The sequence below is a fragment of the Coptis chinensis genome, chromosome 2 (assembly GCF_015680905.1).
Source record: "Coptis chinensis isolate HL-2020 chromosome 2, ASM1568090v1, whole genome shotgun sequence".
Lineage (NCBI taxonomy): Eukaryota > Viridiplantae > Streptophyta > Magnoliopsida > Ranunculales > Ranunculaceae > Coptis > Coptis chinensis.
The window spans coordinates 18,631,747-18,703,835 of record NC_141457.1 but is presented as its reverse complement, the minus strand read 5'-3'; the positions used below and the strand labels follow the sequence as shown (position 1 = coordinate 18,703,835).

General features: G+C 35.7%; 2 protein-coding genes across 2 annotated transcripts; both read right to left on the bottom strand.

Moving 5' to 3' along the window:
• Positions 1–22,035: 22,035 nt before the first annotated feature.
• LOC147515208 (uncharacterized) lies at positions 22,036–32,552 on the bottom strand. The gene is made up of 14 exons (XM_086586360.1): positions 32,257–32,552; positions 31,569–31,642; positions 30,348–30,422; positions 28,215–28,290; positions 27,701–27,765; positions 25,398–25,499; positions 24,314–24,403; positions 24,155–24,229; positions 23,987–24,019; positions 23,820–23,900; positions 23,469–23,531; positions 22,991–23,062; positions 22,560–22,604; positions 22,036–22,483 (listed from the first exon to the last, which is right to left on the bottom strand). Exons 1-14 carry the CDS (start codon positions 32,303–32,305, stop codon positions 22,313–22,315), a joined length of 1,071 nt encoding a protein of 356 aa, XP_086442486.1. The 5' UTR covers positions 32,306–32,552; the 3' UTR covers positions 22,036–22,312.
• A 1,122-nt stretch (positions 32,553–33,674) lies between these two features.
• On the bottom strand, positions 33,675–44,884 carry LOC147515207 (cycloartenol Synthase-like). Its single transcript, XM_086586359.1, has 19 exons — positions 44,755–44,884; positions 44,474–44,681; positions 44,109–44,297; positions 43,927–44,016; positions 43,597–43,791; positions 43,380–43,464; positions 43,076–43,242; positions 42,707–42,895; positions 42,241–42,354; positions 41,686–41,808; positions 41,469–41,591; positions 41,278–41,376; positions 40,348–40,404; positions 39,319–39,365; positions 39,099–39,242; positions 38,685–38,862; positions 37,741–37,821; positions 34,757–34,840; positions 33,675–34,024 (listed from the first exon to the last, which is right to left on the bottom strand). The coding sequence occupies exons 2-19, from the start codon at positions 44,672–44,674 to the stop codon at positions 33,911–33,913; spliced, it is 2,280 nt and encodes a 759-aa protein (XP_086442485.1). The 5' UTR covers positions 44,675–44,681; positions 44,755–44,884; the 3' UTR covers positions 33,675–33,910.
• Positions 44,885–72,089: the final 27,205 nt, after the last annotated feature.

The window sequence follows — 72,089 nt, the reverse complement described above, 5'->3', positions numbered from 1 at the left end:
TGCTGGTTACTATAGTATTATGATGCTAAGGGAAATATGGTCGAGTAGAAACTCTCTTTGGTTTCAAAAAATGACCTCTCAAAACCATTTGATTTATGAGAGAGCTGGTAGAAGGACTTCAAAGGCCCTCACTGCATATAACTCAGAAGAACCTTCAAGCTCTGAGAGCAACCCTGACAATGGCATAGACTTTAACTTTTCTAAAAATAGAATAGGGAATGTTTCTTATCATGATTGGAATAAGACCTTATTTTATGGTTGATAAGAGCCTAAAATTGTAGTTTTAACCCCTTAACAATATTACTTTTAGACCAATTATGTGATTAATAAGTAAGAGTTAGTACTGTTATCGTGTTATTATGTATTACAGACATTGGAGTCGAATACGTGCAGAAACGCATCCCTTTTGCGAGATAAAGAAGCAAAGGTTGGTTGCTAAGAAGTTCTATGATTAAAGGCCAAGATTCAAGGAGAAAAATCTTTTTTAAAGCCCGGTCAAAGCTGAAAAGTCAAAGTCAACGCGGACAGAAATAGCGCACAAAAGTCAATTGAACTTCCGAAGGCCGAATCTTTGGACTCAGACCTTGGAATTGGGCCTACTTTATGTCAAAACAACCGGCTCAGAACGAGCTTTCTAATGGTCTAAGCCTTGACACAATTAGAAGAGCAGAAGTGGAAGAAAAGGCTGTTGAAGTCATTTCCAACTGAAAACCCCTTTGTGGACTGAAATAATGAGGTTTTGGGCTCTATTTTCCGGCCCAAAACATGACTTCAAGCCCATGCACGAAATTGTGGATCTGGTCTCTTCTATATCAACAGACAAAAGCTTAGCTCTTAAGTTACTTAGTTTTACTTCATAAAAATTAGTTTTTAGAACAATAAGTACTTAGTGTTTACTTAGTTTTTACTTAGTCAATTAGTTTTAGTTAGTTTTAATTAGTGAATGATCAAAATACTTAGTTTTAATTCATTAGTTAGTTTTAGATCTAGTTAATTAGCATCAAATTAGTATTTAGAACAAGATTTAGTTTTTAGAATTAATAATTAGTTTGTATTTCAAGTTTTAGTTAATTCAATTCAATTCCAGTTATTTTAATCAAGTTTAGTTTAATTTAATTATGTCTTATTATTATTGTTTAATGTTAATGAATCCAATGAAACTAGGCTAAAAACTCCATTAAAAGAGTTTTATGAAGTCTATATGAGGGTTATGATTGTTCGTCTTTAGTTTTCTTATTGTCTTTTGTGCTTCAAGTTCAAGTTCTATAGTTATCTAGAGATAGAGATTATAGAAGTTGAACTAGAGAAAGGAAACTCTACAAAGAGATTTGTGGAGGAGAATTTCTCTTATGCTAATCATATCTTAGTACAGAGATTGCTAGAATTGGTTAGGGATCAATAATAAATTGTGGTTTTTTTTTGTTTTACCTTGTGTAGATTAATAAAGGTTAAAATTGAAACATGAGAAACTAGTTAGAATAATCATAACTTCACATAGATGGATTAATCCTTCCTCTATGTTCTTCCTATTCATTAAATTCACTTTTTAATTGCTTAGTTTAAATTAGTTTATTGCATTGTTATTTTAAATAAATTATTTTTAGTTCACTACTACAGAATGACACTTATACCATTGTTTTTAAGTGTGGTATAAATATATTTACCACTGTTATACAACCGTGACAATAGGTGGTGTGGTATATAATAATAGCAAAACTATAGTATATATGTTTAACGGATACCACGGTTTTTCAAAGAACCGTGGTTTGTATGCCCATTATATACCACGGTTGTCAACAGAACCGTGGCATATAAGCTATTGAAACCATGGTTTATATTAGTGTATGTGTTATAATACCGTGGTATATAGTTATACTAAACACTACGGTTTATGCCAAACCGTGGTATATATATATATATATATATATATATATATATATATATATTTTTTTTTTTTTTTTTTTTATAATAATGCTAGTAACAGTCTTCCACTTAAAACCGAACCTCCGCATAACAAAATTTACACAGCCTGCCTACATACAACATTTCCATCTTCCCAACAAATTCCAAAATGTACAATAACTATCAAACATTGCAAAAAAAGATAATAATAATAAATAAAAAAACTCCTATTAATTTTTTGAGTGCACTAAGAAAACAAACTTCAAATTCCTTTTCATAAATTATAAAGGTAAGACTCATAAATTAAACTGGAGGCGAACATAGCTAAAACTCATCCTCATTAAGCCCATTAAAACACCCCATTTTCTGGATGAACTGAATAATATCGAGTCGAACACCGTCAAGTTCATCTTGCGTGTATGTCTCCTTCAGTTCTAAATTTGTTATCTGGATGAGTCAAAGCACAACATGTGGAGTTACTATATAAGAATAAGGCAAAGTCGTTGAGCCAAATAAAGTGTTTGTCAAAACTTTCAATACCTTATTTTCAAATGATCCAGTTGAACAAGCTTCTACTATTTCCCTCATAAACTTCATTGTATAATACCCACACTCTGTACCACCGGTTGATATGAGCCCTAACATATAGACTCACAACATATGTAAACATATACTTTTCAAAGAAAAAAAAACAATAATGTGTAGGATTTGTTTACCTTGATCTTGTCCCACTTCAAATGAACTCGTTTCCCATCAACCCTTTGCAATTTGAGGACCGCGACTTCACAATAAGATAAATGCAAAACATTTAATTCACATATATGGTATCAATGTTGGCACGAGGATAAACTCCAAACCTACATGAAACAGTCACATGCTCCAAGGATGGTTAAAGATGACATACAAAGAACCGAGAACTTAGGTACATGCATAAACAAGCTAGGCCAACCCATCCACAAAAAATGCCATGTATGTTATAAAAAGTGCATTAAAGAGCCTCTCTACTGCCTCAAACAAATCTTTTGATGGATTGGAGCTATTTACATCACCTTGGGCAAGACGATGCCAAAATGCAAATTTCAAGAAATTAATCCTTTTCCGAATCCTAGAGCGCACAATTCAAGTGTATATGAACATTTTCTTTCGCGTGTATGTGGCTCACAATTAACACTCTTTACTAATTATCTTCAACACAATTAACACTCTTCACCAATTACCTTCAGCATCTGTCATAGGTGTTTTAGATTTGAGTGCTACTGAAAATTTATGTTCTCAGATAGAAATTAACTAAGTATACAAAAGATTGTAGAAATATAAAATGAAACAAACCTGATTGAGGATCCCTTGATTGGCCTTTTAACCTGAAACAAAAGAATATAACGAGAAACAACAAATAATAGATTCAATTTTAGCACTTTTTAATAAGCAACCGAAACTCTTGTTCCATCTCTCTATCACTTACAATTTCTATTGAACAATGCAAAAAACTACAATATCTTATTGTTAAGATAATAGATCTGCACCATAAGGGTTTTAATTATCCAGAAGTTATCTAAAAGTTCATAGCTTGCAGGAATATCAATGCCAACAATTTCAAAAGAAGAAGAGGAGGAAGGAGCCTCAAAGTTAAAAATACAATCCAATCCAGTTAATGAGACAATGGAAGCAAATCGAGACTCACCTTCCAGTGGTAATCTTTAACTCAAAGTATCAAAAGGGCCCTATGAAGTACATAAAGCAAATAATCCTAATCATGATGTGTCTGAATCTTTCTTCATGATGTTCATATTAAACTCAACCTAAGAGGGCTTTCAACAGTCTTCAAGTCTGGATTTTTGAGTCAGATGAATTGTTCAAACTTCCCAGTATGTTATTTAGAAGCTTCCCCTTATCATCCACAACTGGTCCGACTTCATCCGGAATGAAGGAGAAGGTCTTAGAAGGCTTCTTCCGTCGTCCTCCAATGAGAATCTCTCGGGTTTTATCCACCCAAACCTCAGACGAAAGCTTAGACTTGTTCCTACAAGAATCCACAAGATCGTCACTGTCATCTAACCTACTCTTTTTTCCATTGTCATCCTTGTGCCATGAATCAAGAAGTCGTAGGAGCGAGCTGTCTTCCTCACTCTTCCTGGTCACCCTTTTTCCATCCAATCCATCTCTGACGGGAGACTCTCCATCGGAATCTGAAAACTCATCTGACAAATAAAACTTGTCATCAAAATCTAAATTTTCCTTTCCTTCCTTTGATTCTGCATTATTCTCTAACCTCATGTAGTTATTGGGCTTAGAGATAGGCCCAAGTTCCTTCCACGAACTATCAGGATCATTGTCCTTCCACGCACTATCAGAATCCGAGTCACTTGCCTTTTTGGCACCATCATTCTCCCATACACTCTTGGGGATAACAGCTTTTGATGATTTTGCTGAAGATAAAACAAAATTGAACTCTACGGCTATCCCGGGGATTGTTTCCAATAAGCCTGCCAATTTCGGGTAACCAAGCTTCTGATAATCCAAAGCGTACCCATATTTTTCAAGAAACATAGTTTTGAAGCAGCTCATACCGAACCCTGCTGGTTGGTTCTTTAAAGTTTCCAAAGACAAGTTTACGACAATCTGCTAATATCTCACTTTTGGACTTCCCACAAGCAACTTTGTTCCTTTCATTAGAACACCTTCTGATCAAGTAACTGTCGCTTTTGTTTCCATTTCCACTCCCATGATTAACTGATCTCTGCAAGTTAGAGTTTGACAAATCTGATGAAAACAAAGAACTCAATCCATTTGAAATGTGAGACTTAGATCACGAGGTCATTGATGTAGACAAAGGATGAATTAGTGCAAAAGGGAAAGTTCGAGAGATGTTTTCTTCTACCCATTTCTTCTCGAAAATTATTACATCTATTAAGTGATTGAGATCATCAATGGAAAGAGTGTTAAGATGTGGAGCATAGACCTTCGCAATCTAGCATGCAAAATTTGTTCCCTGCAGAAATCCAGATCAATAAGAACTCTGATTAAAACTATACTATCAGGGAATGGTGTTCTCAAAGTTTTGCAAAAATGTAGATACTATCAAATAAATATATGGGAGAAGGTGGCGGCGACTATAAGAGATGTAGGGACATGGCAAGGCAAAATGAATCAATTCTTCACATACAAATTCACATTTTAAACGAAAACATATTAAATTCAGAAATTAAAGTAAACATTGGAAACACTGGAAATCTAATATGCAGGAGTGTCACCAACATATTATTTGACATATCCGGTGGAGTAAAGTGTTGTTTTCCTTACACAGCAATAAGCTGCCTCAATATGACATTCACATTGTTCCAGTTTATCGGATCCTCAGAGACTTACATACCTTCAGCCTACTCAAGAATTGTGCTTGCATTGCTCACTCCCTTTTGCCTGGGTTCTATTACCCTAAAACAGAAAAAGTGCTAATTTCAATGCTTACAAAGGCAAACCATAAGCTAAAGGAAAACTAAAAGAATGTGAAAAAAAAGAAAAGAAAAGAAAGACAACTTAAAATGCTACATCAAAGAGGGACATAACAAAATGGATAAGAAAACCATTAGTTTGTTCCACATTAGTGTGAGTTGTTGTAAAACACTCTATCGATGTAAGCATTTTATAAATAAGTCTGAAACGAGTTGGCCTATTCTTTCCTGCTGTTGAAGAACCCTTTATTATATTAAAGGGCTCATGATCGGCCGGTGGTTTCAGTAGCACCACCGATTAAAATGGGGGTAAGAAAATGAACAAAATCCAAGATTTGATCGATGTCGGTTGAAGAATCTGTTGATCTACTGGCATCGAAGGAGGAGGCGAAGTCGGGAACAGGAGGTTTTTTCACTTTTGGATGGATAGGAAAGATGGGAGCAAGAAATGCTATAACCAAGTCAGACTTTAACCGCAAATTGACTTTCTAAGAAGAAACCAAAACATTAGAAGAGCCCAGTCGTTCTAGCAGCGGCAAGAGATCAATAAAACCAGCGGCGGGAATGACCCGGATAAACAAGATTAGCTTCTACCCCCTATTCAAGATTCAATTTACTTAGTGAGACAATTGAGGAGCTCAATGATATCTATTATCGACCGACTTTAGTTTCTTTCTTTTGGAGAGCTAATGCTTGAAAGGTGAGTTCATTCTATCACTCAAAAGTGAAAGACTGCTTTGAATTCACGCTAGTGGAATTTGAGAAAGGAAGGAAACTTCGTACTTGTGGGGAGAAGGTCCGCCACCGTGTCCCTCGTTTCATTTCATTTGAGGCGTCTCGGTTCGGCTTTGACGGTTATCCTCCCGTGTCCCTATTTGTTCAGTAGGTGGCGTGAACTCCTCTCAGAAAGGGAGGGACAGAGGGACACCATGCAAGAGAGACAGAGGGCATGGATCCATTCCAGCATAAGTGAAACCAATTCACACTGTCTCACTGCCACCATTCTATTCCAAATACAGGAGCTTGAATCCCGACAGAATTCCAGTAAGAGGCATTTGTGTTGTACTTATAGTTAAACCAAGCCACGTCCGATGGTAAATGGTTAATGAGAGAGACTAGAAAGCTTCCTGACGCTTCCGGGAAAAAGAATGGTTCTCTTCCAGTGACCAGATTAGATCCAGTATCACTGACCACTTCTTCAGACGTAGTTCTTCTTGATACTTCCAAGAATGACGTAGAGATGTCTATATCCAAGAACCTCCAAGTCCTGAATCTAGAGGGTGCTACTTGGTCATTGTTTCCTGCTTCAAGACCACACCAGCCAACCCATACATTCATTCTATCGAACGCATTAAGAGCAAGACAAGCGGCTATTTAGAGAACAACCAACCAACTACAGTGAATCATCACAAAGAAAACAACACAAAGAGAACCTAAATTGCCAAATATCCAACCCTCTAAAAAAACCCCTCTTGAATTTAATTAAGTAAAAGTTTTTTAATGCCAAGTAAGACTACTAATTGTTAGTATCGTGCTCCAACTACATGAAATTTACCACAAAAACTTAAAAAGAAAAGTTTGGCTTACCTCTTCCTTGAAAATGGTTAGTGGGTAATTAGGCGACATGGATATCTAGTCAGTCGGAATTATTGGCTGTAACAAACAGACCATTGATATCCACTGACCTCTGTTAAGTGAATCCCCCACAAACATAAGACTCTTGCCTCTCAATTTCTCCTAACATCTCAGTTGCATTCCACCTAAATGACACAAGAAATACTGAACTTCAATCTCATTTTATAGCACCTATTAGGTATCCAGGTAAGCAATATTACATGCGGCCAAAGAACACAAGCAAAAAGCGAGAAAGCAATTTTCTGGTATTTAGCATAAGACTGCTAAACAAATGTAACTAATACCTCTTGAGATTGTAGTCATGAGGTTCCCATCTCCAATTCCAGTACTCTAAATCTGTCCTCCCATGCTTCCAGCATGCTAACTGAACAAAAATATACGGGCAATCCGATTCATTGTAGAGTGGATATGAAGCATTGTCAAATATCCATTTCACACTTCTCTGAAATAAGAAAACCAAACTTCCCAAAATCAAATAAAACACCATTGTCAAATATCCATTACTGGAAAAGTTTGAAGAAACTGATTAAATTGACGACAAACAGAGCTTAAATATTGGAAATTTTAAAGTGGAAATTATAAATTCTAACTAATAGATTTTACATACGTAATTAAAGGAAACACACTTTCAATTTCGAAGTCTAATCGAGAAATTCTTACCAAATGAGAATGAAGAAATTTTTTTTAAAAAAAAGAAGCAGCACGATCTTGTGAAGTTCGGGTTTGAGAATTATGCCCTAGAGTTAACGAAAGCTACAGAAGTAAATCGCAGGAAGAAAATTGCAGCTTGAGCACCGACGGTTTAGAGCAAGTGGAACTTTTTTTTTTTTTTTTTTTTTGGTTTGATATAACTTCTATCCCCACGTAATTATAATTTGCCGAAATATAAACCACTGTTCGCCAGAAAACCGTGGGATACTCCTTAACTGATTAGTGGAAAATGAATGTGTCGTGGTATAAACTATCAAGATGCCACGATTTTTGTAAATTAGTGGTATAAACTAAGATCCCAAAAATCGGATCAATTTCTACCGTGGTATACAAATATTAGCCACTGTTATTACAAAAACAGTGGTATATAAATTCATACATACCGTGGTATATGTGTCTTTCTGTAGTAGTGGTTTTAGTTTAAATAAATCACAACACTACTCTCATTGTTCTCACTATTGTTTCCTTGAGTTTGAGTAATTTAATTCGTTTAAGTCTAGATAAATTAAGAGTGGAACGAATCCTGACTCTCTATATTGTATAATGAATTGAGAGTAGGAATATTGATCTAAGCACTTATTTATTTAATTGATTATTTGTGTTAACGCATAGATAGTTAGTTAACGTAAATTTATCTTTAGTTAACGTAATTGATTTTCAGCTGGAAATGACTTCAACATCTTTTTCACCTACTTCTGCTCCTCTAATTGGATCAAGGCTTGGACCATTAAAAATCTCATTCCGAGCTGGTCGTTTTGACATAAAGTAGGCACAATTCCGAGGTCTGAGTCAAAAGATACGACCTTCGGAAGTTTAGCTTACTTTTGTGCGCTATTTTTGCCCGCGTTGACTTTGACTTTTCAGCTTTGACCGGGCTTTAAAAAAGTTTTTTCTCCTTGAATCTTGGCCTTTAATCATAGAACTTTTTAGCAACCAACCTCTGCTTCTTTATCTCGCAAAAGAGACGCATTTCTGCACTTATTCGAATCCGGCCAATGCCTGAAATACATAAGAACACGATAACCTAACAGTACTAACTCTTACTTATTAATCACATAATTGGTCTAAAAGTAATATTGTTAAGGGGTTAAAACTACAGTTTTGGGCTCTTATCATACCACCCCCAAACATCACACTTCAACCAATTAACTCAACATCAAGGACAAGGGAACTTAGGTAACCAGAATAGAGGTTTAGTGCCCATGACCCAGAACTATCAACATCAAGGCATGAACACTCAACTAGCCTTAATTCCAGTTCAACTATCTACAGAAGTAGTAGTAGTGACCTTGTTGGAAAAACAAAATCAAATTATGCAACAAAACTCCAACTTGATGAAAGATCAGCATGATCAAAACTCTAATATGATGAAACAAACGATGCAAATGATGCAGTCTTTGTACCAAAAGGTTATTGACATGTCTCCTAACCAAAATAATAACCAAACAGGCGTGTTTCAGGCCAAGCAGTGCCTAATCCTAAGTCAACAAACACCGTCTTCGAAATAAAAAGTATTCAGTGTAATGGTAATATAATCCCAGGGGACCTACAAGCAGTCACTACCCTTCATTCAGGGCGAGTAGTTGATAACCAAGTGACTATGCCTAAAGATCACCCGCAAACTAAAAATGATACCATACCAAATACTATAATAGAAACTGAAGACCCTACAACTGTAGAAGTACCAGTTAAACCACAACCAAAAGGGAAAACATTACAAGACCTAATAATAGAAATTGAAGACCCTACACCTGTAGAGGTTCAAATATGGACACCTAGATGGAAAACGGCTAAAGATAAAGCAAAGACTAATAATATTGTTGACCCTTATGCTAAATATAGAGATACACCACCGTATCCCCAGAGACTAATTGTGTCTAAAAAATACGAGAATTTTGATAAGATTAGGGAAGTGTTTAAAAATCTGACTATAAACCTACCTTTTCTAGATGTTATAAAAAGTCTACCTGGACACGCTAAGTTTCTAAAAGAGTTGTGCACCAAGAAGAGGAAAACCAACATACCCCACGAAGCCTTCTTAACTGAACAATATCCCTCTTTATCTGAACACAACGGAATTGTTAAGTACAAAGACTCTGGTCGTCCTACTATACAATGCACCTTAGGTGATACCTTCATAACAACTGCTTTATTAGACCTAGGGGTGAGTGTTAACTTACTCCCTTTTTATTTATATAAACAACTAGGTCTAATAAAACTTCAACCAACCAAAATGACTTTGCAGTTAGCCGATCGTTCTATTAAGTATCCCAAAGGCGTAGTTGAAAACATTCTCGTTAAAGTTCAGGATTTTTACTACCCAGTTGATTTCATTATTCTTGACACAGAAACTGTTAATGATTCTATTCCCATCATCTTAGGGCGTCCTTTCTTGGCAACCGCCAATGCCCAAATCAATTGTCGGGATAGCTCAATGACTCTTTCTTTTGGAAATCTTTCTGTGGAAGTTAACATGTTTAGACAAAAGCATAGACAACTAGGTTTTCCTGTAGAAAGTGAAGTTAAGTCTATTGAGAGTTTCGTATATCACATTATTGCTTCCGACGATCTTGTCCCCACACTAGTAGATACCCTTCTCATGGAAGAAGACAAATATCACAATTTTGACTCCTTGAATATAATTGAACTAGCGAAAGAATTTTCCACCCTGCCTTCTGACACTACAAGAGATGGAGTAAACCTCACAACAGACGAGATAGATGAATTCCTCAAAGATGGAGATGAATACCATAATTATATGGATGCGAACAACCTAGATGAGGAATTCGACGAGTTTCTAAGAGCCTGTGATGATCCACCCTCTCAAGAACTACCTAAAGAGCCACCTGATACCTTCATTTTCATATGTGTGCTAATACCAACCCATGCCACTAATAAGTTTTATACTAAAACCACGCACTCATTTTTTCCATTCCTTCAATCTAAAACTTATCCATACCCTACATATCTTCCACAACCATCCATTTTCTCACGATCATTCACTTGGACACCTTTTCGTTCAAAGAAAAAGAAGAAACTTTATGCTCGATTAAGTTCTAGATCCATCAGAATTCACTCCCATTCTACTAAGCCATGCCATAGGAAATCTTGGTGCTTAATTCTGTTTGATGGTGCATTCCGTGTTAACTATTTATGGAAAGATCCACAATTATTTAGATTATTGATATATGGGAAACTGCATGTTAATACATATATATCACATTAAGTCTGGGAATCTGACTTTAAAAGACCCAAGTTTTTGTACAATACCAACTTTCTGGAGTATAGGCCAAACAAAAATTTTCAAACTTAAAAAGGAGTTTTCCAATTTTGTTTGGGGGTGGCGTATTTTGGTATTTCATTTCAAATCTTTTTGCCACCCTTTGCCTGTCATGTTTAGTCTAGTACAGTTTGTGTTAGTTAGTACGTAACAGTTTAATTGTGCTTCATGTTATCATATCATCTTTACAATATTTATGTTACAGGTACTACCAATTATTGTCACGTTTCTATGGTAAATTCTTTCTTTATCTCTTTACACTTTGAGGACAAAGCATTCGATTGTTTGGGGGTGAGATAAAAACATTTGCAAATATTAGGCACTTTTAGGATATAAATTACGCACTTTTCTTTATAAAAAATTAAAAATCATAAATATTGTTTATACTAGGCACTTAGTGATAATAGTATTGTTCCCTTCTCCATGATGATATTAGTCTAGAAATCTCACATAGTACTTGAATTAGAATTTAATTTTTGAAACATAGATTAATACGTAAGTAATAGTCATTGCATCGTTTCACAAACATCTTGCATGAGCATCTTTGATTGTACTTGGCAGTATTTTTCTGAGACCTAAGTTAGAGTACTTAATACATATCCTGTGAGCATCTAGCCTAAAAGCCTCATAAGAGTGAAATATCTGAGTGATGACACAAGGGAGAAGTCGAATCCGAGTAGAAAAATCACACATCCACTTGTTTGATCACCACACCATATCCTAAGCGAGAATTTAGGCACTCTTTGGATCGATATAGCCAGAAATTCACACCTATATGAAATTTATTATCCGCTAGTCGCCCCACTGAGCCTTTCATTAGCCTTTTCACAAACCACAAATCATTTATCCAATAAAACAAAATAAAAAAATAAAATCAGCCTACCTATCTCGATAAGTATGAGAAATAGGATGAGTGAAGGAAAGAGAAGAGAAAAACCTGTGTAAAAAACAAAAAAAAAAATAGTTAGTTGCTTCAGAAAAGGAAAAGAAAAGAAGTTTCCATCTAAAGAAAATAAAATAAAAATAAAAACTTCTAAACAAGAATAAAAGGAGTCAAAAAGCCAAAATAAAAAGGCTAAGGATAGAAATAAAGTATAGAAGCAAAAGAACAAGGTTTTCTCTAGTTATATAATATGAAGACCCTATTTTCTCAGACTTGTCTTTTTGAATATCCATTTCCCTCCTTCTTTAACCAATACCTACGCCCCGTGATATTCAAATTTTTACCTTTTGCTTTGTTAGAGATTTGAATCTCTTCTTTGGCGAAAGTGCGAATTCAAAGATTTTTCTTACTCATGATCTTCGTATTCATATAGTTTGGAGTAAGGATTCGAACCAACCTAAATTCTAGGACCACTCACAACTTGGTTTTTACTCTTTTAGGGAACTAGTGAGTAAGTTTAAATATGATTATATTAATACTAAATATTTGGTTTCTTTACTACACAAAAATTAAAAACATTAAATTACGAAATCATGCAACTAAGACACAATAAAATTTTACTAAAATAAAAGCGGAGAGTTAATTCTCTTCATGTGAAGATTACTTTTGTTATTTGATTTTTATAAGTGCATTAAAATCTTCCTAGAACTCATAGACAAGTTCTACTAAAAGAAAACTTGATCCCTAACAAATATGACTCATCTTTAAGCTCATACATGCTAGCATGTGGAACCAAGCAATGACTTATCTCTAAGCTCATCACTTGATCCCTAACTAGACTCTACACCAACTATCATTTTGGGATAGGATGTAAGCCTAGTTGTTCTTCCTAAACACCTACTAAACCAAATAACAAGACTTTTCCCTCACATGAGTGTTATTAACTCCCTACAAAGGGAAGGTTTAGCTCATGATTCTTGGGCTAAAACTAAAACAAGTGTGGAATGTAAAAAAAGAGAGAGAGAACAAAAAGAAGAAACTATCTATTTATAAACTCACTTGCATGAAGAAGTGAGAATTTTTCAAGAGGAACACAAGGTTTCCTCAATTAAAACTATTACAAGCTTTTGTTTCCAAAACCAAAAACTTAAAAAATACTAAAGCTAAGGAACTAAAATAATACATGGTAAAGGAAAAGAAGTCAAGGGAGTAAATGGATTGTCCCCCCTTGTTTTGTTTTCTTCTCCATTTGAGAGAAATCTCATTTCCTCCCACGTGAAACACCAAACCACATTTACTTCATTTTTATCCACCACATTAAAACAAAGTGACACTTTGCCTTTTTTTTCACTATTAACACCTGATCTAATTAATTACATGCAAGGTGTCAACTTTGCACCAATAATTTGGCATTTTTGTCTTGACATGCTCCATGATTGATGACTCATCAAATCTTGTGGGCCCGTATAGTGGGTCCACGTGCAGTCCAATGGCGGTTCGGTCTTTTGGCAATTTTACAACTTCCCGCCTATGCGTAGAGTTCATCGTTCTGATTGTCTGAGCAGCTCACTTGTCGCATTCGGAGTCCTGGTTCAAGAGGTAGGAGTTTCGGAAGTTTGATGCTTCTGTGCGGATTTGTTGGGCTTTACATGGCTGATTTGAAAGAATTCATATATACGTCGTTCCCCGTGCTTTAACGCAGGTTTAACCAATATTTTCATGTTTACTACGCATACCTGCAAAAGTACGAAAATATATTTATTTCATGATTGTTAAACACATAATTAACCAAATTTATATGTCTCAATGGGGTTTCATATTACAGTTTTGGGTGCTTATCACCCTGTATCACCTAATAAAGACCTCTAGCTCAATTAGGAATAGGTTGGTGTGATAGTAAGTGGTAGATGTGTTTGATCGACCTCGACTTCCTCGGATTGTCATTGAGATTGTGAGGAAACGTGTGCCCACTACACACTGGAGTTAGCAAACTTGAGTGGAAAATCAAAGTGTTATGTGTTTTGACACATTCTTTGTGAGAACCTACTTAGGCACGCTACCCAAAAGTTTCAGAAACAGACCTGCCATTGCATTTCATATCATAGTTCATTGTATAGTTGTTTGTATTAAGATGATTTGATTATTATTCATATATTAGCTTAGGTTTCGACTTGATTATTCTGTATTCATTGCTAGTGAGATGTATAGATAATTGAGACATAAATAAGGAAACAATAGTACGTTTTATTTCTTAGTCATTGTAGTATAGATGAAGTTTGTGAGTACCTTCACTGGAAAACTCTCACGAGGCTAAAACTCGTCCACTAGGGAATTCCTAGTGGTTTAAGGCCTTGTTGTATATGGTCAATGCAATCGCACTCGACAAAACGAGATAAAGTTAGAACTCCATTTTTGGTCACTTATTCTAATTTCTCATATTTGCTTGAGGACAAGCAAAATGTTGTTTAGGGGTGGTTTGATAAGAGCCCAAAACTGTAGTTTTAACCCCTTAACAATATTACTTTTAGACCAATTATGTGACTAATAAGTAAGAGTTAGTACTGTTATCGTGTTCTTATGTATTTCAGGCATTGGAGTCGAATACGTGTAGAAACGCGTCCCTTTTGCGAAATAAAGAAGCAAAGGTTGGTTGCTAAGAAGTTCTATGATTAAAGACCAAGATTCAAGGAGAAAAAGCCTTTTTAAATCCCGGTCAAAGTTGAAAAGTCAAAGTCAACGCGGGCAGAAATAGCGCACAAAAGTCAGCTGAACTTTCGAAGTCCGTATCTTTGGACTCAGACCTCAGAATTGGGCCTACTTTATGTCAAAACGACCAGCTCGAAACGAGATTTCTAATGGTCTAAGCCTTGACCCAATCAGAGGAGCAAAAGTGGACAAAAAGACTGTTGAAGTAATTTCCAACTGAAAACCCCTTTGTGGACTGAAATAATGAGGTTTTGGGCTCGATTTTCCAGCCCAAAATATGGCTCCAAGGCCATGCACGAAATTGTAGATCTAGTCTCTTCTATATCAACAGACAAAAGCTTAGCTCTTAAGTTACTTAGTTTTACTTCATAAAAATTAGTTTTTAGAACAATAAGTACTTAGTTTTTAGTTAGTTTTTACTTAGTCAATTAGTTTTAGTTTGTTTTAATTAGTGAATGATCAAAATACTTAGTTTTAATTCATTAGTTAGTTTTAGATCTAGTTAATTAGCATCAAATTAGTGTTTAGAACAAGATTTAGTTTTTAGAATTAATAATTAGTTTGTATTTCAAGTTTTAGTTAATTCAATTCAATTCCAATTATTTTAATCAAGTTTAGTTTAATTTAATTATGTCTTATTATTATTGTTTATTATTAATGAGCCCAATGAAACTAGGCTAAAAACTTCATTAGAGGAGTTTTATGAAGTCTATGTGAGGGTTATGATTGTTCATCTTTAGTTTTCTTATTGTCATATGTGCTTCAAGTTCAAGTTCTATAGTTGTCTAAAGATAGAGATTATAGAAATTGAACTAGAGAAAGGAAACTCCACAAAGAGATTTGTGGAGGAGAATTTCTCTTATGCTAATCATATCTTAATACAGAGATTGCTAGGATTGGTTAGTGATCAATAATAAATTATGGCTTTTGTTATTTTACCTTGTGTAGATTAATAAAGGTTAAGATTGAAACATGAGAAACTAGTTAGAATAATCATAACTTCACATAGATGGATTAATCCTTCCTCTATGTTCTTCCTATTCATTAAATTCACTTTTTAATTGCTTAGTTTAAATTAGTTTAATTTATAATTAGTTTATTGCATTGTTAGTTTAAATAAATTATAATTAGTTTTAATTTAAATAAATCACAACACTACTCTCATTGTTCTCACCATTGTTTCCTTGAGTTTGAGTAATTGAATTCGTTTAAGTCTAGATAGATTAAGAGTGGAACAAATCCCGACTCTCTATATTGTATAATGAATTGAGAGTAGAAATATTGATCTAAGCACTTATTTAGTTAATTGATTATTTGTGTTTACGCATAGATAGTTAGTTAACGTAAATTTACCTTTTATCAATGGTGCTTATGACAGGAATACTAGTTGTGGAGCTGTTGCAGCTTTGTGTCATCAGGACAAAAATGGGAATCTGTTTGGGGCAGTATATAGAAGATTCAAGGCAGCAAATGCTCTCGAATCATAGTGTATTGGAGCTGAGATAACAACTGAACTTCTAAAGAGCCTGAAGCTACATGCTAATTTTGGGAGATAACAAGTACCTTATTATAGAGATGCTTAGAAGTAAAGGAGCTAGAGCGGGATGGCAATTCCAGAAGTCAATCATCTGGAGTGTTGCTTCTTTTAATACTGCTGTTTTGGACTCTAATTTAGAGTTTTGTTGGATTAAAAAAAAAGGACAATGCTAGAGCCCATGAGTTATGTAAATGCATGGGCTCAAAAATATGCAGGCATTGGTCCTCCTCCTGTTTGGGTCTATGACTCAGTAACACCTTTAGCAAACATCTAATATGAGCAGGGTTATTATCGAAAAAAAAATATGGGTGAATAAAAAACATGTAAATTTATGTAAATATATTGCAAAGGTATCTACATATCACTATCCACCATCAAAAATAAATGGCTGGGACTGAGGTTTAGCATAACCTACGTCCGAGTGTCCAACCACCATGAATTGGTGGAATGCTACACATTCTTTGAACTTGTTTAGCAATGTTGGAAAGGATCAAAGGAAAGGCATATATAGTTCTCACAAGCACAAGGAGGGAAGCAAATTTCGGAGCAGACTTGTGTGCAAAGAAAGGACATAAGCAATGGTGGGAAAATAGGCCTAGTTTTGTACACTAAGTCATAGAGTAGAGAATCAATACTCTACCTACTTTAGATTTATTTCTTAAATATATATATGTTGGAGTGATCTGCTCTGGAGTCTGGACACTCACAAGATGTAAAATGTATTTCTTTTGGGGCGCAGTATTGACACCCCACTTTATGGGATTGGTACCCTTTTGGCAAAAGGGTAAAACAATAATGGTTATTCCTTATATGTCATTTTACACCTACATGCCCAATAATTCTACGGCATCGCGTTGCCGCAAGATCACACATTCCATGACATCAAGTTACCGCGAGATTGCATAATCCACGGCATCGGGTTGCCGTGAGATCCCATATCCCAGGCAGGGAGTTGCCGCGGAGGATTTTTTTTTTTTTTTTTTTTTTTTTTTTTTTTTTTTCATTTCAAATTTTGAACACACACGACATATGGATACCTCATTTTATTCTTTAGAGTTTTTTTATACACTCTAAGAACAACACCAAAACCATGAAAAAAAAAATGTGCAATTGAGATATAGTTTTTTTTTTTTGAAGAAGCTAAGGGTTAGGCAGACCCCAACCTGTATTAGTCAAGATCTCAAGTACATTTTTTCTTGCGCATCCTCCATTATAATTTTAGTTAGAGCACAGTCTAAAGGAGGAAGAAAATAGAAAACAAAATCCTTATGAGACTTACATAACTTAGAGAAGTAATCAGCTATCCTATTTGTTTCCCTATACACATGCTTGAAATCAACCTGTTCAAACTGTTGTTTCAAGAGCTGAATATAAGCAATAATGTTGAGATATAATTTTGCTATCTCACGGCAAAAAATTTCATACGCTATAAGAAAAACTTGTGATCAAATTAATGAAGAAGAGTTTTGATAATTAACACAAGCAAATACTCTATTTTGGTGAACATAACCATCTCGCGCCAACTGATTTTTTTTATGGTGGCTATCAAAAAAAAATTAAAATAAAAGAGGACCCACGACAAAACGACAAAAACCTTCCATGGATTTGCCATCTCGCGACAACTCATTGTTGTGGGCATTACCTTTTCGTGGCAACTTCTTGCCGTGGGTGATTTTTTATTTATTTATTTATTTATTTCAAATTTGAATTGTTATGTGCGCTTGTCATCAAAGTTTACAAGATTGAGCAATGAACGAGGTTTTAGATGCCACGAGTTGAGCGCCAGAGTTTTCTTCTTTTGTATTTTTTTTTGTTTGATTATTTTTATGTGTAAAGAACTAGATTTAATAGGAATTAGGGGTGCTTGTTTCATAAAAAAAAAAGGAGGGGTCTACAACAATTTATATGGTTAATGGAGGGGTGCCACTACCTTGGAATTGGTCAAAGGGGTGCCAATCCCATTAGTTGGAGTACGGTGTCAATGCCGCCACTCTTTCTTTTTTGCTATATAATACAATTATCCTTTAGCAAAAAACACAAATGTTGAGCAATGATGAAAATGCCACCTGGCAAGCCAAAGACACCGTAGTAGGCACTGCAAGTAACTCCAGTGTGTACTTGCCAACTTTAATGTGAAAACCACAACATAAAGGAGTTACAACTAACAAACGAGACGTTCTAAAATCAAATTAAAAAATGTGAACGTGAGGTAGTTTTGGTTACCAAGAAATTGGGTTAGGGAGTCTCTTTTATAAAAATTTACACTTAAAAGATTGAAAAATATTATTTTATAAATTTACTACTATTTACCTTTTTTATATTGTGGAAACTACTTGTACAAGGAAAAATTAAACTAGATGCAAAGGCTTTGACTATAACTACCCACGTAATGTGGAAGTGGATAAATTAGTTATTGGGATTTGTAACCGCTTTATTATCTTTTTTTACCTTTATATAACTACCAAATTAAATATTTTCACTAAAACTAATAGAGTTTGATTATAACTACCTGTTTTGCATTTTAAAATGTAGATGTAGTATAAATTAAAATCACACCCACGTAATAAACTTATGTTAAAATGCATAATGCATTTTAAAATGTAGATGGGTTTTTGCATTTTAAAATGCGCACATATACAAAATGCATTTTATTATGCAATAGGTTCGACAATGCAACGAGTTAGGTTATAGGGGGTTATAGTTTAGTGTCTTGAGGTTTAGGATTTATGCTTAGGGTTTAGTGTCTAAAGGTTTTTAGGGTTTAGGCTTAGGGTCAAGTTTAGTGGGATTTAGGATTTAGGCTTAGGGTGTAGTTTATTGAGATTTAGAGTTTATGGTTTAGGCTTAGGGTCTAATTATAGGGATTTAGGGTTTAGCGTTTAGAGGTTTTGGGTTTAGACTTAGGGTCTAGTGTCAAATGCCTATGGGAGACTCAATACTTTTAGTTTTTATATTATATATATTTAAAAATGCAAAGTAGGTGATTATAAGTTAATTATATTGTTTTAAAAATGTTAATCGAGTTAAAATGCATTTTAGTAATTCTTTAAATAAATGATTACTTTCAAACGCATTTTAAAATATTTAAAATTTTAAGAGATTATGGGAGAAGTAGTTGTAAATAATTAAAATAGGGTATTTATGTATTTTGATTCCATAAAAGAGTTAACATGTGTCAAATTCTAGTTTTAGTCAAACTTGGTGTTAAAACTAAAGATATTATGCCTCTCTATTTGGAGTGATTTTTTGCTCCCAGTGTTGGTTCCTCCAAGCGCTCCAAGGAAATTATCAGCCACACACGTTTCATTTTTTCCACAAAAAAAAAATGTAGTTACACATGCACAAAATCCTCAAAATTCCCAATTTTACTAGTTTGTCCTTCATAAGTCATAACTAATAATTAAAAATGAATTAGAAAGGAAAACAAAACAAAACAAAAAATAGGAATCAAAATATGAAAAACACAATGGATGCATTAAGAACAAGCTAACAAGAAGATGATATTATTATTATTAACACATTTTTGCAGGAAGAAGATGAAGAAGAAATACACACGTTTGTTGGTTTATTCCACTTTACATTTTCTTTATTTCTTATTTTTATTTCTTTTATGAAGGACAAACTAGTAAAATTGGAAATTTTGAGGATTTTAACTTCCCTCTTTTTGCGGAAAAGATGAGACGTGTAGGACTCAAAATCTCCTTGGAGCGCTTGGAGGAACCAACGCTGGGAGCAAAAAATCACTCATCCTCTATTTGGAGTCCAAACAATTCTTAACCGACTCCTTAAACTAATTTTCTGTTTTGATTACTCTAGACTCCGCTATTTTCTAATCCATATCAAACACTCTTTAGAGTCGTCTCCATTTCAAGCAGAGGAAACCCAAGATAGTTAGCAAAGAAGACCAAAACAAATCCACAACATGCAAGGACACACCAAGCATGCTGATGAAGATGACATACTTTTCAAGAGATTCAAGCACCTTGAAGAAGACTGGAAATACTACAAACAAACTAATCCCCGACGCTTTCGAAGATGTTCTACTGAAGTAAAGCCAAAGCCAAAAAGAGTAAACACTTCACAACTGTCAAATGCTTCACCAACAAATATGATACCTGCTCTTCCACAACAAAAGAGCTCTACTTCAGTGGAAGAATGGAAAGTAAGGACTAATGATTTGGCAGTTGTTGAGATACTTGAGGAAAGAAAGGCGGCGATCGAGAGTGGTAAACTTAAAGGAAGAAGGCTTTTTCAAGCTTTAGAGAGTGCAGATGCAATGGGTTTGAGTGGGAAGGAAGAGATATATAGTGATAGTACTTGTTCTAATTCTGTTTTGGTTCAAGGTAGGTCTTTGTGTTCATATTCTTCTAGTTCTAACGACAGTGATGGTGATGTTGATGATGGAAGGGTTGACGACGAATATGCTCGTGAGTATATTCACTCTTCTTCAAGTTTGAGTTCTTCTCTATCTGTACTGAAAGAGAAGATAGTAGCCAGTTCTCCTAGTGCTAGTGGTGGAGTTGGGTTGAATGATGGAGGAAAGTGGATGGGTTTGATGGGTGCACTTGCTGTTGTACTTCTGGTTTTCGCACTTTGTATTATCTCATTTAGCAGTTTTGATGGTTTCATAGATGAAGATACGGAGATCATAATACCCACCTGAATATTTTTTCTCTTTCTGAAGCTCCATTCAGCATTACTGCTTTTTCGCTAAGAACATTCCTTTCTTGTGATCTAAAGAGTATTGGAGTAAAGACCAACATATTACATTTTCTGATCGAATTCCGATCACTGATGTATTCTCTCCACTATTTCTGGGCATCATGCAATCTTTAATTATAATCATTTGACTCATTTGATTTAATTGGTCTACAAATTAAGGAGAACAAATGTTCCAAAATGAAGGTTTTAAAATGATTTGGTCTAAGAATTACGTTTTGATTTTTGCGTTAATAGAAGTGGTGCATTGACACCAATGTGGGATTGACGTGTAGGTGAACACTGAACAGAGTCACATTCTCACATAGCATTGGGACTGAGCTTATGGAGCGATTTAAAGTTTTAAATAAGTTTTATCTTTCACCTTTGTTCAAAGGGTGAAAGGTCTTCGGATGGGGATCTTATAAATGGGTTTACAACAGTCTGAAACTCTTGACGTCAACCAAATTGAAGCTGCTTATGCGTCCTTCCGCCATGGACTAGACCGAAGGCTCGGGGTATTATAGTTTAATGCACTACCAAATGCTTAGTACTGGCTTCAAGCACTGGTTCCAACTTCCAATAAATCGTTTATCCTTCAGTAGAGTGGTAAAGGCGTAAAGCATAAGTTTCCGTCCTCATGTCAAATGTATTTGTTAAACTTAGCCGACTAATGCAAATTTTGCCACCATTTAGGAATAGCTAATTGTAGTATCGTACTGGGCAATGCAAGTTACAATGGGCCAATCACATTTGCCGTCGTCTGATTGTAACAGAAAAGTGGAGCAAATCAATTTGGCCAAGTTGCTCTTCAATGTAACAGATAAGTGCAGCTGATGAATACCAGAGACTGTGTCTATATACTAGAACTTCGGCTGTGTAAATAAACTGCATTTCTCTGTAAAATGACTAGTAATTATGTCAGGACAAAAGAGCAAAGACTTCTTGCTGCTCTAGGATTCTTTAATTTTTTGGTTTTTTTATTCTTAATTTCCTTTTTAAAGGTTTCAGCTCTTATTATTTAAAATTCTAGCAGATTAAGGTTTTAACTATATCACATCCATATTTATCATCTGCTTTGGCGCACTGGGCTCCTGGCTTACAACTAACAAGGTGTGGCCTGTTGACATTTTCACACGTACCGTATAGCAAGGGTCCTAAACCCAGAAATTACCAGTATTAGAGGATCCAAATTTGCATTTTGTATACACAAACATAACACAGTAACAGCAGATTAAACAAGACGTTCAAGAGGAGCTGTTCTTTTTTATCATCATCAACTGAAGGCTCTGATATCAAATTTTTCATTGCTTCAGATGTTGAGTTACCCTTGTTATTCTATTCCAGAATAATTTATAATTGACTGATTAAAATAATCTACAAAACTTGTGATCAGTCTCAGCATATAGCTGAGCACTGTCCCTCAAGGGGATTCCCTACATAATATTCACTTGTTTATAGAATATAGAGCATTTCTGCTGATGGGCCCATGGGGTTGTTTGCACTTCGTCTCACTTGAAGGATAGAGTTGCACTATTGGTTCGCGAAAGTAAAGACGCTTTCAGACTGGGGACCTTCCATCCAAATATGCCTGTACTCGAAGAGCCATTTTCTTCTGCAACAGAAGTCTCTTGTGGCATTCCAGAACTAGTCGAGATTGCGTCATATATCCCGTCTAGCTCCTGCAATATAACACTCGAGGTTGGATTCTGTTTGTAAGAGAGAGTACAAGTAAGTAAAGAACAAAGTTATACAAACCTTCAGTCCTGAAGCTGAGATGGTACTAGGCAATGGTCGCGTTACCTGTAGGGGATAACAATAATGTAGAGTATATTAAAATGATACCCTGAAACTTATCATGGGTGACAACAGGACGAAACAACCTAATTGGGAGGCTGCAGTGCTGCACTAAGCTACTAAAGGACAATATCAACTCGGTATTATTTTGATAACATTAGGTCAGATTCTGCAATAAAGCATGCCCCCAAAATGGAAACGATGCCAGCATCCAACTACATGATCTCTTCAAGCTACTCTAAGGTAAGAACCACTTTCCCAAAGTATGTCCATATTAAACAAACAATGCATAGAGAATATTTCCTTACGTACTGATGAAAGAAAAAGTACATGATCTTTTCCTTCCTACAACGGATGCATTTTCACTCTAACACAGTAGAAACTGTACAAACCTTAGGAGATTCATTAGATGAAGATGGAGATGGTGATTCTAGAGACAGAACTTTGGGTGGCAAAGAGCAGGTCTGCACAGTACCAACAATATACAATATAATTAGACAATTTCAGTTTAATTTGCAACAAAAAGCGACACAATTTCTATGTCAACATCATCTTCTTTTTCAAAATTTGGCTATGGATTTTCTGATACACGTCCGACATCCAGGTGTCTGATCCTCATAAATTTGAGCTTGAAGATTTAGCAGGTTAAATCACTGATGAAATAACAGTAAGCCAACTATAGGAAGCTAAGTTTTTTCTTATTATTTCTGATTATGCTTTCCTGCTTGTAGTACAAAGCTAAAAAAAATACAATGCAATCTCGGCCTATTTCTCGTAAGATATAGTTTGCTAAACTAAGGCCATGAAATGAAGTTCAATATACTTTTCCAAAAAATAAATAAATAATGAAGTTCGGTACTTTTAACTTACCCTTGAAGTGAGTGCAATTTGTGGTCGTTCAAGAGAAGGTTTGGAGATACTGGCCGGTGACGCCTACAGACCCGAGAAAATTAATAAATGAGATCACCAACTATCAATAATAACAGCAGTTACAACTAAAGTATTAACCAAAACAGTAACAATAGTTCGAATAAAAAACTGATGCTGTAGATTTAAATTACTTCAAGAGGCCAAAATGATAAATTTAGATAGCACAAATGGATAAAAGATGGAAGGAAGCTTACACAAAAATCATAATATCCTGATAATCAGATAATACAGCATTCTTATATACCAAATGATTGATAAGACCAAAATTTTACATTAGTTAGCTTTTTATACCTGAATAGATGGAGACGTTCTGCTGCTCTCTAATGTTTGGACGAAATCACATAGGACACTAACTCCGTAAGTTGTAGCATCCTGAAAAAAAAATTCATATAAACAATTACTTTTACTAAATAACAACCTTTAAGAATTGCTCTTATAATGTTACATGAAAAAGGTACCTGCTTGTCTTCTATTCTACCAATTTTTGATTCCTGAGGACAGGCAAAAGCTTAAAATCAGCCCTTTTCTCATCTAAGAAAAATAAATAAACAAATAAACACAACAGCAACAATCATAAAGACCAAGACGTTAAAAAAAATTGTCTTAATTAGAACGAGGACCAGTACCAGAGTTTTGACTGCACGATGAACAGATTCCACATCCACAGAAAACACCCTCATATCTCCACGTAACTGGGAAACCTACAATCAAGCAGGTTCCGTAAGCCTCTTCAGCAAATCAAAAGACAGACAAGAAGAAATACTTAAAAATGGAAAATGCCCTACCTCATCTCTAGTACCAGCAGTAAGCTCTGCACATTCATCAATATTGGCATCAACCCGATCAATTCTTTGAGACAAAAATCGCTTTGCAGCCTGCAAATGAATATGAAATGAGTCCTAAAATCAAGTAGGGGATACTGATCTGATTAGTGGCGCTAATCCTTAATTAGTAGTCCGCTACTTGATTTAGCTTTTGGCCCCACTTCTGTCAGTTGACTTGGTCAAGAGAGATGTTGACTGAGTTTACTCCTCATACATTTGAAATGGCAGATATACCCCCAACATGCATATGTAAACTGCTATGTCAAAATATATTTTCATATGTGAATATAAATTGTCATAGTTAAATTACTATGTAAATATAAATTGTCATAGGTTAGATTAATTTACGAACTTGTTCTATTTCAAAAAAAAAATCCATGAAAAAATACATTTTCATATGTAAATATAAATTGGGTTATTTAGCTTTTGGCCCCACTTTTGATGGGGAAACCTCCTCTTAAGGGTAAACATGCCATTTAGGAAAATAGAAACGGTGGCATTAAAGTTGACCGAGTCAACTGACAGAAGTGGGCCAAATGCTAATTTCTAATTATAGGAGGGCCAAATGCTAATTTCCCCATTAGAAGTGGGGCCAAAAGCTAAATAACCCCTAAGATTATATCAGAAACTAAACTTTTCTTATTTTAGCCGATTTACAGAGAGCTAAGCAGAAGTTCACCTAATGTTTACTTTTCTTGTAAGAATGACTACCATCTTCCTCCTTATGCAAGTGTACGAGCACTGATCACTTGTAAGGTGATTGTGCCTCTTATGAAGATCACCCTCTCCTAAAATATCAACTTGAGTATTATCTGAACAAAGACTTTTTATGCCACTATACATCACTCGCACCCAAACCAGTTTACTTTTCATGATTAACTCAATACGCATGTGTGTGTGTGTGTGTGTGTGTGTGGGTGTGTGTGTGTGCGATTCCTCTTCAAAAGAGATAATCCATGTGGGATGTTCTTTAACTACATTACTCGCAATTTTCCATCAATTTTGGCCTGAACGGTGGCTTAAGGAATATTATGCAGAAACTTACTGAGATAGATGAGGAGACTTGATCTAATTGTTTAGCTACAGATGAGCAAGCATCCGATAAACCACGTCTAGTGGCAAACATCATGTCAGAAAGCTTCCAACCCTGCCATTCAGAGATGCCATAAATTACATCAGTACTTGACTAACCACAACAGACACATAACTGGGGGCAAAAGGAGAATGAAACATAATTGCTAATACAACAAGTACACAACAAATTGATCTGCCACTGTGCTGAGTGAGAAGCATTCAGAGGGTGAAAGAATATAAGCCTTATAAAGGGAATCTAACCTCTGCCTAATGGTATGTACTTATACATAGTTGGACAAAACTGATTAATATAGAGAACTTTTAAGCCTTCCACTAAAACTTTTGTCATCTAGCATTTCAAGACGAAGTAAACCTGTCCAGCCTACCACTAATATATTTGTCATTTAGCATTTCAAGGTGAAGTAAGGCCTATGTCCGACGAGGCGACAGTGGGTACATATGTGCAAGTGGTATAAGAATCTAAACTGTTCATGAATAGACACAGACATCGAGCAAAGCTATCCAGGTACATTGTTGTCTGTTTGAGGTTTAGAGACCTAAAGCAGCTAAAAGTCATTAAAAATTGAAAGAAAAATAATTTTAGCGAGCCGCTAAAGTTCAATGGAAAAACAAGGAGAACAATCATCCAATGAATTCTAGACTTGCTAAAGAATATCAAATCTGATAATCTGATTCTCTCAATCAGGGGATCAAGTACAGCTTACCTGCCAACTATATATAAACAAGCTGCTTTTTCCTGTGTTTAACACGAACAAAACACCTTAATCTAAGTTCGGTTGATTCAGTTCAATGCTCACTTGATCCTTGTAAACGATTACAAACGATTATGTTTAGCAATTTCACACCCCAAACTTGAATATAACTAAAGGGATTATGGATCATTTCATCACAAAGGAGATTTATGTTAACCTTTGGTTATAAGACTAGCTGAACCATTGTATTAACAATCCGTCACATAACACCATCACTGAAACTGGACAAAGAAACCCCATACTCTAGAACAACATGACACCAAACCCACCAAGAAAAAAGATAAACAATAAAACATGGTTCACCGACTCCTCATCCCTTAAACACAGAGGACAAAAGTTGACAATGGCTTCTTTGACACGTCTCTTCCTAAGATTGTCTATGGTCAATATTTTACCTAGAGATGCACACCAGACAAAGGAGGCAGTAAAGTTGTATTGTTGTTAATGGAGAAGAAGTTAGAGAAAAAGAGGATATAGCCTTATTAGTTTTGGCCTTGTATCACTCCAATATAGGAAAAATAAGGGTTTACAACAATAGAAACTGCCAAAAATACTCGGAGGCAGACTGGACCGGCAGAGTCCACCCCTCGGGAGATATCCTCTTTGAACTCTAACAGAGGCCACCTTTCTTTTTTGATGAAATTTGATTTGGGTTAACCTGTATTAACTCCTTAATATAAATTTTCCAGCTTTATCCTCCTCAACATATAATGACAAAAGAGGCCACCTTTGACTGAACTTTAGAACCCCAAATAATTTGACTAGGAAAGTTATAAAGGAAAGACCATGTCGAGGAATTAGTTAGCAAAGCTTGAAGTAAAAAGATTTAGTAGAAAATTTCTCTTTCTTGTCTATAGACCTAAGCCTCGTACAATGAAATAAGATTAGAGCCTAATCCCATAATGTCCCTTAGAAGTTAGGGCTTTGTCACAATAATAATCTAAATAAGACAAACCCAAAAATCCAAAAAACAATTGCATGGCTTCTTTCTTACCCATCATAGGCACTTTCATGTTCATGATAGGAACATATTCTAAAAAACAAGTCTATCTTAGTAATATACAAGAGGGAGGAAAAAATGTCAAAAAAAGTTGACTGGGGCATAAGAATCAATATCAAAAAAAGAAAAGCAAAAGTAAGAAATCCATAGATATAGACTACCGAAAAATAACATGTCATGTGAAAAAAAAAATAACACAAACAATTTAAAAGTTAGAATATCAGGTACATGATATCTATAAAAGAATTGAAACACACATAAAATAAAATAAAGTCACTACCACTTTTTGTGAGCCTATAGCCTCAGTGCAATATTGGGTGTGAGGCACTAAGGAGTAAAGTTCTTAGGCAGTATAAAGACTAGTTATTTTTGTGTTAAAACACTGGCGAGTAAGGAGAGTAACCTTCCACCACATAATGAGAGAGTAATTTACTATTCAGTTGAACTTTTGTAAAAGCCAATACAACATTGCAAAACAGGTTTGGTAAGTAAGGAGAATACCTTCCACCACAAACAGCCACAACCTACGACAACAACAAAAATTGGGACCCCATATGTCACTCCGCCTGCAATAGATGACTATAAGTCATAAACATGTTCTGAAATGACAGCAACACCAATAACATCAACTATTGCTTGATCTTACAGTACATGACCGTCAAAAGAATACACAAAAAATGCAAATACTTTTCATTAGAAGGCTGTCACAAGAAAAAGATCATAACAGGGAATGACCAAGAACACTTTGCAAAACAACCGAACCTATTTGAACCATTTGCCAACCTTAACTAAGATACGACTGCAAGGGCAACCCTTTGAATACTCTTGTTTGATTCTATAAAATCAGTCATGAATTTAGAAAAGCTTGTGATGTTCAAAATTAAAACCTGGCTATCGAACTAGCTCCGGCTAGTTCCTGGGTGTTGATGTAGTTTTCGTGATCAAATCACATTACTATTTATCAATGGGAAAAAGGACAAAAAGAAAAGCAAGAGAGATATTGTTATTGTCTGACCTGATTTTCCCGGAGGAACAATTATTATTGGCTTATGGTTTATAAGCTGTTCCAATTCCCTCTTTAGGTCTGTTACCTGTAACAAGATGAAAAGTTTATCAATTTACACTCATTGAATTCATCTATAATAGGATATAGGAAAAGACAGTAAACTCTTTTTTCCTAAAGAATCAATCTGTGCATATGCAACCCAATATATCTCAAGATTGAGCAATTGAAACAAGAAGCTGCAAAATTTAGCTACATATATTAAGAGTGACCAATCAAGGGATTTGTGTTCCACAGGGCCATGTATTGGGAGTAGAGAAAGGACACCCTGTTTGGTAATTTTGTCTTCAGATGGGACTCCTTGTTAGGATCTTCCAGTCTTGACTCTTGATGAGTACTACGGCTTTTATTGCATTTCTTGTTGTATTTTGCTCTTTCTTGCTGTATGTTGACATCATACGATTTCCCTTTTTTTCTCCTAAGATTTCCTTCACTTGATCTAACAAAATATAACTCTATGTTAACGGATAAAAGTAACGTTTTAAGTGTGTGTGTGTGTGTGTGTGTGTGTGCATATATGCACTTTCTCTTGTATCTTGTATGCATGGTCCTAGGGAATTTGGACGATAGTACGAAATTCCGCATTATATGACAAAACTTAGCAAAATCTGCCGAAAATTAGAACAAACAGCAGCGATATATATACAAAATCTACCTGGTTGGGGACCCTCATGCCAAGCATTTTTTCGTTTACATAACGATATAACATTCACCTATACAACGGTTACCATTGTGTAACATCACTTTCAGTCATGGGCTCATTATCCAATTTACAGTTCCAGTGGTCAACTCGGCCCTTTATTATCTGTTTCTTCTACTCTTCACTCCTCTCTCGCAATGTGGGAATAACTCATATATGCAAGAAGGCACAACTTTATCTTTCAACTCTATGTACTGTATCTTTTTCACTACATCTGTCCAAGAAGTTATAGAACTCTTTCTCAATTTTTTCCCACTTTATGGAATCAAACTTATAAATTTCACATACTGCAATTTCTTCAGGGTGTTAGAAGGATCTGGCTACTTGGGTTATGGTTATCAAGCACCCTTGTTGATGATCTTCATCTCTAACTGACTGACTGTTCAACATGAGGAGCTTATTGACGAGCTTGTTAAAAGTCAACAAAGCTCTCAACAAGCACGCACTTGCTGTGAGAAGCTTTACCATTCCATTTTATTGTAATTTTAATTTAGGTGTTTGGCTTGATTCCCAGTGAAAGTGCACACCTTTTTTAAATAACTGAAATTGAATTTGGCCAGTTACACTCTGGCTGAATGAAAATATTTCAGTCTAAATATGTTCAACCAGATTCCATTGTACTTTAACTTTTCATACTTTGTGCTCTATTAGAAGTAACTTTGTGAAATTCCTTGCACTTTCTAGATCTCACCTTATCGCTGAAACTTTACACTATATGACAAAATTTTGAACCACTTATCAGGAAATAGTATTTACCAAATCTCACCTTGCTATTGAATTAAGGGATATGTGGTATACATCTACCATAAATATCAAATTTTCAGCAATCCGATATATTGTACCAGGACCTCTTTCATATTGACTGACTATATAATAAGTTTACTTTACATAAAAAATCATCGATAACAAACAGAAAGTGAATTAATAATTCCTAAAAGGCTAAAAGTAAGTTATTCAACTCCTACTCAAAAAAGTATGAATGAAGGTAGGACCATAATTCAAACTCTGGCCTTCAAGACCAGTCATTGTAGTGAAATCTTAATCCTACAAAACAAGGGTGATCGGATTCTCAGACCAGGAAGCTAAACTCTGGTTATGTGTAACGAATTAGAGTACCTTTCCTGGAACTAAAACAGAAGCAGATAAACAGACCCACTTAAAAGTCTACTTACTGACAAATGCACAAATCAAACAGACATCAATTTTCTTCCCCCAACACCCTCCTCCCCCGGTGAATTATACAATTATTTTGTCACCTAGAATAAATTACAGAAAAGTACTGATCACAAAAAGAAGCTTAAGAAGGAAAAATCTTAAGCGCCGACCACCGGCATATAGCCAACTAGTACACCAATCGAAAGAGTACGGAGAGTCATCACACAAACCTGAGCTAATAAAGAGTCGTTTTGTGGTTTACTCCTCGATGAAGGTGAATCGTCTCGTCGTATCCGCTTCCAAAACTGATATTCAGAGTGAAACAATCAGTGTTGCTTATACATAAAGTACGGCAGATTAAGAAAGCTTCAAAAAAATTACGTAAAACTATATCTAAGTAGCAGACAAATAATCATTCAAAAGTGGCAAGCAGCGACTTTTCACAATCCCCGTACATGTGTACCAAATGGAAAGAAAATAAGAATTAAAAAATACCATAAAACATTTGCCAAGAGCAGACATATTGTTGAAAGGACCACACAAATAGGTTGCCTTATGACGAGTACGGGCAGCAACAAATGAGATCATATACAGACTCTAGGCTACAAGGGAAACAAAACTTACATCTTGAAATAAATAATGAAAAACATATATTGCCCTAATATTACATACTAAAGTTTATATAGGACCATACTAATAACCATACAAATATGGAACAACGAAGGTACCCTTAACATAAAGTTTAACATGCTAACAGAGCAGGCTATTGTGTTAGGCCGAAAGGGCTCGTAACCCAAGTATGTTGTCCATGTGTTAGGCTAAACAAACACCACATCTAAGTTACATTGACATGGATAGGTGTGTTTGTATCCGACACGGATACAACGTGTTTGACACGGTAAAATATAAAAAATTGAGGTATATCACATACGATGTGTCCGACACGGACACATGGATATGTATCCGACACAAATTATTTTTGAAATATGGCGTGTACATGTTACATAGCACCACATGGAGAGGGAGTGCTGAGATGTTTAGTTTAGCCCCATGTGGGACATTGAAAGCCTTGCATTACAGTATAGTATATGTTCGTGGGCCTCTCCACTCATCATCAATTGCTTTTGAGTTGGATGCCCAAATGTCTCACAGATGCAAATAAATGGTAATAGCTAAATCATGCCACAATAAAAAGATATTGATAAGCCACCAGGTATCCTATATCTAAATCTCACTGAGAGAAACACGTGTTTAAGCAATTATATTATTTTCTTAGCAATAGATCCATATAACATGTTACTGGATTTATCAGAAGGCCAACTGGAAACAATAGTTCCAATAAAAATAATAACAGCAGTTTCACCAATCGCCAACACATAATAACCAAAAAAAAAAAGGAAAAAGAAAAACATGCATCTATTTTTAATCATTATTAATGCATAAGTGGATACCTTGAAAGTGCCGGAAAAGATGTCTGAAACACTTGGAGTGCGCCCCTCCTGCGCAAGCACAGACCCGATAATACCTGTCAGATGCATACAGCAAGATGTTTGTTAGCATGCTACTAATATATGTTTAAACATAACTCCAATTCCATAATTAAACGAGAGTAAATTATGCGTAAATTTCGATGAACTCAGTAAGCAGCTTGGTCACGTGGAGTCTGTTTTACTTGGAGTAAAGCGAGCTAGATGTTAAAGTTACCCATTTAGCTCGAGTAAGCAGGGTGCCTTGGCCAGTTCAGCTTTCAAGAAGTGAGCTAGGTGAGTTCCTAGAGTGTGTGGAGGTACTAACAAAGGCTTTGGCTACTATGCAAGAAATAGATAAGGAATCTCCGATGATAGTAACAACAGGTGGAAGTTCCCCAAAAGAGTCCCTAAACAGAAAACAAACTTTGGACATCTTAGCCTCTATTCAATTGCTATGAATGGGCCCTACTTCTTTCAGCATAGTGACAGACCTAAATTAGTAGATTTAGCAAAAACAAGTTGATTTCAGTTACAACTTCAGGACTATGTTAAAACCCTAAACGGTAATAATAATCATCATCATCATCATCATCATCATAGGCACAGAGGAAGTTGATTTAATAAATATATAAATCAAACCCAAAGCTAAATCATAAAATACAAGTACAACCTGCACCAATGAGGAGAGTGATTTTGCCAAGGGGAAGTACTTGTGCCATCGCCCACTACTACTACTAGTAAAGAAATATAAATTATATTAACACGTCCTCCTTTTATTTTTTTTTATTTTTTTTAACTAAACCGAATCAACATTTGAAAACTCTCTTTCGACTTTATGTCTTGGCTTGGAGCAGGGGAGAGTAATTAATAACCCTATTTTTAGAGTTCAGATGAAAAACAATATCTGGGGGAAATTACGAGAGTAGCCTTTGAAGTGGGGAGGCGTGCAAGAATCTGGTATTGGTCAATTGGTGTTTGTCTTGGACGGTTTTGTTGACTGGTATAGTTGGGCTATTTATTTTATGGGCTGGATTATTATACTGTGACATAATGGGCCTTTAATTTGAAGAGTATGGGCCTCGACAATTTCATTTGGGCTCCGTTTTGATTGTTTACAAAATGGTTTGGGCTTTGGATAAAGAAAGGCAACTCTTTTTGAAGTCTGCCTCATTAGTGTTTGGGCACCACATGGATCCTTTTTGCCTACGCAGAATCAAAAACCCTCATAAGGCTCTAGTGCATCAGCGGTCTTATTTTATGGCACAATTCGAACTCTGGTGATATGCTTGAGTAGTAAAAAAAACAAGTAGCCCTAAGTTCACTTGAATTTTAATTCCGCACTAAGTCCAAAAACACGGGCTGATGTCACCATATAAATTTAAATTTTCATACGATGATGTTAGCCTGATTTGTCCCTGAGCTGAAATTATAAATAAAAAATATAACATCAGCCCAATTTTAAACTAATGATGAAATTAAATTTGAAATGGACTTATGACGAAACTATTATTGGGCTTTGTCTTTAGACCGTAATTTCTATAGTCAAATATACTTATTTGAAAAATAAACATTTTTTACTATAGAACTCTCTTGGAAGAGAAAGTTCCTATAGAACCTCTTAACTCCATAATACTGCAATTACTCCTAATCTATGCTATCAATATCGGTCATGAAATTACTCCATCTATCAATAGCTCAATTGAATATGTTTAATTTTGTCAAAAGTTGTTATGAAATTAATAAAATCTAGGCCATTAGATAATTTCATAATATTCTAAACGATTTTTTGTCGAGGTTGTGAGGATGATCTCTATTATGTGGAGAACATCTCCACCAAAAATCAGCTTTTACTTCATTGTATTTAGCGGTGGAATCATTTTGGAGTCAGTATAAAATGGAGTTCATATAACCATCCTCTTTGCTTATTTTCCCCTCCTTAACAAAAATTAAATATACAAATTACTGTATTCTCTCAAATATATATTATCGCTTCTCTCTCCCCTTATTCCTTATATTTAACTTAATTTTTGTGCTTAGCTCCTAACATTACCAGCCCAAAAAGCTTAAATAACTAATTACAAGTGCAAGGAAATCAATTCTAAAACATTGATTCCTTGGTCAAGGACTACAAACAAGAGAAGAAAGAGATTTTAGTCTCAAGTATAATAATCAATACAACCACCAGAGAAATACGGTTTATTTCCAAAAGACACCCATGAGCACTCACATACACCCGATAGTATTGTGCGTAAGGGAGTTAGAACATGTCGAGGTTTCCTATTGATAAAATAGACTAGCAATTTGTTGCAAGAACTCCGAATTTTTTATGGGGACTGTAGCACCCGGCAGCGGTATTCTCCAAGTGCCCATATAGGGAATATGTTTCGGTAAGCAGAATAGCTGATCATACAGTTCCTATTGAAGACTCCCGTGATCTCCTGAAAAACAACAAAAGTGTAATCATTATATTCCAGAAACACACTTCCAACTATTTAAAACACTGTCAAGACCGATAAGACAACAAGCCCCAACAGTTTTTACTACAATTGGCGCCTTTTGGCATTCAAGCCTTAAGTGACTGTACAGGGGTGACTCAAGACATTTGGGGGCCTAAGCAAAATCTGAATACATGCGAAGAGATTTTTTGTTGGAGAACGGCGAGGAAAACGTAGGATAGAGCGAGGGAAACGAAGGGTTTTAGAACTAATTTAATTTTATAATTTTCAATTTAAAACGTTATAAACCATTAAAATAATGGGCTGAAAAACAATAATAGGCTAAATTATATTGGGGGCCCTTGGGTTACGGGGCCCTAAACAGTTGCTTATTTGGCTATAGAGTAGAACCGGCCCTGCGCCTGTAGGACTGGCCCCATTGAGCGCCTAGGTGACCCTTTCGGGAGCGGCTCCTTTCACAGCATAACCATCACCACACAGCTTTTTTAGTCCTTAGCCAAAGGCTTCTCCAATTATCGATGGTAAAGATTCTCCTCTGCATGTACTTAAGACTTCCTTCAATCCAATCCATCTTCAATTATTCGAAAGTATTGAAAATTTACTCCTTTTTGTGAAAGAAACTAACAGTAACAGAACTATAAAAAGCGTGATAATCACAATCATATAAAAGGAAGGGCACCAAAGAAGATGCTAACTTGGAGGTAGATGACCTACCTCTTGTGGAAAATCACCATTCTCCATTTGTGAATTTATCAACACTCTAGCTGCACGGTGCAATGGTGTTGGATCACTTTCTGCCTGTTCAAATTGAGTTACAATGAAATCAAGAATTGACTTTTGACATAATAAACATGCAACCAAAATATGCATTCAAGGACCAAAATGGGCGGCATGGGCGCAGTCATGATTTCAAAAGGAAAGAAAAAACAAACACTAAATTTTCGGGAAAGATCTGGAAGACTATTCCTCATATGCCGTATGCCAGTCGACTTATGAGAGACATTTGAATCACTCAAGCTCCAGATCAACATGCTGTCAGATATGCTAAGTCACTCTAGGAAGAGTGTATTGACAACCTCATGAATTTAATGGAGCCAGATGTGCTAACAAGCTTTCAAAGATCATGACAAGTTGACAACTACCTCAATTATTCGGAGGAACATATATTCTTGAACCTCAAGCTAAAATAGTTAATGACATATTTTACGTAACTTTCATTTTCAGTTTTTAAAGGATTAAACTGAAAACATACTAGATCAATCGACTTCATTGATAAGAAGAAGCAATGTACAACACAATAAGTAGAGGACATTGATAGGCCTTAGTAACTAAGACATCACAACTAGGTTGGCACCCATAAGCCAACTCAGTCCTTTTCCATCAAAGCTCTTGATCCCTTGGCAAGGGCGCTGAACAACCCTCCACATGAAGACATTACAACACGAAAGTACAGTACCCAAAGAATTCCCGACTGCCCACTCCATTGATACTTCTTTGACATCAAGAATTATCTGTTGCGCCCTCCTTTCCTAGTGATTAAACAAGCTTATATTTCTTTCCTATTATGGGAAGGATGAACAGTCGCTGTTCGAATATGATCCGCTAACCACCTAGCCTTGCGTGTAACAGTTTTATGGGCGGTAAGATCAATACCTAACTCTTCAAAGATAATCTGAGGTTGGGTCGACAGCTTGCAGGATGATGAAAGAAAGACCTCCAAATATTAGTTGAAACAAGAATGATATGATAAGGCGATACACATCTTCTTTCGAGTAGTTGCAACGTGGGCAAAGATTAGGAATTTTCAAGTCTCCAATTCAACTTATCTGTATTCTCTGTAGATATAACACCCAACAAAAAATGCCACTCTACATGAAAAGGACTTATACCAAATCTTCTTATAACGAAAGTTTGCATTTATTTTCCCACTTTCAAGCACCGTCAACTCTTTATACTTGGCCAAGGCTTCATAAATGGATTTCTTCATCAACTCTTTATTTATATATTTGTTCTCTTTTGATATTTACAACATTATTTCCTGAAATCCTGAAATTCCTCTTTCCTCGTTGAAGGTGGGATTTGATCCCAAGACCTCCCAAGGTTTGTCCAATAGGGCAACATGAACTATTTGTTCATTTTCCATTTCCAACATCTTTTACAGTTCTCCCTATACTTCTCTGCTAGATAGATGGTAACCATACGAGCACAACAATGATCAACTTCCCAGTCATTGAGATCTCTCTGTAAGGTCAAATCCACCTCCATACAATACTCCAGGTGGTAAAGTAGTCCACAGCGTGAGGACACTTGTTAGTGGCCAAATATAATTGTGTTGCTCCTTACGGGTAGAATTACCTATCCAGAGTCCAGACATCATTCAGAAGGGGGATGGACTCATCACCGGAGCCAGTTGCAAGGTTAAACCTTTAGCAAAGTTAGGCAACAAGTCCCTTCCACAGTGTAATTCAATAAAGAATATATTATCCCAAACAGTCAAATACTTCCTCAGCTGCCTATAGCTGAAACACAACTAGCATTAACATCGGCTCTTCCCAACATTTGTCATTCCCTACACTGATTTCTTACTCACTTAGAGTCTAGCACCGTGAAGATTCCGACCGTACCGTTTCTCATATTTCAAACCTAGTGATAATTATCTTGAATCCCAAATCCTAATATTCCAAGACAAGATTCTAATCCCCAGTCCTCTCCATTTCCAAACCAACGCCATACACAACACTTTTTATACAACAGTTTACACAACACCTTTTTATAAGTTGAACTAAGGGCTAATATCACTATAGAGATCATATCAACAAAATTTCATATCAATCCATAATCTCTAACCCTTTCAAAACTTGATTTGAAATTATGATTTATTTTAACGATCAGGATTTAAAATTTTGCAACCCACTTTTGACATCTTTAGAAATTTCCAAATGAGCCCATTTTTTGCAAGGATGTTCTCCATAGTAAGAAGATGACATCCACAAAAAATCAAGTCATAAGTAAATTTGTAGAGTGAGATGGAGGCCATTATATAAACTGTTGTATAAAAAGTATGGTAAACGGAACCTGCTATATATATATATATATATATAGGGGAGGGATCAATATACCATGGTTTATACCATGCCCCACAACTTCACCCACAAGACGAACTAGAACCTAATTTTTTTGTAGATATGTCCAACAAACCATGAAGATAACCTCTACAAAATTTCATCTCATTTGATGGTGTTTAACAATGTCAAAAGATGATTGCAAAATCGAAGAATCTGGGCCGTTAAAAAAAATTCAAAGTTGGTAACATTTTTTAACTAGGTTAGAGGTTTCCAAATGAGCTAAATTTTGGTGGAGTAGCTATCCATAGTTAATAGATCATGTCCACAAAATATTAGCTCTTAATTCGTCATGTAAAGGAGTGTGGTATAAACCATGGTATATATATGTGTGGGGAGGGATCCGTTTACCATGGTATGAAAACCATGCTATATTGATCCCTCCAGAAACAGTAGGGTGAGAGAACATCCTTAAACAAGAACGCACAAGGGACATCTGGCTCAGTATAATAGATTAAGATTCATGCGGCTAACAAGTATCTTGTTTTCTGCCTCAACACTAAAGATAATTACAAGGAAAAATTTGTAATTTTATAGACACATAAACAGAATATAATAGTTAAACTCCATTTTTACCTGCCCAGCATCAATCAGAGCCAACATAGCCCATCCAGTATGTACCACATGTGCACGATTGCCCTCAATATTTGTATACACCTGTTTTGAAAAAGAATTAAATGGTTTTCTCACACAAGAACTTTTTGAGTATAAGTTTGTCCATTACTGGTACCAGATTTCAATGGACTTTCACATGCTACAAATAATACTATTAAATAATGCAATCTAGATAGTTTTTCACTGAAAATGGTTTATAACCCTCACGTACGGTTAGCAAAACAACTGGAGAGTTTGCAACTCCTACAGGATAAGACTATATTACTATTTTGCTTCCTTGAAGCTAATTTATTTATATCTTTTTATATGAATCAAAGCCAAATATTTCTTGTCCATGCGGATTGCAACAAAATACACATTTTATACCCAGTTTCAGAACAAAGTATGAAGACAGTGAACTGGGACAAGCTCGGGACAAAATTCTATGCTAGACTGGAGAGAAAGAGAGAGAACATGCAGAACAGACGAGTGAATCAAAGAAACAATGAACGGAAGCCGAATTAGTTCAGTCCAACTCAATTAGTAGTATCTCCTAATTTTTACTTTCTAATGCGACTTCTGATTTGATAATAATGAAGTGATATATTCATGGAACCGAAGCCTTTCTCAGTTTTGAAGAAAAAATGGGTCAACAATGAACCTGCATACCAGGATATAAAATGCTGGAAGTGGTATACAATGACACAATAAAAAATAATTATACATACAGAACTGTCCTCCAAAACATTAAGAAAAGAAGCAATATAAATTTAGTAAGAAACGCTGCTTTATAAGAAACAATGTTTAGAAATTAAACTGTTTTCAAATTAATAGGAAACCTCACACAACAACTGGTATTCAACAAACCATTGATTTCTTGACACGAGATGAAAGGAAATTTAAATAGAAAATAAAAAAAAACTAACCTTGTTCTGACAAGAAAGATAACTCTCTCCCCAGCCACCTGAATCTAGCTCTTTGGACATCAGGAAATCACAAGCTTTACAAATGCTAGGGCTATTACTGAAGGTTTCTCCGGCAGCAACTAAACCCTTTATCCCAAACCATATTGCATAGGTAAAGCATACTCCCCAGGACCCATACCTATTCAGGAAACCTTCTTAAACATTGATGGACAAGCCTCAGCTAAGAAACATAAAGTTCCTAAATTTTGTTTTCATAATAATAAAGTTCTTCATGAGTGCGCGACTAAACAGTTCATTTCAGACAATACATGAGCAGCAGCAATCGATTATTGCTAGCAAGTAGCAACCAATATTGTAGAGTAACAGTTGTGGCTTAAACCAGATAATAATCAAATAGTAGGAAGGAAAACACACCATGAACCATCTGGCGCTTGTATCTTCTTAATGAACTGAACGGATTTTGCAATAGAATCTTCTACTTCTTCTCTTCGATGTCCAGGATATAATCTCTTGAATGATGTCAATGCTTGAATTGCTGCAGAGGTGCATTCCACGTAGCTACAGAACCATTCCAATTAGCACCAAATAAAATCCCATCAAAAGAACAAAACGTGATTCTAGGTACTGATCTTACGGGTAATCGATGACAATGTCACCAAAAGTTTCAGCAGGGTTGATTAACTGGTAACAGAAAACAAAGGACACAGAGAAAGATTAGGTTCCCATTAGAGCACATTTAAACAAAGATAATATTGCTATTGGCTCTACATGTACAGTTCAATTGTAGAGAGAGAGAGGTCACTTGCTCAAATTGAATTTATTTGATGAGTTTGTGCTGCTTCATGAGGGTTTCACTTATAATCTTTTCATAGAAGAGAGTTCTAGTGTGGTTAAATTGATGTAGATTTTATTGGTGGAAGCTTCAGTTTAAACAATCTACACTTGAATTAAACAAACAAAAGACAACTCTTTTATTGAATCTCTCACATCATAAATATCAACACTCTAAAAACACAACTCCCCCAAACCCTAACCATAAGCCCTTTATTTATACTAAACCTAAAAACAGTAAACCTATAGTAACACGACATGTGTTAAATAACTAAATAAAATAAACCAACTACAAGGGCTTGACCAAGACTACTATGTCCACATCATAAATACATAAATATCATACACAAGCTTACTTAATTTATTAGTTATCTTGCATTAAAGTCTTTTAGATTCTTTGAAAAACACCTGATCTTCCTCATAGATAAAAACGAATTGTTGCTTGTTGACAATGAGAGGTTGAAATTAATCAGAACCACACATATTTATATTCGTCAAAAGTTTATATAGTAATAACGTTGGGCAAGATTTAATATCAACATGACTCGCAAAGATTCCCCAATCTCATTTTCCAGTAATTCTTTCTATGAGAGACATTTTCTGGTAGTTTCCACACCAGGACTCACAATTTGGACCAAGTGTGCAACTTTCCAAGAAGATGCCAAACATAGAAAGAATGCATGCAGTGTTCCTCAGTATCCATAGAACTTCCTGGAAACGTAAAAGTTGTAGTGCAAATGATAATACTAGTGTGTTTTTTTTGTGTGAATGTTACGGAACGGAGAGAGAGAAACTGATAAAATAATTTATGGAATAAATAAATGTAGGATACCTCCAACCATGGGTATGATCTTGTAAGTTCATATGTAGCATACCCGCCATCACTATTCTGCAGTGTCACAAAAACATGGAGCATGCCAACAGTGAGATACTAACGACTGACGGTTTTGGAAAAAACATTATAGCACAGTGTTCTAGAAGCAGCTGACTATTCACCTAAGTGGAAAAGGTTATGTACAGATAAGTTTTCCTCGTGTGAAAACCAAATGGTAGGTAGTACAAAAGATCAACGAATAATATAAATAAACATAGTTTACAAATGTACAATTGAGCTCAGGGAGTAAAGACTATTGAACTACAGGACACGTCAAAGGTGTCTATGTTGATAACTAAATGTGGAGCTTGATCTATCAAGTAAATCCCTTGGTCATGAATGACATGTTAAGTATCTGACGGACAATAAAGGTCTGGATGCCTATCCTCTGCCATGTAGACTACAGCGATAAATAAGACCACGACAGAGTTGTGAAATTATCTATTTCCGTTTTTAGCATTCTAATGTATATGGACAAGTTTGCAGGATGCCCTAACAGAGCTGTACAAACTTGGAAATCACATCAAACCAAACTAGCCTCACAAAGGCATAGAATAAATATGACATTCCTAAATCACAGATTTTTTTGATAGTTAGAACCTTTATTCCCTAATCCCCCCTCATTTCCCTGGTGAAGGTAAGAATCGAATCTAAGACCTTGGACCCAACCTTGGCCACTGGACATCTTCAGTTCACTAAATCATAGAGATGGAGAGATCAAATCTTAAAAGTCACATGCTCATTGCCATAATCAGAAGAACATAAAAGAATATTAAGTGGACCAGTGATTTGAGGAAAAATATCAACTGATGCACTAGCAACGTTGCAAGTACAATGGTACAAAAGTTAGGAAAGATTCCAGAATCTAAGAATTAAAAGTGGAGCTACCTGCAGTGAAAGCATAACATTCACAGCATCATAGAATCGATTGGCATTTAATGGTTCACCGACAGCTTCTGAAGAAATCTTTGATAACATGAGAGCAGCCTAAACAAGGAAGGGGAGACTAGTATGAGGTGGCTAGCTGATAAAGCTGGCATGATAAGGGAACCATGGTTAAAAGATCATTCAATAGTTACCTTCAATCCTTCTGATGTGCAGTCTGAGATGGGCCATCCATGATCTGCAGTTGAGAAAGGCCACGCCCCTTTGGATATGTGACGATACCAGAAACTTAAATCACCAGGGCAATCATCTAAAACCTTCAAATCAAAGTAAAAGTGATCAAACAAGGAGCATGCATGAAAATGACTGTTTCATTCAAAGAAATCACGGGGAATAGAGTCAGAAATCTACCTGTGAGGCTTTTATGTAGTCATGCGCCTTGTTAAGAGTTGGAAGGAATTCTTCAAAGAGGTTAGTTGAGATGATTGCTTGAACGGCAAAAGCAGTATCCCACAGTTGACTTCCATTATAACCCTGCAGTTGATTGTTATACACCCGTAGTTAATACATCTGTCGAACGTGCGTTGAAGAATGGTACTCACGGATCAGGAGAATAGACAACATGACATAACACTTTCCAAAGTAACCTAACACCAAAAAACTATCAATTTTCCCAGTGAATAGGCAATCAAACAGTTGATAAACAAGATGGACAAAAAAAAAAAAAAAAGAGTACCAAATTATCATCAAAATACAGCCAATGTATAAATATTTATCAGGGCACCTAAATTTTTTGCTAAGGTTGATATTTCATCTCCGATGGTACAATAATAACTGTGAATGTTACTTGCTTAGTTGCCTTTAGTGTTTGCCATACATAACATCAACTCTTATAAAACTTGATTATATTTAAAGATACAGATGTAGTAACACCTATGTAACAATATGAAGCAGACAATCTCAAACCTGCATTTTCATTCCATCTTCAGCGATCCACAAGTAATCATATATTCTTGGAATATGCAATTTGAATGCTTCTGAGTTTGGGTCTTCCACCCAGCAGCACAGCATATTTAACACCTGTGTACGCAATCAATAGTGTGTTCCCACATATTCAATAATGGCAGTTGACATCTGTGTTTAAATTATCAAAAGGTACTAAAGAAAAACATGGTTATACCGACAAAGGCTTTACAGGATCAAAATGCTTAAAATCATTTACATATCATACTAAAGGTATAAGAACTCTAAGTGATGATTAACTGAATAATAGTCAATTTGTATTAGTAAATGAAAAGGAAAAAAATTCTTCAGAGGTTCTAGTTGTGTGTTTTTATCAATAAAAGACTTGGTATGTTAACAATCTGCTTTACCTTACTTAACAGGAAGTTAAAGAAATTGAACAAGAGAATCATGGTGAACCCATGCGTACCTTGTTTACAGGTCCTATGCATACATAACGAGTATTTTCATCTTCATAATGTATGTGCTGCATTGTGGTGACCAAAGCCTTCTCTCTTAGCTTATTTGCAGGCCACCTCGTTATAACAGGCTCAACACCTTTGTGAAGAGTTGCCCAAAGAATATCCTGTACAAATGAATGAGGATAGTATAGATCTTCCTGCAAATGGAATACCCTTCTGTGAGAAACAATGCAGTCATAAAATAGTGCTCTGCACAAGAAATTGTTTAAAAAGGTACACAGAGAAGACTGCTGGTTAGAAGAGCAGTGATTAACAATGATTAATATGTTCCTTCAAAGCTTAACTTTCTCAATGTTCAAACTGAATTCGATCCAAACCTTTGCGCAAAGATTGCGTGCTTCATTCCAATCTATTTCGTGGTAGGGAACAGTAAAGATCTCCTTTCTCAAAGACAGGATCGTTGGCGTGATTGGACCAACAAACCTTTTCCCATATATATATGACATTGGCAAATAAACCATACGGCAATGACACCACATCCGTCCTGTTGTAATTCAGACACTTAAAGGATTTAATAAATAAATTATGAATCCCAGTTTCTTGTTCTTCAAATTAACGAAGCTAAAGACATGCAAAGATAAGTTAGTGCAGAACTAAGGGAGAAGAAGAAGGTACAAGAACCTGGTTGGAAAGGAAGACAATAAGGGAGCAGCCATATTTCCGGAGGCAGTGGATTGTTGCCGGACCAATCAAATACTCCAAGTACCTATTATCATTGAGCGAATGATGACCTAAGTAACAATAGAAATATATGATAAAAGCAAGAAAGGATGAAGAATAAGTATTGTAACCATTGAAAACTCCGAATAACCACCAAAAGGTAAGTGCAGATATATACCGAAAGCCACATTTTCCCCCATGATGTTATTGTAGTGGCACCACCGTGGTTCAAAATCCAGTTACGACCTTTCTCCATTGCCCCTTCTCCATCATCAGCTCCTTCACCAAGCAATCTTAAAGTAACATAGGTCAGAGCTGTACCAAACATGGTACTACCACCTTCAATGTGTAAACCCCAACCCCCGTCTTTGTTCTGCAATCCACATGCATAAATAATTAGCAACGGTACATTCATGAAAAAAAAACTGTAATTAGATCGTAACAAATCTCAAGTTAGCATAGGAATTCAGATATAATATGAATTAAAATTGTAGGAATTCATTCTTACTTGATGATTGTAAAGATAACGGCGAATCTCTCGCAGATGCTGAGATGAAAAGACTGCATTCAATGCTCCTGTAACATATAGCATAATGACCTGTTGCATTGAATGAAAACCCATGAAAATCTATATAAAACAAGTAATGTTATTCCAGGAAGTTCCACAGTTCAAAAAAGCGCAGCACTTACCAGACCTGGCATGAGAAACATAGGGCCACCATAATCCCCTGGCCAATGCCCATCGTGTGCCTGAATAGTCGAGTAATAGTTAAGAGCCCTTTTCACCGTGGTCTTCACTGCCTCCTCTGTAACTTCTTCAGTGTCATTTACTTTGACTTGCGGTAACAAATCTATACTCAGAGAATTTTCCTTCACCATCTATATTTGGCAATGTAAATATGACTGAGTTACGATAAATAGACAATGTAAATCCAAACGCGTGTTAAAATGTGGTTGTCCACATTCTCATTGTTCCAAAATGAACACAAAATGAACACATAAGTAGTACCAAAACTAAGCATAAGTTAAACACTAAGACAAAGTGCCAAGTGTACCTGAAGTCTCATGAGAAGATCTGAACTATGTTTCTTTTCAAACCGATGGTTCCGGTAATTCTCACGTGATTTTTCAACTTCCAAAACTTCTTCTGGAGTTCCAAGATTTGGATCGAATTCCCAAACTTGTCTTCCAACGTGATTGTTTACACTTCTTAGCCATGGGTCTTTACTACCTTGAGCAATCTTAAGTTTCCACATTGATCACCTAGTTAACAAAAGAACAACAACGTGGTTGATAGATTTTAGAGGTGGTAGTTGGAACTTGGAAGAACACTTACTTGGATTGTTTGGTCAACGTTAAGTTTGAGAGTTTGGTGGGCCAAACCTTAAAAACACATGCACTGTGAGTTTTTATCTTTTTGTTGTTTTGTTTACGCTTTACGACCTCGTGATACATTTGTTCGATATCTTGAAAGTTTCAAACGTTGACATTTTCTTTTCCCGATAATCGTTGACATATGTATATTTTTTTTCCCGAATAATCGGTGACATATATCATATATTTCGATATGTTCCTAAAGTCGCCTTCTTATTACGCAATCCTCTTTGTCCGTGTCTCTGCAACGTTAACAATCTCTGATTTTTATTTTATTTTTCATTAATTTCTAGATGTAAAATTACCATTTTACCCCTGCAAAAGACAAAATAAAAAATAAAACAAAAAAATAGCATGAATTGTAATATTTGTGTTTGGAAAGGGGCAAAATTGGAAAAAAAATTAATGGCGTGATGAATTCACTGTTGAAGCCCTCGTTTTCTTTAAAGAAGTTAGATTTCGTGATATCTTTGACGTAACACAGTTTTAAAGATTCCTAGAAAATAGTTTTTAACTTTAACTTTCATGGCAGGAAGTGTGAATTTTTTACCTGCTGCAAGTCGTTTGATTACTAAACAATAAACAGACAATGCCACGAACAATTTCCTAAAAGACCACAGTACGGTGTAGTACCGATGTTAGATTCAAGTTGCAAAAGAGGAAGAGAAGAAGATATTGATGAATCAGGTAGGGGTGGAGTCTCGCTTGCTTTCTGTGTAGGAAAAAAAATATAAGAAGAAAAAAATTATGGAGGTGGTGATAGGATAGAGAGAGAGTGAGAGATCGATAATTCGGTGAAATTGGGAGAGAACTGGGGAGGAAGAAAATGGAAAGTGTGTGACACTCATTTTTTTTTTATGAGGGACAACAATTAAAATTTTGGACCCTTCATCCAAGCAAGAAATGAGGCTCAGTCCCTTGGTTCTAACTTGGTTGAGTATAAACTCCCTCTCATCGACCCATATCACATAATCTTCCTATTATTTGTGGTATTCATCTGCATCTTTGAGGAATTCATCTATCTCTTCCATTGTGAGATTGACTACATCTTCCATAGGGTCAGAAAGCAGGGTGGAAAATTCTTCATCTATTTCAGTTATGTTCAGGGAGTCAAAATTGTGATCTTTGTATTCTTCCCTAAGAGGGGTATCTACTAGTGTGGAGACTAAGGCGTCGGCTGCACTAATTTGATATACGAAACGCTCAATAGACTTCATGTAACGCCCGTATTTAAAATACATATTTATTAATTAATTAATTATTTATTTATTTATTTAAAAATCGGCTGGATTGGATTTGAGATTTGTGGGCCTGATTTCTGGGCTCGAGTCTGTGTTGGGCTTGGGTTTCGGACCCAAGTATATAAACACATTTTTCTAGAAAATAGGGTTCATAAAAAATAAAATATATTAAAAATGGAGGCAGAGTTTGAAGCTCGTTGGCTGGAGCGTTGGAGCGCGACGACTCGGACTAGGAGGATTTTGTCGAGCTGTTCATTATTGTGAGTAGATTTTTTTTATACACCGTATAATTTTCGCAAGTTTAAAAATAATACGTAAATTGTCGTTTGAATATATATAAATATATATTATTTTCGGTGATGTTTGGAATCAAGTTTACTGGTATAATTGCAAAAATAGCAAAAGTTATAAAAAAATAAATAAACAGGATACAGAGATTTGGTTCGGCAGGCAAGAACTCACTATAGATCCAATTGTTTGAGGATCGTAATATATCATGTTTTCCACTCATTCTACTTTGGTTTCCTTAAAATACATATCAGGGGTTGTGTAGTTATTGCAAATGGTGGAGTTTTTGGAGAGATGGGAAGTTGATCTTCGGATTGGAATCACTGGCAGTTGGGTTTTTATTTGTTAAACCATTCGGATTGGGCGAATTGGTTTTGTTTTGGGTTGGTTGTTGTATATAGTTTGGTGTGCTATTGAAGGTCTGTCGAAGAGCGACAGATGTTAATGGCGTCGTCTGCCTTATGTGGGTTGAACTCAGTTTGATATAAGTTTAGTTGTTGTTGGGGATTAAATATTTGATGTCGGGTTGGTGGGTTGAGTCTTTGTTGGGGCGGTTTGAAGCTCGGAGAATTCATCAATGGCGGCGACCAGTAACGCCCAGTTTTCATTTAAAACCTTGTTGTTGTTTAGTTGGTTTTGATTGTGTTTTGGAATGGAGTTTGGTTGTTGAGGTTTGAGTGCGTGAGTATCGCCGATTAAAGCTTGGGTGACCATTAATGGCGGTCACGATTTTCAGATCTAGATTTAGAAAGAGTGTTGATTGTATGATTTTCGATTTTGGCTTTTGTTAAAGTTTAAAGGGTTTTCATGAGGAGGGAAACCGACTTGATGAAATGGGAGATGGTGGTGGCCGGAAATTTGGGCTGCTGGTGGTGGAGGAAAATTGGAGAAGATGAACAGTAACCCATTTCGGGTTTGGGCTTGGTTCTTTGGGCCCAGTTTTAGTTGTGATTAGTTGGGCCTTAGTTGGTTTGTTAGCTGGGCCGAAATGTTTAAGTTTTTGGGCCCGGTTTGTTTTAGTTGTTTGGGCCAACCTTTTATTTGTTTTGTTTGGGCTCTTTTAGTTTAAGTTGTTTTGGACCGGACCACATTAGTTATTTTTGGACCGAACCACTTAACTGTTTTGGGCCAGTTTCTAATAGTGCTTGGGGCCAGTCCATAGGACTTAAAATAGATCTATATGGGTCTTTCAACTTTTGGACTTTCGGGTTATAAGGTTTGGGCTTGGCCAGTTGGGTCCGAACCATTACCTTGGTCATGAGCCTATGAGCCATGCACTTTTGACCTTAGCCATGAACCATGGCTATGACTATGAACCTGTTGAACACAGAAACAACAGTTTGACCGTTGACTTTGACTGTTGACTTTGACCTTTGACCGTTGACTGTGGAATGTTGACTTTTTCCAGTTTTTCTCATATTTGATTTTATGGACTATTATAATAATAAAATGTTGTCGAACATTATATAACGTTGTTTGTCATTATCTAATTATGATTTGACGTGAGTAGTGTGTAAAACATATATATATATTGGCTTTGATTGTGGATCGCGTGGACCGCCTAAATTGTGTTACGTTTTATGTTGTATATTATGCGGACAAATCCAATGCTAAAATGTTGTAGAAGCTTGTATAAATTGGTTAGTCCTTATCTAAGAAAGATTTGACATTGATGTTGTGTATTTTTGACACGTGCTGAGATAGAAACTGTAGGAGATATATTATTCCTAAAACGCTATAAAAATATATGCGATACGTTTGAAGCAATTGTGATATCATATGATATATTGGGATGTATATATTAAATGCAATAGTTTTGGAGAAATAAATGTATCACCGCTCTATTATTATATATGTGATGAGGTAGTATAGTATTGAGGAATATTTGCCCACGGGAGTGTGGTGTAGTGCAATAATATATTGGCACGTGAAAGAATGAAATTAGTTATGAGATATATTCGAGACATTTCTAAATATTGTGGCTTACTGCAATAATGTATTTGACATGCACGTGATATAGTGAAACGTTTATGAGTCATAAATGTATGACACCTGAATAAATTACGTAACGAAAATCCTAGAACCCGACTACCACAACTCATGTGATCTGCCCCTGTGTGGGCGTATTTGATATATAAGATGTTGTATATATATGAGATGTTGATTGACCCATGTGTTGGGCAATCGTGGCTGAATAGTGGCTTGATATATAAGATGTTGATATATAAGATGTTGTATATATATGAGATGTTGATTGACCCATGTGTTGGGCAATCGTAGCCGAATAGTGGCTTGATATATAAGATGTTGATATATAAGATGTTGTATATATATGAGATGTTGATTGACCCATGTGTTGGGCAATCGTAAGCGAATAGTGGCTTGATATATAAGATGTTGTATATATATGAGATGTTGATTGACCCATGTGTTGGGCAATCGTAGCCGAATAGTGGCTTGATTATTCCGTTCGCAAATATTGGAACGAGACGCGATATATTTTATCTTTGAATAGGGGCATTACTTATATAATGGCTTCCGTGTGAGGATTTACGGTGTCGCGCATCCCGCCGGGTGGTGGTTCACGCACGAGTGGTACATTATATAAGGGGAGGCATGTGGATGTACATGTTCGGCATTGGGTAGCGATTGTGGTAGCCAGGGAAACTAGGTAAGACATAAATACGACGTGAATTTAAGGGACACACAAAGAAAGTCTAAACTAATATAATTATGGTAATATGTTGGTAAATGATATATCTCTAGATAGATGATTGTATATGTTTTGCTGGTTAGTAGTTTAGTTAGAACCTAAAAGCCTCGTGGAGGAACTAAATGCCTTTTATTATCGTATGGTATGTTGTATTAGTTGTTGGAAGTTAAAACCTCGAAATGAGGAACTACCGCCTAGATTATTGTACTTAAGGATGTTGTATTAGTTGTTGAAAGTTACTTACCGGGGGAAGGAACTAACTGTCGTATGGATGGTGTACATATATGTATAATTATATTTTAGATTTTAGAGCTACTCACACCAGCATTTTTATAATCCTGACCCGATTTGCATGTTTGCTTATCGGGTGTGTTCATTCAATGAACATAGTTGATAAGTTTTAGACAGTTTAGTGTTGAAGAAGAGTGGTTGTTGCTTGTGGTTTTCGTTAAGCGTTGATCTCGGATTTGTTTTGTTTTCCTCGAGGTGATATAGAATTTCGGTCCTAGACAATGTTTTTTGTATTTTCATTTGTAAATTTTATTAAAGAGTTATTGAAAGGAGAGTTGTAACCTAATCTTATTTGTGAATCTTTGTCATGAAGAAGACTTTTGTTTAAGTTAAAAATTTTATTGGTTTTTATTATCCGCATATTTAAACTGTTTATGGGTTTTTGGGAGTTGAGAGTGCGTCACACCTCGGAGATCGAAGAGTCGGGAACAAATAATGTTTTTCCGAATTCTGTCGAAATTCGGGGTGTGACACTTCACTTCTCCTTCTACAGGCAAACCTAGTTGTCCATGCTTGAGTCTAAATATGTTAACTTCCACAGAAAGATTTCCAAATGAAAGACTCATTAATCTATCCCGACAATTGATTTGAGCATTGGCAGTAACCAAGAAAGGACGCCCTAAGATGATTGTGATAGAATCATGAGCAAATTTTGTGTCAAGAATAATGAAGTCGACTGGGTAGTAAAAATCCTGAACTTTAACTAGAATATTTTCAACTACGCCTTTGGGATACTTAATAGAATGATCGGCTAACTGCAAAGTCATTTTGGTTGGTTTAAGTTCATAGAGACCTAGCTGTTTATATAAATAAAAAGGGAGTAAGTTAACATTCACCCCTAGGTCTAATAGTGCAGTTGTTATGAAGTTATCGCCTAAGGTGCATTGTACAGTAGGACGACCAGGGTCCTTGTACTTAACAATTTCGTTATGTTCAGATAAAGAGAGATATTGTTCAGTTAAGAAGGCTTCTTTAGGTATGTGGGTTTTCCCCTTCGTGGTACACAACTCTTTTAGAAACTTAGCGTGTCCAGGTAGACTTTTTATAACATCTAGAAAAGGTAGGTTTATAGTCAGATTTTTAAACACTTCCCTAATCTCATCAAAATTCTCCTCCTTTTTAGACATATATAGTCTCTGGGGAAATGGTGGTTTTTCTCTATATTTTGCATAAGGGTCAACAGTATTATTAATATTGTTTTTATCTTTTGCCATTTTCCAACTAGGTTTCCATATTGGAACCTCTACAGGTGTAAGATCATCAATTTCTATTATTGGGTCTTCTAAGGTTTTCCCTTTTGGTTGGGCGACTAGTACTTTTACAGTTGTTGGGTCTTCAGTTTCTATGACAGTATTAGGTATGGTATCATTTTCAGCTTCCATTTGTGGGCAATCTTCAGGCATAGTCACTTTGTTATCAACTACTTTCCCAGAACGAAGGGTAGTGATGGCCTGTAGTTTCCCTTGGTTTATATTACCATTATACTAAATACTGTTTACTTCGATGGCAATGTTTGTTGACGTAGGGTTAGACACTGCTTGTAATGGGGCGAACATTTTGATAATTAAAGCATGTAGGTGTACCTTGTTGTTGTTGATTATAATTAGTGTTCTGCATCTATTGTGTGTTAAGGTTGGTGAAAACGTAATTATCTACTGGTTGTGGTGGAGGTGGACCGTAGAGTAAGGGAAAAAAGGAATTGGTATGGTTGGGATTAAAACAGATATTACATGGACCAGTGTTTATGTTCATGACAGGAGTGGGATTCACTTCTTGTTTATGGACAGAGAGTGGATTGACCTTTCGAGTGAGGGATTCAATTAAAGTTCTAAGTTCAGGATCTAGTTTTACCTCAAACATACTGGTTGCCTTAACTGTTGAAGAGGAAGTATTGGAGCGGGAGTAATCGTTACCTCCCCAGTTGTTGCTTTTCTTGGATTGAGTATCTAAAAAGTTATAATTATATGTGGCTCCTTTACTTAAGAAATGACCTCCATTCATGATATCTGAAGTCTCCTTATGATGTTGGGATAGGTCTTTGAAGAAGGCACGAACTAGTGTGTCTTTACCAAGATTATGATAGGGACATTCTACTATAAGATCAGTGAAACGATTCAAAGCCTTAGAAAAAGATTCTTGAGGCTTTTGGAAAAATAAGTAAATATTTTGAAGCATCTCATCAGTCTTCTGTGGTGGTGAAAATTGTTCTATAAATAATTCAACTAGTTTTTCCCATGTGTCGACAGAGTTCGACTTTTGTGCTGTTAGCCAAGCAGCCGCTTTGTCAGCTAGGGTGACAGGAAACTCCTTGAGATTTATTTTTTCAAGTCTTACGTTATGATGATGAAATGTAGTAAGAACTTGTTGTATCCTATGTAAGTGTTGCTAAGGCTTCTCACGGTCTAAGCCATGGAAAACAGGTAGCTGATTAAATATATTGGGAGGGATTCTAAAATCTCCCGTAGTATCTGCAAGAATTACGCAGGACTCAGGTCCATCATTTAAAGCCTTATAGAAATCAGAGAGGGGCCTCTCTGCTATTTCTTCACCCATTGCTACAGATGTAGTTCGGGTGGGTGTATTAGGTGGTATGTGTGTGGTGATGTGTGAATTTCTAAATAGGCGATTATTTTTGCGTCTATGATAAACTAATAAGGCAGGTTTATGCGTACCAGATCTTAATCTCATGCAAGTTTTAAGTATAATAGGCAATTCCTAATGAGCATGCACAAATTCGCCTAATTATTATTAGAAATATAATCCTCTTACAGTAGATTCGAGGATGCAAAGAGGTGTTACCTAGAGCGTCCTTGCTATGCGTATAAATAGGGCCTTCAACAGCCTTGAAGCATGTCTATGTTACATGAACAATTATACTAGTACTGGTCGGGGTACACGAGGTGGAAAGTGAAGCCCTGTAAAAAGTTTACCCTGATTAGTGTACTGTTAAAGTTTTAAGAATAAGGTTTAGTCTTTTAGCTCTGGGCTTCGTATTAGGCCTAGATGTCAGGCTTGTAAAACGGGCTTTGGTAGTGGGTGGGCTTACTAATTAAACTAATATTAATTAATTTTTTTGTATTTTTAGATCAAACTAACGGCTAGGCCACTTATGAATTGAGGGAGGTTGTCCGTGCGTGCACGTTCTTTAATTAGAGAACCCCAATTCTTTGAGTTTTCTAGACATCGTATAGTATGAAAAGAATTAATTTTAATTACTAAAAACTTTTGGGCATACGAGTACTGTATTGTACTCTCGAAGTAATATTGCAATTAACATTAAAAACTGAATTTATTCTACTTAACATAGGGCGCGGGGCGCGCTAGTAAGTAAAAATAGTAGGTTCAAATTTTTAGGTTCAGGTCAGAAAGTTGCAGGGAGTTGTTTTCTCAACTCGTATGCACTTAAATAGTAGCAGAAATTTTTCGAAAAATCGTGAATAGTGAAAACAGTGTTTTGGTTTGAAAACAGTGAACATTTTGCGATACAAAATTAAAGCAAACAAGATGGTAGCGGCGCCATTTGATAAGTAAGTTTTGATAATGTAAAAACAGTGTTTCTACACTACTAAAGTCATGTTATTCAAGTTATATAATACTCTCTAAAACAATTGTTATATGGGAGTAATCGTTTTCGATCCACTCTTGCTTGCACGTACTTGACACAAATTTAGACTAAACTAACTATTGCATTAATGAGAGAGAAATATGAGATGATAAAAACAGTAATTAAATATGCTAAAACAGTGATTTAAATTAATGGAAGAAAGATATAGAGAGGGGTAATCCACCATACGATTCGTTTGGCTATTAGTTGGTCATTGAATCGCTTGTTTTGATCCCTAGTAAACAACCTACATCTCTATAGTTATTGTTTGACTAGCATGAGAGATTAGCACCCCCACAAATCTCTTTGATGGGGTTTCTAAACTCTAGTTCTCCGTTATAAGCTTTATCTCTAGACACTCACAACGAAGAACTTGAGGTTCTTTTGCAAAACAATAATAAAACTAATTACCAATCATCTTCACATGGTTTCATAAACCCCTTCTAATGAAGGTTTAGCTTGTGTCATTGGAATCATACTAACTAAATAATAGTAAGAAAACATAATAAAGTAAGACAATAATTGAAATTAACTAAAAGCTTTTATTGAATAAGGCTTAATGGAGGCTACACTACTAAACTAATTAACTAAACCTAAACTAAACTAAAAAAGGAGATAGAGAGAGAGAGAGAGAGAGCCCTAATTACCACTATACTAAAGAGGGAGTAGCCAAGTTAGGTTTAACCTTAATCCTCTTTATATATGAGAGATGTTAGGGTTATATTTTCGTGCATGGGCCAAAAAGGGGGACTTTGAGCCTCTAATGTGAGCCCAAAGTCCATTAGGTTAAGTCTAAAGGGACCACACATGCTAGAAATTACTTCAGTGCCTTTTTATTCCACTTTTACAGCTTGGATTGGACATGGCAAGGTCCATTGGAAAGTTTATTCTGAGCAGGTCGTTTTGACATAAAATAGGCCCAATTTCGAGGCCCGAGTCCAAAGATACACCCATTTGAAGTTTTGTTGACTTTTATGTTCTTTTTCAACCCGAATTGACCTTTTTTTTTTTTTTTTTTTTTTGAAACGTTTATGAGGGGCTTGGCAGACCCCAACCTGTATTAATCAAACTCTCTGGTACAACTTACCAATAGCATCTTCCTCTACTATTACATTAAGCTCATATGTAAGAGGAGGCATGCTTACAAAAGTAACTCCAGGATTTATAATTCTATCCCGAGTAGTACTAGACTTAGCCATCAAGTCTGCCGCTCTATTCTTTTCCCTATACACATGGGACACACTAACTGACCCACACTGGTTCATTAGCCTCCAGATGCCTTCTACTGTATCGAGACAATACCAAGGGCTCATCTCCTGTCTGTTAATAACTTGGACTGCTCTTAGAGAATCGGATTCAACCAGAATCATATTACGCTTAACAGGTGAGCGGAAGACCCTCAATTCCTTTTAACTCTTGGATAATCACCGATCGTAAGTTCACATTTTCCATGTATAAGAGTATAGGAGACCCCTCATGGTTCCTCAATATACCGCCATAACTAGCACTATCTTCAGTCATTGGGCTTGGAAATGCTTTTTCTTCTTGATTCTTAGGCTTTAAACATAGAACTCTCTCAGCAATTATCTTGACTCGTTTTCCATGCAAAATGACATCCTTAAGTACATAATCAGCTTCAAGACCTGAAATACACAAAAACACGTAAACTATAGTAACTCTTATTTATTATAAATATAATTAGCCTAAATGTAATACTATTAAGGGGTTTAAACTACACTTTTGGGTGCTTATCAAAAACTATGAAAGACTTTTGTGCATAATTTTGGCACACAAAGTCTTATTTGGTTGACACAAAGTTTTGATTGATTTTGGCAAAAAGTCTTGATTAGGTGGATACAAATTAAGCTTTGGCAAACAAAGTCTTGCTTGATTAGGTAGAAAATGATTAAGCTTTGGCTAACAAAGTCTTAATTGGTTGGCAAATGATGTGGTGGCATGAAAAATCAAAGTTTCTTATTTAAGGATGCAGTTGGATGGTCGAAATTCGCGTGGATATAAAGAAAATGAGAGCAATCTCTTGCTTTAAAAGAGAGGTCTCATTAACAAGAAACAACTTTTGCTCCATAGTTAGTTTAGTCCGGAGTAGAAAGTTTCTATATAAGGTTTTTAGTCTTGTAATATGTTTTATATCTAAGTTGTTAATAAAATCTTTTATATGTCTTTATACTAGTATTTGCCCGATTAATGCGTGATTTATATATATATGCGTGCCTTTGGCACCCCCGACGCGCATCTGCCCCCCGTATAACATAGATACACGCGCCTTCGGTGCCCCCGATGCGCTCCCCCCCCCCTACCATTTTTTTTTAAAATGAGCCTATACTCATGTTTCCAGAGCCCAACAACCCATAAAAGTTTAGCCTAAAAACAGTTCAGGCCTTTTTTGTGTGGGGTGGGTGAGGTGAGAAAAACTTTTAAACTTACCCCAAAAAAACTTGTTAACTCACTCCAGAAAAACATTTTAGTGGCTATGGGTAGGGGGTGACACAACCACGTATCACCTTATAAGGTGGAATTTGTTAACCTACTCCACCTTTCTTTGTTATATAGAATGGACTCCAATAAAATCTTTATATCTAAATTAGAGTTCTATATCTTTTTGCTACTTCATTTAACAACCATTAGATTTCTTGATTAGGAAAACAAATTTTAGTAACTTGCATATTAAGTCACATAGGAAAGTGGTTTAAATAATATTTATAAAACCCTGCTCACATAAGTTCCTTCTAAAGTAAGTTCCATTTGGTTGTTAATTAGAGTTCTAGCCTTTTGGTTTGGGACGAAACCCTTGCTCAAAATAAATTGCAATGTGCACATGAGCGAGGTATTTGAACAATTGTACTCGAGTGTGTGTGAGAATCAGTTATTTACACATGCAAAAGGACAGTTATCAATTGGTGGCGCTCCCAAGGAAATGCATTAGAAACCGCATACCAAGTGGAATATATTTATGATTAATGATTTTTTTTAATTGGCATCATTGCCGCGTTAGAAACTGCATATCAATTGGCGCCGCTGCCGGGGAAATGCATTAGAAACCGCATATCAATTGGCACCGTTGGAATATGTTTATAACCGCGTTTAAATGACAGTTATCAATTGGCACCACTGCCATCCTAAAGGCTTGAAAAACCGTATACCAAGTGGAATAGCTCAACGGGGAACCCCCCCACTTCTACCCTTTCATCTATTTCATTTTTAATTTTGCATTTGGTTTTCGTTTGAATTTTATTTGTATTTCGCTACTGATTCGGTACTGTCATTTATTTTCGCTTGCAGGTTGCATAAGAGTTGAAAAATCAACTCCTTAAACCACTATGAAATGACTAAAAAAAATTTAGCTGACGACCCATAGTTTAGAGTGCGGACACGCCCTTGATTGACCTATGCAAAGCCCGCCTCGCGCTCTTAATCCAGTTAAAAAAAAAAAAACTGCCCGCATACCAAAAGTACCAAGCGCGCCCCGCGCCTTATTTTGCCTAATGCAGAGCGCGCCCGCACCCCCAATAAATACTGATCAGGTTGAGTTTTTTTGAGGACCATCCAATTCACTTCTCGGACCTGGAACAGTACTCATATTGTATTCCAGTAGCATAAGAACATGCTTCAAGGCTATTGAAGGCGCTATTTATAAGCGTAGCAAGAGCACTTCCAGGTTTCAACCCCTAACACTCCCATTTTTGTATATTATCATGTTGTATGTTATTATTTACATGATAGCATATATATATATATATATATATATATATATATATATATATATATATATATATATATATAACGTATGTGTGGAATTTGTATGCATGTTTAGCATATATATATGTATCAGTGGACGTTGTTGCATGATTAGCATTATCTATCTACATATGAGTGAACTGTTTTATTCAATAATTTGATTTTGTTATGAAAGAGGAGAACATTCCAACGAGGGTTAAAATTTGAGTTGGGTAAGTTGTTTCTAATCTCTTCGGGGTGAAGTTGCTTTCTATATGACATTCGCAATCTCACTGAGTATTTACGAAATCAAATTATTATACAAAACACATGTCATTTAGATTTGTATATTATTTTACGTTGTCTATTTAGCTTTTACGTATGTGATCCATCTTTGCCTATATATATATATATATATATATATATATGAGTAGAATCTCTTCACATACTAACATCTATAGCCACGTCTGAGTGGGCTGTGTTTGCATGATTAGATTTTATATGCATATTTAGTAACTTACACTTGAAATTAAAAAAATAATAATAAAATAAAATTAAAAAAAAATACTACTACTACTAATAATAATAAATATTTTGTGTCTTTATCTTATGCATAACTTGTAAATAACTTTAAAAAAAAAACATAAATCATAAACATATTCCAACGGTGTCTAGGAAACTTGAAAGATTGAGGTTCTCTAATTAAAGAACGTGCTTGCACGGAAAACCTCCCTCATATCTCTCATGTGATCTGGCTGTTGGTTTATGCACACATATTCCTCGCTTCACTGTTACATTAGTAGAAGCGTAGGCCTACATTGTTCATTTCTAATGCTTACGTAAATGATAAATTCATGTAAAAATAAGTTATTTTTTGTGCCTCAGATTTCATTTTATGCTTGCATGATGATTAAGGTCTAGTAATAATAAAGAATTTGAATATACTTATTGTATAAAAAAAATACGATAAGCAATTGCGTAAGTTCTCACTTCAACAAAGTTCTTCATCAGTTAATAAAAATCATCAAAATCCCTTGACACCATTAACTCCATTCGTTATGGTTGACGAAACAAATCATCCAGCAAAGAAGCCCCTTTTGGACATCTATACTGCCTTACAGGAAGGACCTTCTTCTTGCATCAAGCTCGAGCATATTACGGGCCGGTGACACTACTGTAGAAAAGTACATAGATAGTATCCCAAAAACACTATGAATTTTACTTGATAACACTTGCAAAAACGCTATTAAACACGATGCTATGCTTTTATCAATAGTGTTGTCCAAAAAAACTCTATTAAACATGTTTTTGGATTGTTACCTGTTTATCATGGTTTAGACCATGAGAAACCGTACAATCACCTTCGTAGGATTCAACAAGTAGCCACCACTTTCCAACATCCATCCATCTCTAACGAACAAGTCTTGTTAAGGTTGTTTCTTTTCACCTTAGTTGATAAAGCTTAAGTTTGGCTAGCAGGTCCACCGCCCCAATCCATCGACACATGGACAAAACTTGTACAATCTTTTATGGTAAAAGTCTACACTCAGAAGAAAACTACTTAAATGCTTCAAAAAATTCAATTCTTTTGCCAACATCCTCATGAATCGTTTACTGAAGCATGGATTCGATTTACCGATCTTCTTTTGGAATGTCCCCATCATCAACTTGACACCACTGTCCTCGTCCGTTCATTCTTTAATAGTCTTTCCGATCATAAAAAAAAAAATGCTTGATATTATGAATGGCGGTTGTTTCATAGACAAATGGACTACTGAGACATACAATCTTCTTGAAAAACAAGGTTAGAGATACCCATTGGGGTAACATTGATACTTCAAGATCATCTAAGGACATTGTACCCAAAGCTACATCTGTGTTTGAGGTAAAACCCGACCCAGAAATAAAAACCCTAATCGAATCCCTAACAAAGAAGGTAGATGCTCTCGCAGTTCAAGTGCACGATCAAAAACCAAAACAGGTCATGGACGTTAACACTTCCTCATGTTTTCTTAGCCTAAGTCCTTATCATCCTGATACCTATTGTATAACAACCCTAATTTTCTATTCTTTTTTTTTTAAATTAAATATATATAAAGTTAAATAATAATAAAACAAAATAGGATAAATATTAGTGGAGAGAGGAAACGTGGGTAAGGAGGATAAACACTCTTCACTATTTTCGGGGGGTTTTGAAAAAAAGGAGTTTACAGGGAGAGAGTTTTTACATAGAGTGGAAAAGAGAGAAAGACGAAGATTATTGGGATTGCTTTCTGATGATTGTTACGTGGTGTTTTTCGTTCTCAAGTTTATATTCATTCACGTCGCTCGTAAATACAACAGAGGTGAATAGATACTTTTAACTATTTAAATTTCCTACCGTGACATCAATTTTCAAAGTGGGCGTGTTGTTGATATTTTGTTTACTGTTGATAATATTAATTTGGGTTAATTTGGTTATCACAACTCAAAACAAGTTACAATAGATAGCAATAAAGAAAAAAGGGAATCGACCTTTCATCTCAGAAAGATTTCTTTGTAATCAGTTATATATATACATCATTTTAATTATGTCAAATTGGGTTTGATTATTATTGGTTTTATATCGATTAATGTGATGTGGATCTGTCAGATCGAAATTGGGGTTTATTGTTCTGTTTTGGAGTTTGATTGTGTTGATCGCTTGAATTGGTGTTGATGATGTTTGTAATTGGTAGCAAGGACCAAAATATCGATATCAGTTAATATATAGGTGTACCCAAAAACCGATATATATCGGATATATCTATTTTTTTTGTGATCAGTCCAAACTATTTAATATTGAAAATATCAGATATATCAGAAATATAATATCAGATTTATATTAAAAAATGGTCAAAAAGTCAAACGATATATATCGTAAATAATGGATATATCGATTATCTCAGCGATATAAAGTTTTATATCGGAAATTCCGATATATATTAGAAAAAAAGGTTCTATATTCGGTGGATATATATCGGAAATATCAATATCGGTGTACCAAAATACCGATATATATCGGCGATATTTTGGTCCATGATTGGTAGATTATTGAGTGATGTTGAAGATTTGATATTTGTCACTAATGGAGGTCGAGAATTAGATATGTTTTTTAGGGAGGGTTTTTGAATTGATGATTTAGTATTTTTTATTAATTAAAGTTATTGGGTTTTTCACCCTAACCAATTTCAAATGATTTTTGGGCCGATAGGTGGGTTAGTGCTTAGGGTTTGTTGGTTCGGTAGTTGAGGAAGAAAATGAGGGCGAGGGTGATTATGTACAATGATAAAAGTAAAAACGATAGTTTTACCTATGAATAAGCGATTAAACTCAAATGTAAGTAAAAATAGAACTATTTTACGCTTAATGTTATCAAAGTTTTCTACTCTCGATGCTATTGCAATATAGTCGGAATAGAAGATTCGTTCCACTCCTAGTTCTTTAGAAGTCTAAGTTAACTACGATTATTAGTCTATCAAAGTCAATGAGAGTAACGATGGAAATTATACTTCGAAGAAAAAACTACTAATCAAGATACGATAATTAAAATACGGAAATACTAAATTTATAATATGATAGGGAATTAGAGGGATTTGATTCTATCTTAATTCGACTTAATCAACTAGCGAGGAATTATCGTAATCCGAATTGTAATACTTTCGCATAGCAATTGGGGCATCCTAATCCCTAATTGTTCATGGTAATATCTACCAACTAACAACTAGCATGTGAAATAATCAAACCCATTCTCATGGTGAACTAATTATTTTCTAGAATGGAATGGAATATTACGAACTATTCTACGCTAACAACAATCAAGTTTCATCAAGGCTTCTTCAAACCCCTCTAATGGAGGTTTTAGCCTTGAATCATTATACTATCATTTCTAAAACGAGAACAACTAGCACAACTCATTATTGAATAAATGATTAAACTTCATAAATCTAATTTAACAATAGTCTAAGATTCAAAATGAATTAAAACAAGATTTAAAACTAATTTAGAACTAAGATGATGATTAACAAATTATCAAATTAAGACAAACTAATTATGAATTAAAGATTGAATTCGAAATTAAATATTGAAATATAAACTAAGTATTTTATTCTAAAATTTAAAACTTGTTCTAACAACTAATAAAATTGACAACTAACTAGATTAATCTATAAAAACTAATTTTATGAATTAAACCTAATTATATATTACAAAACTAAATTTTATGAACTAGAACTAGGTTTTAGATCTAGATAGCTTAAGAGCTAAGCTTTTGTCTCTTGATATAAAAGGGCTAGATCTACAAATTCGTGCATGGGTCGAGGAGCCATGTTTTGGGTTGAAAAGTCGAGCCCAAAACCCAATTTGTTGAATCCAAGACTTTCCTTTCTGGTCGTGTTACTGTAGCACAAGTTTTCACCAACTTATACTACTCTGATCAAGTCAAGGTCTGAACCATTGGAAAGAAGTTTCTGAGCCGGTCATTTTGATATAAAATGAGCCCAAATCCGAGGCCTGAGTCCAAAGATATGGCTTTTTGAAGTTCTATTGATTTTTCTTCAGCTTTCTAATCCGGTTTGACTTTCACTTAACAACTTTGACTTAGGCTTTTTACGAGCTTTTTCTCCATGACACTTGGCTTTCTTCATAGAACTTTCATAGCAATCACTTTAGCTCCTTTTAGTGCCTAATTAGTAACGAATTTATATTTATTCAACTCCGAAGCCTGAAATACTCAAAAGCACGTAATTAGTGAGAAACCTATATTATTAATGACATAATTGGTCTAACAGCTATATTGTTAAGGGGTTAAAACTACAGTTTTAGGCTCTTATCATATAGTACACCCGATCGTTGTTTAGTTTAGTTAGTTGGGCTTGGGCCTATTTTAAGATATAATACTTTTGGGCTTAAATTTTGTTAAGTTAGCTTGGGCTGATTTCTTTTATTTTGTGGGTTGGGTTCTTTTTATTTTAAGTGGATTGGGATGTTTTATTTAGTGTTGGGCCGGTTTCTATTTTTATGTGGGTTGGTCTTTATGTTTCCAAGTGGGTCGGGTTGAGTAAATAGGCCTGTTTTAGACTTTTGGGCTTAGGCCTTTGCTTTGGTTTTGTTTTGGTTAGTAGTGTTAGGACCATGGGTTGAACTGTTTTAAGCATGGGTTTAGGTTAGGACCTGTTTGGATGACAACCGCTTTAGGAATGTTGACCATTGACTTTTTATTGTTAACTTTTCGAACTTTTGACATATTGAACTTTGTGGACCAATCCAATAATAGGATGTTGTCGAAACTTGTATAAATAAGATAAAGATTTGACGTTGTATTATGCAATAATATATATTAACACTGATGGACTTTGACTTTGAATATGTGGTTGATAAGAACTATGAAGGCTTGATTCTAATCTTGAAAGATTTGGATACGTAGGCAGCTTTGAGCAAAAGTGCAACCACTATATATATAGTTATTGTGTGATAACTATATGTGTACAATGTTAGTACTTAATTGTGTATGTTATTGTAGTGGTTCAAAAGGTATTCAGGAGGCATTTAATTAATATGTTTCTCATAATTGAGAATTTTGATATATATAGTTTATATATTTGATATTGAGGCAAGTTGAATGGCTATTGTGTTTGGAATCTTTATTAATGATTTTATTGTATGATCGAGAAGATGTATATTTTATGATGAAAATATTATAATAAAGGATAACTCTTGAGTGTTAAAAAGTGTTGTGAAAATATAATGTGTTGCCCACATCTTTAGATCTCTCCATGCCTCTTTGATGAAAAGAAATGAAATGAAATGTTTATGACTAATGATGTAATGTGAAAAGCTGTCTTAGAGAGGAACTAAGGCATTCGCCTTGCGGGTGGGCTAGATTCCTTGAGTGTATGGGAATGTAGGCTAGATTCCTTGAATGTGGCAGGAATGACCTTAGGTATTCATTAAAAGTGTCATGAATGACCTGTTAATGTGATGATGGGTATTCCTTGAATGTGGAAGGAATGACCCCAGGTATTCATTGAATGTCCCATGAGTGACCTGTTAGTGTGATTATGGGTATTCCTTGAATGTGGCAGGAATGACCCAAGGTATTCATTGAATGTGCCATGAATGACCTGTTATATTTTTATGCCAATAAGAGGCTGTGATTATGTGTATGGAAAGCCTAGAGATGGCTGTGACTCACAAGTTACGAGTTTACAAGATGGAAATATGTTTTCTGGAGGCGATATCCCCACTTGGGACATATGTCTTGTAGTGGTATTCGGTGTGAGTGAGGCACACGGGTATGTGTGATTTGGCAAATGTGTGAAGTGCAAATCGTGGAGTAGGAACTAAAGGTTGGGCAGTGTCTATTAATAAATGAGTCAATGAGATAATTAATAAGCAAAGTAAAATATTGATTTTTCGTATGATGGAGTTATTGTATATGAATATTTATGTATTATGATGTACATAATTTCTTACAATAAATATATATGTGGTTTGTGTGAGTTGATACTCATGAGGGATGAATATACTCTTTGGTTATGATATTTTTCTTGTTCTCATAAGTAGATGAGTGGTTAGTTAGTAAAATATTGATGTTTAAGTATGAAGAAGTTATTGCATATGAATATTTATGTATTATGATGTACATGATTTCTTATAAGAAATATATACGTGGCTTGTGTGAGTTGATATTCACAAGGGATGAATGTACTATCTGGTTGTGATTTTCTCATTCTCATAAGTAGATGAGTGGATGTATATAATTTCTTACGTAGGAATGTACGTGAATGTAGTTAGCATGATATATATGATGGATATGGTGATGTGACATGAATATTAATATTGGTGATATATTATGCTAAATTATGTATATCCATGATGATTGTAGTGAGAGTGAAATAAATGTATATTTTAAAAGATTACGTTTGGGAAATCTAACTTTGTTTTGCAGGAGACTAGGACTTATTAATATTTTATGCAGAGACGTTGTCCTACCCTTACACAGAAGCGGTTTTCGATAAGATTTAATTTAGTGAAATCTTACTTGGGAAGACTCTACACGCCGGTTTGGAAAATGGAACTTTCTTGTCTTCCATGTTGAAATGATTGAATAGTATATTTCTTTATTCAAAAGATATGAACGTATTGCTATTTTATATTTAATTTAGATGCCAACCAAAAAAAAAAATATTTAATTTAGTCTTACTCATACCAGCAAATTCAATTTGCTGACTCATGTTTGCTTTCTTTTGCAACGTGGGTGTATTCTTGGAAACATATATGGTAGAATACAGTAGATGACGATGTTTGATTTGGATTCGCTTTTGGAGCCTTACTAGTTTAAGTTTTCTGAAATGGAAAGTTTTGATTTGAAATAGATGTAATAGAGTTGGTTAGTAATTTTTATTTGTGAATGAAGAGTTGTTATTTCGGTTTTAATTTGATATCATTTTTTCTATATCGTGTTTGGTAATGAGTTATTAGGGCTTCGTTTCATCCTGGGTTTTCAGAAAATGGAATATGGTGACGATTGAGATAATTATATCTTAGTTAATTCCCTATTTTAATTTTCTGGAAATTTGGGGTGTGACATATTGTCCCTTGTTATATGATTCAACTGCCTAAATATCTAAAGAAGCTTGTGTGTTCAACATCCCTAATGCATCATGGAGACAACATCCAAATTTTGCTTGGCGATCAAATACACAACAGATGGCTCCTCCAGGTTTCACCAATCTGCTTGTTCGACCATCCACCAACTTTAATTCATACCATCAAGGGAATAATCAGTAGTACCAACAAGGTCAAAATCCTTTTCCAAGCAATTCAAATCCTACCTACCCGAACAACCGCATTGTAACACCTGTATTTAAAATACGTATTTATTTAATTATTAATTAGTTTAATTATTTATTTAAAAATTGGTTGGATTGGATTTGGGATATGTGGGCCTGGTTTCTGGGCCCGAGTCTGTGTTGAGCTTGGGTTTCAGACCCAAGTATATAATCACATTGTTCTAGAGAATAGGGTTCTTGGAGAATAAAAAAAATAAAAAAAATGGAGGCGAGAGCTAGAAACTTCGTTCTTTGGAGGGTGGAAGCTGACGATTCGGGCTAGGAGGATTCGTGGAGCTTGGGATAAAGGTGAGTAGCTATTTTGCTATTTCACCGGATTTATAGTTTTCGTATATTGGTGTATACTGTCTAATGTTTATGTTTTTTTTTATACTGCTCATTGTCTTGTTTTTATTCGACGTCGTGTTTGTTGAGTTGTTAAAACTCTAGTCAAACACTGTCGAACTATAATACTGTGGGGGTGGCTATTTTAGTTGAACTGTCGAAGCTTCGAGGAGCGTTAATGGAGGCGCGAACCTTCTCCTCTGTAATACTGTGATACTGTGCCTTAAATTGTTGAAGCTCGGTCAAAGCTTGTAAGGGCGTTAATGGCGCCGGTGGTTGGGCTAACTGCTCAGTAAAAGCTTGTAAGGGCGTTAATGGCGCCGGTGGTTGGACTAACTGTCGAAGCTCGGTAAAAGCTTGTAAGGGTGTTAAGGGCATCGGTGGTTGGGCTGTTTTTGGGTTTAATTTGAGCTGTGGGGCTTGCATATAGACTAAAATCGATGGGTTTATGGTTGATTGTAGTGTGTGGGTGAGTACTGATGTATGGGGATGTAGAAGTTTGGAGGAGGCGCGATCCAGTTTGAAGGAGGGGATATGAGGTGAGGAATCGAGTTGGAGCTTTCATTAAAGCTATAGGGGTTTTGATTTGGGGCAAAACCGCTGGAGGGAGGAGATGAGATGGTGGTGGCCGGGATTCTAGCCGGTGGTGGCTGGTGAGGTGAGGAAGACAACCTAATGGTTTTCCTTGGGCCTGGGGCTTGGGCTTAGGTGGTTTAGGTGGTTGGGCCGGATTCTTTTCTTTTACTTTTGGTTGGGCCAAAGTCTTTTGGTTTTGTTTTGGGCCGGATTAGATTAAGTGTTGGGCCATTTTCAGTTTAGTCTTTGGGCACAAGATTAGTTTAGTTTGTTATGGGGCCAGTTTCATTTTAGTGGTTTGTGGGCCGAACCAATTAAGGTTTTGGGCCAGTTTAAGTTTCATTTTCTGTTAGCTTGGGTCGAACCCAATTAGCTTTCTTTGGACCGCTTTTCTGTTTTTGTTTTGGGCTTGGTCCATATGTTTTAAAGTGGGTCAGGTTGATTCACTAGGCCAGTGTAGACTTTTGGGGCCGGGTTCTAAGGTTTGGGCTTGGCCAGTTGGGTCCGAACCATTTCCTTAGCCTTGAGCCCATGAAATATGCACCTTTGACCTTAGCCATGAACCATGGCTATGACTCTGAACCTGTTGAACATGGAAATGACAGTTTGACTTCAACCATGATGTGTTGACTTTGACCATGACGTGTTGACTTTGACTTTGACCATTGACCGTTGACTATAGAATGTTGACTTTTTCCAGTTTTTCACATATTTAAGAATATGGACAAATATAGTAATAAAATATTGTCGAAAATTATATAACGTTGTTTGTCATTATCTAATTAAGATTTGACGTGAGTAGTGTGTAAATTATATATATATTGGGCTTTGATTGTGGATTGTGGACTGTTTAATTGTGCTACATTTTATGTTGTAAATTGTATGGACAAATCAAATGTTGAAATGCTGTGGAAGCTTATATAAATTCAGTTGTCATTATCTAATTAAGATTTGATGTTGATATTGTGACATTATATAATATATATATATATATTAAATGCAATAGTTATGGAGAAATAAATGTATAGACACTCCATTATTTTATTTGTGAGATGCTAGTAGAGTATTTGTGGATATTTCCCACGGGAGTGTGGCGTAGTGCAATAATATATTGGCACGTGAAAGAATGAAAGTGGTTATGAGATATACTTGAGATATTTCTAAATATTGTGGTTTAGTGCAATAATGTATTTGACATGCACGTGATATAGTGAAATAATTATTAGATATAAATGGATGACACTTGAATAAATTACGTAACGAAAATCCTAGAACCTAGCTACCACAACTCATGTGATTTGCCATGTGTGGGCGTGTGTGATTTGATTGGCCCTTTTGGCGTTTCAGTGAATCTGAATGGCCTTCGGGCGTAAGTAATGTGATTGGCCCTTCTGGCGTTTCAGTAAAGCTGAATGACCCTTATGGCGTAGCCGAATAGTGGCTTGATTATTCCGTTCGCAAAATAGAACGAGACGCGCGATATTTTATTCCGAATAGTGGGAATACTTACATAATGGCTTCCGTGTGAGGTTTACCTGGTGTGCGGCATCCCGCCGGTAGTTACGCGAGAGTGGTTCATTATGTAAGGGGAGGCATGTGGATGTACATGTTCGGCGTTGGGAAGCGATTGTGGTAGCCAGGAAACTAGGTAAGACATAGATCTGACGTGATTTTTTAGGACACACAAAAGAAAGCCTTAATTAATATAATTATGGTAATGTGTTGGTTAATAATATATCTTGAAATATATGATTGGATAGAGTTTTACAGAAGGGTGGGTCAAACTAATTACTTGGGCAGAGACGACCCACTCTGTTATTGAGCATGAAATGCGGTACGGATATAATATGTTTGGTTGGTTATTTGTTTAGTTAGAACCTAAGGCGCCTCGATGGAGGAACTACATGCCTTATTTATTATGAGTATAGTTTGTTGTGTGGTTAGTGGGAAGTTAAGGCGCCTCAGTGGAGGACCTACCTGCCTTAGTTATTAAACTTAAGGATGTTGTATTAGTCGTTGAAAGTTAAGGCGCCTCGGTGGAGGAACTAACTGCCTTATGGATTGTGTATATATTTGGTATAAGTATATGTTGTATTTTAGAGCTACTCATACCAGCATTTTTATAATGCTGACCCGATTTGCATGTTTGCTTATCGGGTGTGTTCGATAAATGAACATAGTTGATAAGTCTTGACAGGTTTAGTGTTGAAGAAGATTGGTTCTTTGCTTGTGGTTTTGCTTTAGCGTCGCATTTCAAGATAGGCCTTGTTTTCCTTTGAGGTGATATAGATTTTCAGTTGAGATAAGGTTATTTGCATTTTCATTTGTAAATTTTTGTAATGAAGAGGACTTTTGTTTAAGTTAAAATTTTTATTGGTTTTTAATTATCCGCATATTTAAACTGTTTATGGGTTTTTGGGAAGTGGAGAGTGCGTCACACCTCGGAGATCAAAGAGTCGGGAACAAATAATGTTTTTCCGAATTCTGTCGAAATTCGGGGTGTGACACGCATCCTTGTTCCAGTGAATCAAAATTATGGATATCATCCTCAGCCCACCAACAATAACCGTGAATTAGTTCATGTTGCACCACCAATGCAACTCTCTGCTGATAAGACGAGTGAGGCTTTCTTGGCTTACATGAACCAACAGTCTAAAATCCTGACTTCTATTCAGCAATCTCTTCAACTTATAACGCATGATAAGAGTCAAAAGAGCGTGTTTCTTGGACAAGCAGTTCCAAACCCTAAGCCAGCAAACACTGCCTTTGAACTTAACAATGAACCAGGTCCAAGTAATCCAAACCAAGGTGAGGTGAATGTAGTTACTACTCTTCATTTTGGAAAAACCATAGATAATCAAATACGTATGCCAGATGATCACACAAATACATCTGAACCTCCCAATGTACCTGTTTCTGATGTTGAACCTACAAGGGAAGCACCACTTCCAACTAAGTTATCGTCTACCACAACGGGAAGTGAGCACGTTGATCCGTATGCCAAGAGTATCTAACAAACTCTTTTCCTGATGATGAAATGCACCAATTTCTTTCGTTTGGTGTCTCCGAATTTGATGTTAACTTATACAGTAAGGACGTCAACGCATTATTAGAGTCAGTATCACTATTTGACCCTACTACCATGATGTCTAGCGATTTTGAAGAACATTAATCCGTCTTCTCTGTTGAAGACGACTTTCCTCAAGAATCTTTGATCCCAACTCCTCATACCCTTGACTTAAAACCTCTTCCTTCGGATTTGAAGTACGTACATCTTGATCCCGATGGTAGTCACCCAATTATTATTTCATCCAAATTGATTACCGATCAAGAAGGCTGATAAGAGTAAATTAGACGTTATTCCAACTCACACTTACATCAATTACCTTACTCTCGATTCATGTTGAAATATAGTTCAAGTAAAGGAATCGTCCCATGCCTAAGAACCAGAGCACTTGTTCATGCACAACTTTGCTAGACTACTCAAGAGAAACCTTAAATGAGAGAAGGGTTTTATTTTTACACTACTCTTGGATTATTTTTACCTTAACTTACAAATTACGTAAACTTAAATTCTAACTACTTACACAAAGAGAAATAGAGAGAGAGATAGAGAAAGAAAGTTGTGGAAAGTTAACTCCTCTCATGCAAGGATAACTACAATTTCTAAAGACTTCATTACAAAAACTATAATCATTCTTGGGTTCACAGACAAACCCAAAAATGATTAGAGTTTGATTTCTAGTGGGTTTAACTTATCTCTAAGAAAACCTACTAACATAAGGAGTTGTTATGGTTTTCTATCTCTAGAAGACCCTATAACAAGTCCTAGCTTGTCATCAACATCAACTATTTTGGAGTTAATGTTGAAAACAAGCTTTAAAAAACTAAGCAATGAAAGACTCTATTAATAGAGCTTCTCCTCACATGAGCATCATTAACCCTCCACAAGGGAGGGTGTTAGCTCATGATCTTAGGACCTATGAACTAAATACAAGAAGTGAAGAAACAAATAAGAATAATTAAAAGAAGAAGAAGATTTGATGGAAGAAGAACTGATTTTCTATGGAGAGAACTCCATTAATGACTTCCAAGCTAAGCTTAAAAACTAAAACTAAGACTAGCCATTAATACATGGAATGGAATGGAATATATAGAATGTCTTTGAGTGAAAAACATCATTGCACTTGATAAGAGCCCAAAACTGTAGTTTTAACCCCTTAACAATCGTACTTTTAGACCAATTATGTGAATAATAAGTAAGAGTTAATATTGATTACGTGTTTTTATGCATTTCAGGCTTCAAAGTCCATTATGTGCAGAAATGTGCCACTTTAGCGAGATAAAGGAGCAAAGGTCGGTTGCTAAGGAGTTCTATGAATAAAGGCCAAGATTCAAGGAGACAAAGCCTTTGTAAAGCTCGGTCAAAAGCTGAAAAGTCAACACGGGCAGAAATAGTGCACAAGTCAGCAGAACTTCCGAAGGTCGTATCTTTAGACTCAGACCTCGAAATTGGGAGTATCTTATGTCAAAACGACCGTCTCGGAAAGAGCTTTCTAATGGTCCAAGATTTGGCCCAATCAGAAGAGCAGAAGTGGACGAAACATCTATCGAAGCTAACTGCAGCTGAAGAGCCCATTTTGGACTAAAGAAGTTGGGTTTTGGGCCCGATTTTCCGGCCCAAAACATGGCTCCAAGCCCATGCACGATTTTTGGATCTGAAAGTATAAAAATAAAAGCTTGACTCTTTGTTAAGGTAGTTAGGTTAGGAAGTTAATGTTAATGGAGTTTAGGGTTAGAAAAAGATAGATCTAGATTAGTTTTTAGATCTAGATCTAGTTTTTTTACATTCATTCAATTAGTTAGTTTAGAATCATATTTTAGTTTTTAGAATAAAGTATTAGTTCTTCATTTCAATTTAGATTATTGGTTAAATTCTTATTTAGATTTAGTTGTCTTAAATTCATAATTAGTTATTCACAATCTTAGTTCTAAATTAGTTTTAATTTCAGTTTAATTTAATTATGTCTTATTGTTATTATTGTTCTTGTGTTGGGAATGGTAGTATAGAAATTTCACATCAAATCATTACTCTCACCATTGTTCCTTTTGGGTTTGATTAGTTGAATTCGATTTAAGTCTAGAGAATTAAGAGTGGACGAATTCTTACTCATTATATTGCATGATTATGTTTAGAGAGTAAGAAGAATTGATTTAAACGTAAGAACGGTAAGATTACGTATTAGTGTTGTTAACATTAATATTTAGGATCTACTATTTTTACGTTTGTCAAATGGCGCCGCTGCCATCTTAATCTCATTCTAGACAAGAATTCAATTGCTTGAATCCAAGGGGCAATCCCCCATTCTCTACCCACCCACCCTTTTAATTTTTCATCCTTATTTCTTGAATTTTCGGAACTGTTCATTGTTTTAGGCATAGGGGCTGCGGATTCACAGAGAAAAACACTGCGGTGAAGGTATTTCTAAATTTTTGAAAATTCTGAAAATTTTCAGACATAATATTTAATGTGTTGTTGATTTACTGGAATATTTTCAGATTTTTTAAAGTTGGTTTACCTTGTGAAATAAATACGATCTTTACAGTGCTGCATTTCAGTTTTCACACCGTATGTTCTTGAAAAACAGACGAGTAAGGTTACTTAGGGAGTTCTAAAAATTCTATAATTTTTACAGGAGTATCTATCTTAAGTCAGGAGTTTGTTGTAAAAATTTGACGAGTTTTTGATTTGTTTTGACCTCCTAAATAGTAGAGTGTTTCCAGTGTGTTTCTGCAGTGTTGCAAACACTTAATATCTGGAACACCAGCCGATAAGGAGAGGTTGTAGAACTCCAATTGCTCTAAATATTTTACAGAAACAAGCAGGATCTGTCAGAAGTCTCCCGTAAAAATTTGGAAATTTTTGGCTTTGTTTTGATGGGTTAACCATTCGGATGTTTGTATTGTGTCCGAAAACTGTTTCGCAAACTTTGCAGGGCAGTAGAGGGACTTTCATAGCTCCGATTGATCTGAAATTTTATAGGCTACTTGATAGATGTCTTAGCAAATTACTGTAAAAATTTCAAATTTTTTGGAGTAAGATAAAAGGCCTAAAACTCGAAAACCCTGAAGCGCGACCTGCGCCCAAACCGAGCGCGACCTCGCCCAAAACAAACGGACATTCGAAAACACGAAGTCGACCCGCCTAAACCCGAAGCGACCGCGCCCAAAACACTGGACATTCGAAAACCTTGAGCGCGAACCGCGCCTTAAGCAAGCGCACCTGCGCTCAAAACACTGGAAGTTGAGCGACCGACCAGCTCAAAACACTGAACTTCGAATTTGCACCGAAGCTTTGCGCTTCAAGTGAAAAGCGCACCAGCGCCCTCGAAGGAAAATTCAGCGTGAACAGCCCAATTTTCACGGTTTAGTTCAAATTTCTATTTCTTCAAGTTATTCAGTGTTTCTAACTTGTTAAATACACCGAGATTGCGTATACAAGACGCTATTCAAACGCTGCAGAAGAGGGAGGCATCGGTACTCCTTCTTCCACTCTTTGCCTCTTCTGTCAGAGGAGTTTTAATTCTAGTATAATCAGGCTTGTTTTTTGTAGAAATAAATACAACACGCCTATCTAGAATTTCACACACTACA

What these genes read in the sequence shown, in the direction of transcription:
- LOC147515208 (XM_086586360.1), bottom strand. Translation starts at nt 32,305, where the DNA reads ATGGCACAAGTACTTCCCCTTGGCAAAATCACTCTCCTCATTGGTGCA. An exon ending in AAGTCTCCTCATCTATCTCA is followed by an intron (nt 24,404 to 25,397) that starts GTAAGTTTCTGC and finishes ATTCATTTGCAG; the next exon opens with GCTGCAAAGCGATTTTTGTC. An exon ending in ATCGTGCAGTCAAAACTCTG is followed by an intron (nt 24,020 to 24,154) that starts GTACTGGTCCTC and finishes GCCTGTCCTCAG; the next exon opens with GAATCAAAAATTGGTAGAAT.
- LOC147515207 (XM_086586359.1), bottom strand. Translation starts at nt 44,674, where the DNA reads ATGTGGAAACTTAAGATTGCTCAAGGTAGTAAAGACCCATGGCTAAGA. An exon ending in ATCTTCTCATGAGACTTCAG is followed by an intron (nt 44,298 to 44,473) that starts GTACACTTGGCA and finishes TGCCAAATATAG; the next exon opens with ATGGTGAAGGAAAATTCTCT. An exon ending in GTTATCTTTACAATCATCAA is followed by an intron (nt 43,792 to 43,926) that starts GTAAGAATGAAT and finishes TGTGGATTGCAG; the next exon opens with AACAAAGACGGGGGTTGGGG.